A 72,089-nucleotide genomic window follows, 5' to 3' on the forward strand; every position below is an offset into this window, starting at 1 on the left:
GGGAGGGGCGAGGTATGAGTTTTATTAGCTCTTTTATAGAGAGCGTATCTAGGCAAGTATCTAGCTAAGTATATTTTAGGTCTTTATAAGGGCTTACTAAGTTTATCGCTAATTCTCTGCTTATTATTCTAGCGGTTACTACTAGGCTCGTGTTTACTAATTAAGCTATTCTTTAAAAGTTTAATATACTGAATCCTATTATATTAGGTAGTCCTAGAGAGGCTATACAGTATCGGTAATTATATAATACACCTCTTAATTTCTGTTTATCTATCCCGCCTATCGTTAGGCGGTAGCTTAAAAGTCGCTGCCCCTAGGCGGAGTGCTAGTATCGTGGTATATGCTTATATAGTATTAGGGTAACGCTAAGTTCTAGATATATAAACGGCTAGTTACGAGTCTAAGCCAATAGGTAAGGCCGAATGATTATATTATTTAGAACTAAGGAAAGAAGAAGGAAAAGGTGAAAAGTCTATCTCGCTAGGGGTAGCTATAGGTTAGGCACCTAATCGGTAAAAGGTCTATACGGTATCCCGGCTTAGTATGGCCGCGACCCTGGCTAATAAGGTCAGCCTATAATAGATATAACCGTTGAACTGATTATTACGTCGCGATAGTTTAATATATCGCGATATGTATTACTACAGAGGGTGCTTAACGTATTCGATATAAAGCTAACGTATCGTATCTAGGACCTTATTAAAGATACGCGATCCCGTATTTAACGATATCTTAAAGCGGTGGTATATATTACGCAGTAATACGCTATAACCAATAATATAAAGAAAGAGTATAACCTTCTGCGTTATTATATAGTAAGAGGTTTCTCTAATAATGCCGTTTAATATCACCTATTCTATTAGGCGATGAAATTCGAGCTAACTAAGTCGGAATAGGTCCCGGAATACCATATCGGAGCCGACTAAAATACCCCTTATAATCCCTAGTATAACCGCAGAGTGATTGCCGTGACTTCGCCAAGTGGTATTTTTACGCCCCTAGAGGCGTAGTTATACTTCCGGCCGTTATAGAATTAAGATTAGAATAATCAGCACGAGGTCGCCTATAGTTCCGTCGTCTTAAGTGGCGATAGTATCGTCCTTAGCCTTACCACCTACGGCGCGGCTGATTATAGACCCTATTTTAGTGAAAAAACCAATAAGTTATTAGCGTGTTTTTGCTTTACTAAGCCCTCCTATATAAAATTCTACTAACTTATTGAAATCTACGAGCTAACAGGCCCCAGCTTAGCGTAGTACCTGGATAATAGGGGGATGATAGAGGAATGTATAAAAAATGCAGCTGCACTGAAAATATCATATAAAAGGGGTTCTTATGCTATCGGTGGGTCATGAGTTATGCATTTTTTCGCTAACTTAGTGGGATTTACCAAGTTAGTAAGATTGTCGAACGGGGCCTAAGGATAACGCCTTCGATACCTTTACCGAAGAAGAAGAACAAGTAGTAGAAGGCTTAGTCTATTATATAAACTATTAGCGCTATTTCCCTTAGTAGCGATAGTTTAGAATTACTTTGACGTTATATTCCTCGGAGTCCGGTTCTATATTACCTTCCTATACTTTAGATGCATTTCTATCACAGGTCCTTTATAATTCTAGTAAGAAGATAGGGAAAACCTTTTAGATCCTTATAGTCTTCGGGAGAGCGAGTTAGTATATTAGTCTATAAATAACTATAACCTTAGTAAATTTATATAGTCTAATAAATATATTGCTAAGCTTCTTCGAAGGCCGGATATTGTTTGATATGCCCTAACTTGGCATATATCTGGCCAGGCAGTACTATCGCACCTAGGGATTCTAGGTTTTAGAAAGGGGTCACCTTTACTATAGTAAATAAGGTATAATAAAGATATCTTAGTCTAAACTAAGGGGCGAATCCCTAAACTAATATATACACGGGGAAACTCCGGGGATAGTTCGGCTCGGGAACTATAGAACACGGTTCTAATAGTAGACCGCCGTGGAACACGGTTTTAATACTAGACCGCCATAGAACACGGTTCTGATAATAGACCGCCGTAGAAGGCGGTTCTAATAGTAAATCGCTATAGAACGCGGTTCCTATACCTTATCTAGTATCTATAGTACGCCGTAGGCGTATTATATACCCTGGGCTATAAAGCCTTATATCCCGCGGACTTCGCCGCCTTACAGCCATAGTATAGGTACGTCCTGCTTAGGACACGGATTTATAGTAGATATCCTAAGAATACGGAGTTAGAGGAGAATAAAAGAAAATTACTTCGCTCTAGTAAGGCGCGGTGCCTTAGTAGTACCGGCTATTAATACCCTATAGCGGCGCTATAGATATGTAAATAAGGTAACGAAAATTCTACCGTCTTTTTATAGCGGTAGGACAGCGATAAGCCTATCGACTAACTTATATAGGCCCGGATAAGTATATAAGAGTATATAAGAAGGAAAAAACATTTATAGGACTATAACCGGGAAAAGATAGTAAAAGATAAATAAAAGAAAATTAACTATACTATAATAGCCCCGGCGTATCTAGTGCGAATCCCTCTTATTCCGAGCTTATTCTATTATATCTATAGTATCCGCATTATTATTAAGGTTAACGGGCGGCGTGTAGGGTAGGCTAAGGCTTAGTATATCGACGCCGTAAATAATAGCGGCGTCCTTTAGCGAGAGGGTATTCTGTTATTCTATTCGCTTAGTATTAGAGATATTATATAAGGCTAGTAAACCGCGTACTTTATACTACTCGAAGTAATGATATAGAATAGCGTAATACTTAATAATATTCTCCGCTAATTCTTGGTTATTAATTAGACGGTCGGCGAGCTTCTTATAGCGGCCGGCGGATAGATTAGTGCTACTATTCTTTATCGGTATTAGCTAGATAAAAGCTTGGAGGCGCTATAGTTTAATAAACAGTTATTCGTCGGCTACGCTCTAAGTAGGATCTTTTAAGACGTGGTTCTTAATGTAGTTGTTAGCGAAACCGCCTGCTACAGCTAGTATACTAAAAGCGTATCCTTATTATCAAATAAGCGTAATTATATAGCCGTTATCTAAGCTAACGTCCTACTACTATATTCTCGTGGTATTAATAAGGATACACGGTATTATATTATAGACGAGGTCTTACTATACCTGAATCTCCCCGGATATAGTAGTAACTCGCTTAGGTGCTAATACGCCGCTATTATCTTCCGCCTAACGCTTAGTACGGGCGGAGCTAAGTCCTACGATAACGATACGCTCTATAAATTACTAGACGGGCGAGGGCTTAGACCGGGTACTATAATATTCTAGTATGAAGAATAGATAGATATCGTTAGCGCGATAATTAGCGTTATAGAGAGCGGCGGCTATAACGCGGAGGAACTCCAGTCTATTAATATCCCCCCTACTAAAGGCCACGATACTACCTAGAATAGTACGGTATTTACCTACATACCTTTCTAGCTTATCTACGAGCTTAACCGCGAATATGGTATTTATATAGCTAGTAGAATCCGGGATATCTCCAGTAATAAGATTAACAGTATTTGGGATTTAGGGGGCTACCTACGGGGTATTAGAGTCTTTAGTGGTACCGCGGTTCTTAGCAGCTTTATAAGCGGATATAAATATTATACGTGTGCATATACTAAGGGGTATAAGCGAACTATTAGTAGTGATATACGCCAAGCGGTAATAACGCTAGGCGGGCGTTTACGGGGCTGGGTTAGTAAACTACCTAGTAGCGTTCCAGTAAAGAGTAAGGAGAATAACGGACTTATTAAACGTGTATTCGGGTTAGCTTTATCCGGCGACTTCGGGGTTAACCGTAAATAGCTAGCGCGGTTACTGGTAATAGCGCGCTAATACACACGCTATGTCTTTAGTGGTTAGCCGGGCGATATAGGGGTAAGACGGTGGTACGTAAATTATATATTTTAGCCCGCGGGTCCGCGGGTTACTATAACCTAGTTCGATAACCTTAGTACGTATTTACTTAATCTAAGTAGGGTTATCCTAGAGCTACTAGTTAAACTTACTACCAATAGTAAAGAGCGCGTTAATAAGCTTTTCCTCGTCCCTATATAGTTATAGCGCCCGACAATAGCCGTTAACGCTAAGGGCTATTCCCCGGCGATAACCCCGAAATACGCTTTTCAATCGCTTCTAGTAGATATTATCCTTAAACTTTTAGTTACCGGCTAGTTCTAGTATAGCGAACTATATTATATTAGGCGGAGACGATATAGTATTACGGAGATACGGTCGCTTATTACGGAAACTAATTGTAGAATAGGGATTATTATAATACGAATATTATAAGAGAAGTAATATAGTAAGTCTTGAGGTAGTCTATAATAATACGGAAACTTGGAAAGATATAGTAAATTATAGAAGAAGCGATATAATACGAAAACTTAGGGAGGTTATGGTAATACGGTAATAGCGGGGCTTTACGAGCGTATTTAGTTATTATTTCATATTCATATAAAGCGCCGTAGTAACTACGGCAGAGACATTACATAGTTTTAGTTATAAGTATAGTATTTTTAGTCTTTCCTCCTCTACACTCCGGGTAATACAGCTTATTTTATGCCGCCTAACCGCTTTACGGCTTACCCTAGTATGCCTTGGATATCTACTACTATTTAGGGTTATCTAGCAGTCGCCTAGAATAGCGGTCTTTAGCGGCTCCGTTTTCTTTAATACTTCGCGGAGTTATTTAATTAACTTCTACGCCTTTATAACTTTTTTTAGTATCTATATATTCTATTAATCTAACTATTCTTTTACCGGACTAAGTACTTTATCCGCGCTTCTCTATACCCTTATACGGCTCCTCTAGAATTATGTGATAGTATAGTGCCTATCTATATCCTATAAATAGTCTAAAAATCTAACGGCTTTAATAATTAACTCCTATACAATTATAGATACTCTATAAACTAATATCCCTAAGTATCTACCCCGGGTGATAAAAGCCCTATATCCCACGGGCGTCTTTTAACGGGGAAAATAATAGGATAGCGTTATACGGTAATTACTTAGTAATTATAGGCGGCGATAGTGTTTATAATAGAAAGGAAATAGGAAAGGAAAGGAGTAAAGTAAACCCCCGCGTAGTAATAAGGAGTAAATAGCGAGCGCTAAGGGTAAAGCATAAAAAGGGAGAGAACGAAAGGAGTATTATATAAAATAAGGGAGATACGTTAAGGGGAGATAGTAAACTATAATATTCTATTATATCGCCGGTTCTTCTACTTAATAGGCTATCTAGCCGTCCGAGGATATTACGCCGTAGAGAATATAAGAGTAGTGCTACAGCCTTGTATAGCGTTATCCGGAGGTCCGAGAGATATTTAGGGTCCTGGTCGGGAATAACGGATATAGTGGTATAAGTGTTATAGCCCGTATATAGATAAAGGGGCCTTAGTAAACTTATCGGCGGTCGAAAGGGAGCAGACTAAGGAGAGCCCTTCCTTTAATAGAGAGGATAAGCTAAGGGACCTTAGGTAAATCCGATAAACGCTAGTAGAATAAGGGGAAGCCCTCCTTTTACTAAGGAGAATTAGCTAAAGGGGCCTTAAGTAATTTCATCATAAACTTTATAGCTCGCGATTAAGCTATTTCTCGTATAGTAGGGCGGCTAGAGTATATCCCTAAGCCTTAGCATTAATCTTTAGTACGGATACTGGTTTTACGCTTTTCTTTTTAGGGTTATTATACTACTAGCCTCGGGTATTCTCAGTATAGTTATAGCCGGTTTAGGTAGTAAGCCTATATTGGAAGGAAAATATTCTCCGCGAAATACGAGTAAAAGGAGGGCTTTACGGCGAGGAGAGCTTAGGCTTCTTTGAAACTCCGCGGGAAAAAGGGGGGGGGGGGGGTTATCGTGTAGCTTAGTATTATAGTGAAAAGGGAATACGCCCCGTGGTTTTTCTATCGGAGCTCGGGTTCCACGGCTAGTAATCGTCATAAAGGCAGTATAGATAATATTTAATAGTGTACGACTAGAGGATAGTGGTTCCCTTATATACTCTATAGGATAATCTGGGAATATTATTAAGTAGCTTAGTATTATAGTAAAAAGGAGGGGGATAATTATCGGAACGTTGGTACGCCTTATAGTTCTTTTATCGGGGCCCTAGGTCTATAAAGAACGCTAGTATACTATATAGAATAGTATAGTCGTTATCCTATGCCCTTTAACGATTATAGGAAAGGTTTAGTAATAGTATAGGTTAGTATAATCGTTACCCTACGCCTAACTAGCGATTATTAGGAAAGTTATTATAGTTAGAGCTTGGGATTTATAGTAGGTGCTAGTATATAGATTAGTATAGTCATTATTCCTACGCTTAACTAATAACCGTAAATTCCTTTATTACTCTACGCCTAGACCTATTAAAGGGGAGGCGCCTTCGCCTAGCGTATTAGCAGTTATAATAGTTCCGCCGGTTATTACGTGTTTATTTAGTCTTAGTATACGTAGTCCGTAATAGCGACTACTAGTATACCACGTATTTATGTGGTTGTAGTATACCTAGTCCGCGCTAGGCGGTTACGCTTAGTATATAAGCGATTACTAGTAAACTATATACCCATTTAGCCTTAGTATACCTAGTCCACGCCAGGCGGTAATAAGCAAATCTTACCTAAAAGGTTGAGTTCCCATTATGTAATATACCCTATACTAAGCTTTTACACGCCTATTAACTACCGGCGCATAATAAGAGTAAAATCGATAAAACCACTAAGACAGCGATTATAACTATCGCCTCCCTCCCGAGATATTATTATCGCGGCACCGTAATACCGACGCGATAGTATAACCGGAAGAGTCGATAGATAGCGTTATCCCGACCTCGACTATATAAAATTCGTAACGGACCTACTTTTTGTAATACAAGCGCTCCCCCCCCCCTTCCCCCTTTACCCGAGGCAGGACGCTATACGGAACCGATACGAGACTGAAAGGGGACCGCCGCGCCCCCCAGAACCGGGTGTAAGTAAAATCAAAGCAGAAATTCAGGCCCTACTAGCTAACAGGAATACTGTTAAGCAGGTCGTGGAACTAGTAAAGGGACTAATCATAATATATGCCCGTAATATTACCGGTATAATACTATATAAAGAAGGATATAACATAGGACTCTGTCTAGCTTAAAGAGGCGTGACTTACTCGTAATAGCGTCTTCTATACCGCTAGCTTTGTAGCAGGAACCGCTACTACTAATTACCCTCTTCGAGCCTCTGCGATACTCGATTCCGGCGCTATAATTTATATTTTGAACGGTTTTTCCCGCTTTTCTGATTTTACCCCTATAACGCAGGGAAACTATATTATCGCAGACGGTTCGTCACTACCTATTAAAGATTACGGTAATATAACCGTGAGATTAAATAGACTAATAAGAGGCCTTTACCTATAGCTTAATCTCTAACTAACGGTTCCGACTATAAGGCTATTAGTAGGTTTAAAAGCCGCTAAATAACTCCCTCTAATATACTAATAGATCTATCCTATACTTGCTAAGTTATTACTTTAATTAGACTATTATTAAGTATATACCCTACGATTCTAACTACCCTATAGCTACTTTTCTAGGCTCAATCCCTTCCATTTGAAAAGGCGTCCGCAAATCGACGATATAATATCCTAGCACCGCTAAGGGGATCTTAAAGTACCTGCGGCTAAGGCAAGCCAACTCTAAGCCGCTTAGGTACCTAGAAGAGTAGACGTAAGGGGTTAAGGTTAAGAGACTAATAACTATTAAGTATAGGCCTATAAGCTTATAAAGATAAAATAGCATATTAGCACGCACCCTCGTACCATACCGATCTACGCAGGGGAATAGTAAGCGATTAATTTCATAGATTTTAAACGGACGTCTGATAAGGCTTCTCGATTTATACTTTTCACCGACCGTTATAGTAGCTTTATAGCCACCTATATTATAAAGAGTAAACTTATAGCGGATATCCTCGAAGTAATTAAGAACTTCCTCGCTTAGATAGACCGTTAATTAGGCTATAAGATACGCGTTTTCGAAGCTAATAATAACCTAACTTAATCCGACGATATTACCCTCTTCCTACACGGAAAAGGTATCCTTTTAGAGGTATCTACCCCTAACACTTAAGCGGAGAACAGACGTACTAAACACGCTACTACTATAATAATCTTGAAACGTTATACGATAAATATTCACGGAAAACTACTACCGTTTATATAGCCGAAGGTTATTCCCACGCCCATATACGTTCATAACCGCACGCCACAGACGCAGGATAATACTAAGGATTAGAAAAGGCTATATAAGGTCCTCTTTAGCAGGAAGCCGATTTTATTATATCTTCGAGCGTACAGCTATAAGGTATATATAATAACCAAGGACGCTTAAAAGAGGAATAATAAGCTATTAACTCGTATTGCTCCTCGTGCCTATATCGGCTACCTTATCGGTTACGATTCTACCAATATTTTCCGTATCTAGGTACCTAGCCTACGCCGCTATAACCGTATTATACGCACACGCGATATGGATTTTAACGAAGACACCTTCTTCGACAGGAATATTAATACCTCTAAGGACGATGTTCGTTGATTAATAGAAAAGAAATTAAAAGACCTAATTACTTAGATTAAGTAAAAGAGGACTAGAGAGTCACGGCCGTTTATAGACGTATAAGCTAAGGACCGCCCCCTTTATATAACTGCTTATTTTAAATATAACCACTTACTCTCGCCCTCGCCGGAGCTAGTTCCTCCCGGGTTGCGTTTCTCGGTATCGCCGAGGTTATAGACCTTAATACCCGGCTATAAGGGGCTAGAGAAGGGTATCTTAAGCCTAGATAGATAAGAGTTAAGATATAAACTATATAATTTAGCTAGTATAACGCCTAATTAACGTCTATAACCACCTAGTACACTACTCCCTACTCTACTAGATACTCGCTATCGGTTATAGCGCTAATAGTAGCTATAATATTATGATATCGTGATTCATTTATATTTCTGGAGTTCTTTATAAATAGAGGAGTATAATATAGTAATTCCCCTATAGCTACGCCTATACAGCTTTTTATAGAAAGACGAGCACGCCTATATAGGTAAGCAGATAGCCGGTAAAAAGAAGATTAGGTAGTAGCATTTAATACTAGCTATTACGCCCCGAATATACGCACCTTATATAGGACTTTGCTAACTAAATTACAGTTAAAAAGGACTATACTTATAACGCTATAGTAGCATTTATCGGTATTATTCGAGTCTATAGCCCTGGCGGCTATAGCTTAGTCCACGGCCTTAGCAGTTACGGCCCCGATAGCCTCGGAAAATATAATCCCGGCGGTTTCTCCGGCGGCTACGAAGATCTACCGTAAACACCTCCTACCTCCTCCGAAAAACTCTTATAATATACTCTTATACCCTTACGGCCACCCATTCCGATAGGCATAAAAAGACTATTTACGGAGCGACGAGGAGATAGGGTCGTAGATACGGGTACCGGCGTCCGTAGCAGATAGGAATCAGGTTCTTAACTCGATATAGGTAATAATATATAAATTCGATAAGCATAGTTATCTATATAAATATAAGGCACGGCTTATAGTATAAGCAGATTAGCAGTATTAAAATACCTTAAGGAGATATACATAGCTATATTAGTCGGACGGTTATTCCGAGGGTTAATAGCTATTACAGCCTGTTTTAACCTTACGCTATTATATTTCGACGTTATAAACGCGTTCGTATATACGTCCCTCCCCCACGATATCTTTATATACCCGTCGCTATGTTTTCCGGTCCCTAAGAGCCGTTTACACCTAAAAAAGGCGTTATATAGACTTAAGCAGTCCTTATTACTCTAGTAAAAGCACTTTTCGGCTATCCTATTAGCAGATGGTTTCTAGATAATACTGTAGGAATATTAGTACTTCCTACGTTATAGTATAACCCTGTTCTTCTACGTCAACGATATCGTTATTACTTATAAGGAATAATATAAGGTATAGATAAAGCAGGCTATTAATAACCTACGTCGCTACCATAACCTATAAGGTGGCGATCTATTATAGTAGTTCCGTAGTATTAAGGTTATTCACGACCATACCGCCTATAAGATCTAGCTATTATAACACGACTATAGTATAAAATTAGAACGCCTATTAAAGCCGAATGGCAAGTATCGCAGTACCTATTACCTAATACACCTAATTAAGATCGTAGAAGTAATGCCCTATTCATGGACCTTAACTAATATCAAAAGGTATTAACGGAAGATAGGATCTATACTATACGCCGCTATAGTATTTCGGCCCGATATTACATTTATAGTTTTAAGTCTATACCGCTTTAATACTAATCCAGGGCCTATACACTATAAGGCTACCGATTATCTAATCCTCTATCTAATGAATAGCTAATCGTTTACCTTAGAGCTCAGGGGTAGTAATACTATTAAATTCTATACGGATGTCTTCTTTACCGATAATATCCTTAATCGTAAAAAGCAGTTAAGCGTTCGTAAAACGGTTATTTAGAGGAACTATTGCGTAGCGCACTAATAAGCAGGATACGTATATAACGTTAATAACTGAAGCAGAACTACTAGCGTCAGTGTAAGGTATAAAAGAGGGCATCTTTATATAATAGCTATTACTTAGCATATAAGTGGAATTTAACGATCCGGAACTAAGGATCCTATACGATAATAACTAAATAATACGGTTAGTTAATTAAGAGATTAGCATATTAATAACACGCCTACGCTATATAGATATCCACAGCTACTAGTTATATTAAGTAAAGGAATACGGGTAAATACTTATAACGTATATTACGAGCGCGGAAATAATCGTAGATAGCCTAAGAAAGGCGTTATACGGTAAGAAGTTCGAGATATTCAGGGCCTAGGTAGGCGTGATAGATATACAGGAATGCTATATTAAAATAAGCTAGAGGAAGTCCTGATAGAATACTTAGAGGACCTAGAGGACGAATTTAAGGGCGGCTATAACGAAGAGATTGTATAGCTATTATATCTACCGGTTACGAATAGCTTTAATCGCCTAACTAACGTTTAGGGCGATTAGGGGTATATCGAATACACGGTAGTTTTTACGGTTACGTAACAGGCCGGATTACCGAGATTATAATCCGGGTAGACACCTGCAGAATCTTCACCACTAATATTACGGTAGCAGGAATTCTCTAACGGTCCATACATAGTTATAATTATACGTAATTACCTCAATCAATTTTGGCCTATTGTGACGACATTGACTACGCTTTATCTGACAACCGCCAGTGCTATGCCGGCGCAGACGCAGCCTGGTCAAGTAGTCGTGTGCGCCAGCCATTGCAAAGCTCCTCAAACCCTCCTACGACTTCACCACAGACACTGGCGCACTCTCGCTTTTGGAGTCTCTCACTCCAGTTGCCCCGTGACAACCACAGTTCACCTTCTTTGCGGAGGTCGCTCTCTCGCTTCAGCTCCGCCACGAGGTCCTTTGCGCTTTTTAGTCGTCGGGCGGCTATGGTAGTCGTTTGTCGGCACATGTGCAATGTGTCCGATAGGTATCTTAAGTTACCAATAAGGTCGGATGTAAGGGAATGTAGCGCCGTCAGAGAGTCATATGCCTGCGTGGCGGGGCGCGGCATGCATTCTGACAACTCGACGAAGAGGGGCAAGAGATCGTCCAACACGTCTGGGTGAGGGGGTGGAACGAGGGGCGACAATATGGGAAACGTCAAACTCTGCATCTGCCGGGTTTGATGTTCAAGATGTGTGGTGAGCGCTGCATGGGCTGTTATGAGTCTGATGTATGTTAGCTTCTATCCAGAGCTTGCCGACATGTAGCTCGCACTTACCTTGCTGCACTGCCTTCAACGCCAGTTTGCGATCCCAAATCTCTAAGGCTATCGGTGAGCCTCTCTAGGACACCATCCGCCGGGCTCCCGTTGTTTCCTGTTCCCTGCTGTGCTAAAGCCTCCACAGCATTCATTTCGGATATTAATCCAGGCATCGTCTCCAGTGAATCAGGCTCAATTTCAGAACAATATTCCCCTCCTTTGGAATCGCTTCTGCGCCGTCGATGACACCTTCGGGTGGGCGATAGATTGCCTAAGGCGGGCATCTCGGCAGCAACGTATTGTCCATTATCTGCCACACAAATGGGACAAGCGCGTTCACTGACTTCACGACATCTACAGACATCCTCTCCTAAGCCATCCTCGTTACAATGTTCAGCGGGGACCTCGTCTTCGAAACAGCCGTCCTCATCCCCCGAGTCCGAGAACGCGTCCGCCAGTTCGTCAGCCAGGTTGCCTATACCAGTTTCTACGGCCACGTCACTGCTGCTGAAGTCGTTTAAGTCGAGACTCCCTTGGCGATTGCCTGAAGCCGTCACAGTGTTGTTGGGCGAGGATCTCGATTGCGTTCGACCATGTGGCGAAGAAGGAAGGGTTGAAAAGTGCAAAAATGCGTCCATACTTGATATCGGTCGGGAGTGTCTCGGTGTCTGTGGTGGTGAACCCATAGCCCGTACAGGGTAGTTGACCAGGCCGTGATATTGACGTTTACGTAACTGGCATGGATTTCTCCACACACAGGATCCTCTGTCAGATACAGCGTAACCGGAACGGTAAAAATCGGGGTCAAAATTGAAGGGTAAAAAATTGATTGAGACAATTGTGTGTAATTGTATGTCGGACCGCTGCCACCGTAATGTTGTCGCATGGGCACAGACTATGCCTGACTAAGGGCTTCGGGCCTCGGGGATCTATCGTATAGGCAGGACCACGACGTGGTCTATAGGGGATCCAGGGGGGATCCACTCCCTGACTAAGGGCTTCGGACCTCGGGTATCAGGATATAATAGGGGCGGATACCGGAAAAGACCGGATAGGATCTAAATAATATAGTACCCATAACAGAGTCTTCACCACCTAAATTAAGGGTATAAGAGACTTATATAGATATAACTTAATATAATATATATACACGAGATTTCTGCTTTACTAAGTTAATTATCTAAGTGCTATTTAATGTACGATAGTTATAAGCCTAGTTTATAACGCCTAAACGATAGATATTAATAAGGCTACCCCTATTCTACTATAAAGAAGTAATCACGTCTATATAAGCACTTTTAAATAACTACTATCGACTTAATTAGAGTAATTAAGAGATTAATTAACCTACCTATTAATAAACTAACCGATAAGCGATAAACTAATAAAGATATCTTCTAACGTATCTAACGCCGAATAAAAGGCGGCCGCTATTACCCTTAATAACTAAAGGCATTAGGTAGTATAGGAGCCCGCTGCATATAGTAAATCTGTCTTATACTAGGATAACTATCTTAATCTAAAGCTAAGCGATAAGGAGGCTAACGCCTACCTCCTCCCTATACCTATACCGCCTAATATTCGTAAATATAAAGCCCTCGCTATAGACTCAAATACGGAGGAGGCCACGGCTACTGCTATTACGGCTACTCCGTCTTCTACTATCACGCTAAAAGGCGATAAGGACGCTACGGACGCCGCCGCTACTACGGCTATTACGGCCGCCGGTAAGAAGAAGACGGCCGCCTGCCGGAAGGTTATAACTATAGCCGTAATAAAAGAACTAACGACTAGGACGCCTATATCTATTAACGACCTCTTTAAAAAGGGGCGTACGCGTTACCTATAAGATCGCTATATATACCGCGAAGAAAAGGTAGACTATAACGCGTAGTAGAAGGAGTTTAATAAGGTACGCTCCTATATTAAAGGGCCTATCTATACTATATTATATAGCCTCCTAGCCTAGCTATAGAATAATACCGTAAATAATATATAGGCCTAGATTACTCTCCTATACGCGTATATAGAACTAATATCTATAGACCTCCGTAAGGAAGCCCTAATCCTATACCGATAATACACTACGCCTATAAAGGCTATACCTAAGAATATAAACGCTTAGGTAGTAAGCTAGAAAATAGCGATAATATACTATAAATAAATAGGCGTTTTAGAGTTATTAAGCGCGGACTATTAGGTAGAAGACGCGTTAAAAGCTATTAAACCTATCGTCTAGGAATAGAGTAATAACTACCTAATAAATAACTACGATAAGATTACGAAAAACGAGCTAACGATTAACGACTTCGTAAAGGCTTTACGTGCGGTTCTTAGTAATATAAAGAGCCTATAATCCTCCGCTATAAAGCCTAGAGTTAGGAGAGGCACCTTTAATACCCTCGGGAACCTCCCCGATACTACGGATACTACTAATAATAAAGATATTAAGAAGCGTCCGTATAGTAATACGTCCGTAAAGGCTATCCCTCCTATAATAAGGAGGCCTTATAAGACATATAAAAACCCCTATACTACCGCCGCCTATTAGTATATAAGGCCGGATATACGCCCTTATACCTGGCGTGGCCGCGAAGATATTATAAAGGTTATAGAAAAGAAGATACGTAACTATAGTTTTAAAAGCCGCGTGGATACAGCGATATAGAAAAGGCGGGAAGCCTTAGGGGCTATTACCGCTAATAAGATAAAGGAAGTCTAGGAAGATTAACTCTATAATACTATGCCTACGACTATAATAATTTATAAAGACTTATCCGTTACCGCGACGGCACTAAGAGCCTACCTAACCTAAGGGATAGCGCGTTATCGTACGATAATACTATTAAGCTTATAATAAGAATAAGGGGTATCCCTTTCTATTAACTAAGCTAGAGCGCTATTATACTACACGATCCTAGATTTAGGATCGCTACTTTACATCTTTAATAATTAAGGCCGTTTTACAGCTATTAGACTACCTATAAATACTTTATCTTTATCTATTTAGGTGGGTACTTATAAGGCTTCTATCCTCGGATACAGAGATATTAAGCTATATATATAATTCTTATTAGGCACGAAAAGGCTATTATGCCTCCGTAATATTATATACTATAAGGAATTCGTTACTAATATTATCTCGGCATACTAACTACGCCTATAAAGTTACCGCTCGAATACCGTAAACGATACTATGATTAGCTCCGCCGATAATCGGCCTATCTACAAGCTACTAGATTTCCATGGCTAGTATATAATCGAGCGCGCGGAAGCCACGGCTACTACCGCGTTCGCGGTCTTAGTAAGGCACCCCCGTAATAACCCGTATAGAAGATCACGATAACCGCCGTAACCGTAGAAGACTACGGTATAACAGTGGCACGAATGCCTTGGCCACTACGGCACCGATACTCTTATAAAGATTATTAACGCCACTTAAGGGGTAAAGATAAAGGGACCTTATATAATGGACTATAACGTATATAGGTAATTATAAGTGCCTACGTAGGATCCGGCGGATACTATCCCTTTACCCGTTAAAGCCCGGAGATGCCTTAGCTATTAACTTTTATAATCTAGAAGAGTCGGAATCGCTAGGCGGCCTCTATAAGTCTATTATATTTATTATAGACGTGTATAGAGGTTATACGTAGGATTACTACCTATAGAAGAGAGACTAAGGCTTTATCCTATATGCGTTAAAAGACGTTTTTACCCTGCTTAAGACTCAATTCGACGTTAGGCCACGCGATCTACGGGCCGATTCTAAGATATTTTAGCACCTAGAAGTCGTTACTTTCCTCGCTGCTAAGGGGGTAGAAGGCTAGCCGTCGGTATTATATTTATAGGATTAAAACGGCGTTATAGAACGGATTAGAGGTATCGTTAAAAGGAGGGCGAGGGTTATAAGGATTAGGGCTAATCTGCCCACGTCTATCTAGTCTAAGATCTTTAATACTACTATATATCTGTATAATAGGACGCCACGATATATTAATAACTAGCGAACGCTACATAAAGGCCTACACGGCCGTTAACCTAACCATATACACCTATAAGTATACGGCTATAAAGCCTTTATAAAAACGCGCGATACCTAAGCTAAAAGGAACCGCCTATAAAGGCTAAAACCAAAGGTATAGATCGGTTATCACGTTAGATACTATTCCTCAAATAGCTTCCGCGTATAGCTACTACACCTAACGGGTATTATTACTATAAGAGACGTGATCTTTAACGAAGATAAGACTTTTAACGGCAGGATTAAAACGCTATAAGCTATAGCTTCCGCTAAGAAACTCGGGGAACGCCTATAATCTATCTGTATTACCTAATCTAATCAGACCGCAAATAGGCTGCTATTAAGGGGTATAGCCGTAGACGTATTAGATCTTAAGTCGGAAGACTCAAACGCTACCGCTATTACTACGGGTAAAGGCGACACTACCGCTATTACTACGGATAAAGGCGAGGCCGTCGCTATTACTACGAGAGAGGCTACTATTATTACTATAGACTATATTCTACTTATTACAAGGTTTTAAATCTATAGCCTAATACCTAGTCTATAGATTTAGAACCTCGTAACTCTAACACCACCGCTATTATTAAGGGTAAAGGTAATAATACCGTTATTAGTACGGCTATGAAAATGCTACCACTATTATTATAGGAGAGGCTACCGTCATTACTATAGATACCGATACTATTACGGTTACTCCGCGGTTTACCGCTATAAGGTTTAAACCGTTTCCCACGCCTCTAAAATCCCCGGAAGATCCTATGCGCGCGTTCCTTATAGCGTTAGCGGTGGTTAGGGGCATTAAGGTGGAAGGAGACGATAATAATTAACGGGTAGCCGTGGATACCCTTAGGGGGTGCTTATTAGCCATACGCCTATTAGCCCCACGCCTATCTATTATAAGTATCTATAAAACTAAGAAGGTGTATAATAATAACGCCTAAAAAGCGTTCTTTAACGCTAGAAGGACTTATAACCTTATACATAGGAGGAAGTAAGCTATTAACGATAATAATATTATCGGCGCTAGTATTATAGATCACTTTCCCTCTAACGCCTCCCTATCACGCCTAACCCGCGAGGATCTCCCGCCTCCGCTAAACCACCACCGCGATATACGCCTTTACCCGTTACGGGAGCGGTGGTTATAGGCCGAGGGGGAATACCTTCAGGGGTACCGATAAATAGGCTACTAGTAGTAAGTCTATAATAATTAGGCTAATAAGTAATAAGTCCTCGTCTATAGATAGGTATATACCTATAAATTTCATAAGGAGGGTACGCTCCTTAAGTATAAGGCACGCCTTATAGTGTAAGGGGATTAATAAAAACGGTCAGAGACTAAAGATAACTACGCCGCTATAATAGCCTCGCGGTCTTTCTATATACTAATAGCTATCGCCGTTTAATTTAATATAGAAATAAGGCAGTTCGACGCTATTAACGCGTTCGTTAACGCTAGCCTTAAAAAAAGGTATTTATAAAGATACTATGAGGCTATAAAGTACTAGGTAAGGTCCTACTACTACGGAAAGCCCTCTTCGGCTTAAGAGTATCGCTACTATTATAGTAAGAGGAACTTAGCGGTACGCTGTAGAAGATAGGATTTATAGCCGTGCCTAATAACCCTTATATTATAATCCGTGATAGTTTAATCCTATTCTTCTACATTAACGATATTAGACTTATTTACAATAAAGACTGTAAGACTAACGCTAATAACCTTAAGGCCGTCCTTAAGCGAAGCTATAGGCTATTAGGAGGGGAAGAAATCTGTTAGTTCCTGAGAATTAAGGTCCTAAGGGATAGAGCCACCCGTAGGATATAGCTATTATAATCTTCCTATATAGAGAAGATCGCGGTTAAATACTGCATAGATATCCTTTGCCGAAGACTATTAAAGGTCCTATTATTAACGATAGAACCACTAATACCACGTGACGGCACGCGCGCGACGATTCCCGAGGTCTATTAGTATTAGGGTATAATCGGTTCTATCCTATATACTGTTATCGTGATAAGACCCGATATCGTGTTCGCTTATTCGAAGCTTTCCTAATATAACGTTAACCACTCCTCTAATTACCTTAAAAGGGCTTAATAAGTGGTACTATTCTTATACTATATAAGGTATTACTACCTAGAATTCGGTAGGGATAGAGTCTTCCTAACTATAAATAACGCGTCCTTCGGGGATAATCTAGACCGTAAGAGTTTATAAGGATATACGATAAAGCTTTTCGGTAGCACCGTTAACTAGAAGTCGAGTAAGTAACCGACGGTCACGACGTCGTTAATAGAATCGGAACTACTTACTTTTATAGAGGCTGCTAAAGAGACGTTATTCGTTAGCCGGGTATTAAGGGATTTAGAGCTTCGGTTAGACTAATAGTAATTATAGCTATACTACAATAATTAGCAGACTATTAACCTTATTAATAAGAAGGCATAACGCCTGCGGATAAGGCTACAGTATATCGATATATATAATTAGTAGGCGCGCTAGTTAGTATAATAAGGTCTTTTTAAGGTTACGTACGTTAACACGAAGGAGATAATCGCGGGAGGGTTTAACGAAAGCACTACCGGAGGCGGGGATTAAAGGACTATAGTAATAGCTTAATTTAACGGATTAAAAGGATCGTATCGAGTAGTCTAAACGGCTACACGAAGAGATTAAACGCGTTAAAGCTATGGCCGTAGCGACTACGAAGGCCTCCAAGGATATAGTAGATCCGATAGGTCTAGATCCGATTAAGCAGATCCGGCTAATCAGGATTAAGGAACTAATTAAGATAGAATTAAATTAAACGGTTAAATAGGTCGGATTTAGATCCCTTTTACGAGGGCGTTTTTTCCCTAGACTATTAATTTTACGATAGAAAGGTTAAGAGCGTTTAGTTTAAACCGAAGCCTCTAATTAGTTAGTTCACCTAGAAAGACCCACCTTAACTAAGGGGACGTATCGTATAGGCAGGACCACGACGTAGTCTATAGGGGATTCAGGGGGGATCCACTCCCTAATTAAGGGCTTCTGACCTCGGGTATCAGGATATAATAGGGGCGGATACCGGAAAAGACCGGATGGGATCTAAATAATATAGTACACATAAGAAAGTCTTCACCACCTAAATTAAGGGCATAAGAGACTCACACAGATATAACTTAATATAATACACACACACGAGATTTCTGCTCTACTAAGGTAATTATCCAAGTGCTATTTAACGTGCGATAGGATCAGGGTATAATAGGGGCTTATTTTTTAGGATTTAGTAGCGTTTTTCGCGCGACTCGCTCTTATCGAATAGACTATAGTCTTTTCGGTTATATAACAGGCCGGATTACTAAGAGTATAATTCGGGTAGACGCTTGCAGAATCTGCACTATATAAAATACGGTGATAGCGGTTCCCTAATATTCCTTACACAGTTATAATTATATATAATTACCTTGATTAATTTTAACCTATTTTATAACGACTTCGACTACGCTTTATCTAATAATTGAAAGTCTTACTTACTACGTAAAAAACCTATCCTTTTACCTTTACTATTACCGATTAAAAAGCTATTTAGCCGCGCCGATATAGCGTCTTTATTAACTAATAAGATATCTGAACACTAGTCTATTACTTATAAAACCTATTATAATTAGAAGCTCTAGCGTAGCCACTACGAAGCTATGGCTATTAATAATAAAGTCTAGGAATATCTACGTACTAACGATTCTATTTCTCCTTCTTAAAAGCCTGCTTTGCCTACCTACGGTGAATTCTAAGCGTTAAACGCAGTTATATAAGTAGGCGCTACGCCTATATAGCTATTAGACTTAATAGCTGGCGGTTAGCGTGCCTATGAATCTACGATATAGCGCTAGAAGATATAAATGTATACCTACTATAAATAAGCTAAAGGTATTAACGCTATACTAATATAATAGACTAATACTATTAATAAAAGTCGTAAGCTACTCCTATATAACGCCACGTATTAAGGGGTATATAAAGCTATTTAACGCGATACCGCTTACTATATAACTACACGCCGCGTATATATCTACGAAGAGTACAATAAATATATCCATACTACTCCGAAAAGCCTTAAGAAGCGATAGAAGTGGTTAGTAAGATAGTAGGAACTATTTCTTTTTTTTTTAATACGTCTATACAGCCCTAAAGCTATGGCACGAGTCCATTAAGGAGACTAAGCCTATAACGAGTATCTAGTTATTTAAATAACTTATATATAAAACTAAAGAATATACGAAGCAGATTTATTAGTCCGGGACTTGTCTTTAAGTGGTGGTGCGCGCTCCCCGGAGTTCCCTAGGCCCCAGGGCTTGATCGTAGTAGTGTATATATATAGATGCGCTTGATTACGCATGATAGGTACGTACCCTCTCGTCCTAAGGAGGGTACATACCGAAGGAGGCAGTATAGTTCCACTTATCAGCCCGTAAGCTGATAAATATCTTCCCGTGCGGGGACCCCTGTAATATGTAGGAGCTCCGGGTAGGTCGTGTACGAATTAAAAAGTTCGCACGCGATTAAGGGGTGTGGGGTTCGAACCTACGGCCTTACACGGCCTCTAGGCGTGTCTACCACCTACGCCATCCCCTAGCAGGAACTATAAAAGCACCTCGAAGAGGTTCATTCGACGCCCGTAACGTATATTTAGGTAGTACATTTCTTTAGGGGTATCCGTGGTATAGCTGGCCGTGATTAGACTAAAGCCGAGGGACGCCTCTTAAATAAGGAAGTAATCCTCCCCGAGGATCTTTATACTCTTAGATAACGATATATTAAGACTAGACTTAAAGACTAAGGAATGCGCGGTAACTATCGCGCTAGGGTATTCCCTATACTATATACTAAAAGCGAAAAGAGTGAAAATGCCTTAAAGACCACGGCTAATTCTAGAAGGAAGGCGGCCGTGGGAAGAATAAAGCTAAGAATCCTATTACCGCTACCGCGGTATCTATAGCTATACCTTCTATTACTTTAATTAACCGCTCTTCTTCCAAAAGACGTAAATCTGCCCTGCGATAAGGGGAACCCTGCCGCGTATATACTACGCCTGGTTATAATATTAACGCCTGCTAGTACCTATTCCCGGAAATAGCGTCTAATAGTTAGATTATATACGATAGTATAAAATTAACCGTCTAACGGATTCTTAAATATAACCCTACGATACGTGTGGAAGTAGAAGAACTGCGCGCTATAAAGAAGGTGAAGAAGGATATAAGTCAGGATTCTGTATAACTTAAAGAGGCGTGACTTAACGGTAGTAGTGTCTCCTACGGTATAAGCTTTATAGCTAGTATTATTACTAGGTACCCTCTTCTAGCCTCTACTATATTTAATTCCAGCGCCACTATTTATATCTTTAATGATTTTTCCTGTTTTTCTGATTTTATACCCACCATATAGGGAGACTATATCGTAGCCGGTAGTTTATCCCTACCTATTAAAGGTTATAGTAACGTGACCGTGACATTAAACGGACTAATAGGAGGCCTCGATTTTAGGCTATTAAACGTTATATACTACGTAGAGTTTACCTATAATTTAATCCTAAACTAACGGTTACGACTATAAAGATACTACTAAGATTAGAAGCCACTAAATAATGACTGCCTTCGCCGTGCCGACGGATCTATACTATACTAGCTAAGTTATTACTTCGATTAGACCGTTATTAAGTACGTGCCATACAATTCTAACTAATCTGCGGCTGCTTTTCTAGGCTTTTCTTCTTCTTCTACTCGAAAAGGCGCCTATAAATCGACGATACGTTATCTAAGCAGTACGGAAGGTATCTTATAGTATATACGACTAGGGCACGCTAGCCGTAAGCCTCTTAAGCATTCAGAAGAGTAGACGTAGGGGGTTAAGATTAAGGGACTCATAACGATCGACTATAAGGCCTACGAGCTTATAAAGATAAAGCGGTATATTAGTAGGCACCCTCGTATCGTACCTGCCTCTATAGGAGAATAGTAGGCGATTAATTTCACGGATTTTAACTAAACGTCTAATAGGGATTTACGGTTTATGTTTTTCACCGACCGTTATAGTGGTTTTACGGCCACCTACATTATAAAGAGCAAGTTTATAGCGTATATCCTTATAATAATTAAGGAATTCCTCGCCTACGTGGACTATTAATTAGGCTATAAGGTATGTGTTTTCGTATCTAATAACGAGCTAACTTAATCTAACGATATTACCCTTTTCCTGTGAGAGGAGGGTATCCTGTTAGAAGTATCTACTACCGATATATGAGCGTAGAACGGGGGTGCTGAACGCGCTGCTATAGTAGTGATTTCGAAGGGTCGTGCGATAAATATCCACGTAAAACTGCCGCCGTTTATATAGCCTTAGGCTATTCCCACGGCTATATACGTCTATAACCGCATGACACAAAGGTAGTATAATAACTAGGATTGAAAAACGCTATACGATATCTTGTTTAAAAGGAAGCCGATTTTGTTAGATCTTCGAGTATACGGCTATAAGGCGTATACTATAATAAAGGACTCCTGAAAGGGTGCGAATAAGCTATTAAATCGTATCGCTCGTTATAGCTATATCGGTTACCTTATCGGCTACGATTCTACTAATATCTTCCGTATCTAGCTACTAGGGCGCCATATCCGTAACCGTGTTACTCGCACGCGCGATATAGATTTTAATAAACATAACTTTCTTAACGGCGATATTAATGCCTTTAAGGATAACCTCCGTTGATCAACCGAGTAATAACTAGAAAATCTAATTAGTTAGATTAAGCAGGGGAGGGCTAGAGATTCACGGCCGTTTATAGATATATAAGCTAAGGACCCCCCCTCCCCCCTTTACATAACTGCTTATTATGAATTTAACCCTTTACCGGGGCTAGTTCCCCCCGGATCCCTTTCCTTGACGGTAGTGCTATTAAGGTTATAGTCCGTAATACCCGGCTATAAGGAGGTGGAGGAGGCTATCTCGAGTATAGGAGGATAAGATATAGGTCACGAACTATGTGATTTAGCTAGTATAACGCTTAATCCCTATCTATAGCCTTTTAAACCATAGCTTTATACTCTACTAGTAACCCCGCTATCGGTTATAGCGCTAATAGTAGCCATAACCTTAAGTAATCGTCCTGAAGCACATACGGCTATGGGTCTTTTAATAGATAAAGGAACACGATACCGTGATATCCCTATAGCGACGGCTATAGGGCTCCTTATAGATAGACAAACGCGCGCCCTAATCGGTAAGGCGATGGCTGGAAAAGAGACTATTAGGTGGTAGCGTTTGATATAGGCCGTTACGCCCCGGATATATATATATTAAATAGGACTCCGGTAACTAAATTACGGTTAAAAAAGACTATATCTATAACGCTATAGTGGCATTTATCGCTACTACTCGAGTCTATAGCCCCGATAGCAGCCTCGGGAAATATAACCCCGGCGGTTACTGCGGCGGCTACGAAGATTTATCGTAAAGACCTCCTTTCTCCTTCGAAAAACCCTCGCGATATACCTTCGTACCTTTACGGCCATCTATTCCGATAGATATAAGAAGACTGCCTATAAAGCTATAAGGAGATAGGGTCGTGGATACGGGTACCGGCGTCCGTAGTAAATAGAAATTAGGTTCTTAATTCGATATAGGTGATAATATATAAATTCAATAAGTATAGGTTTCTGTATAAATATAAGATAAAGCTTATGGTACGAGGAGATTAGTAGTATTAATCCTCGCTTAAGTACATATATGTAGTAACTTCAGCCGGGAGGTTATTCCGCGTGTTAATGGCTATCGCCGCCCGTTTTAAGCTTACACTATTATAATTCGACGTTATAAACGCGTTTATATACGCGCCTCTCCCCAATAATATCTTTATATACCCGCTACCAGGTTTTCTGGCCCCTAGGAGCCGTTTATACCTAAGAAAGGCATTATATAGGCTTAAGGAGTTCTAATTGCTTTATTAAAAGCACTTTTCGGCTATACTTTTAGCGGACGGTTTTTGGATAGTGCCGTAGGAACCGTGTTATTCTCTACGTCACGGTCTAATCCTATTTTTCTACGTTAACGATATCGTTTTTACTTATAAGGAATAATATAAACTATAGATAGAGTAGGCTATTAATACCCTATAACGCCACTATGACCTATAAGGTAGCGATTCTCTAGAGTGGTTCTTTAGTATTAAGGTTATTCGCGACCGTGCCGTATATAAGATCTGGCTATCGTAACGCGACTATATTGTAAACTTAGAATGTCTATTAAAGCCGGATAGTAAGTATGGCAGTAACTATCGCCTAACGCACCTAATTAAGGTTATAGAACTACTGCCTTATTTAGGGACCTCGACTAACGTTAAAAGATATTAATAGAAGATAGGATCTATACTATATATAATAGTGATATCGCGGTTTGATATCGCGTTTATAGTATTAAGGCTAAACCGCTTTAATACTAATTCCGAACCTATATACCACGACGCTGCCGATTATTTCATCCTCTATCTAATTAATAGCTAATCGTATACATTAGAACTAGGGGGTAGCGATGCTATTAAAATCTATACTAAGGGCTCCTTTGCCGATAATACCTTTAATCGTAAGAGTAGTTAAGCGTTTATAATATGTTTATTTAGAGGAATAATCGCGTGGCGCGTTAATAAGCAGGATACGGTTATAACGTTAATGACGGAAGCAGAGCTATTAGCGTTAGTATAAGGTGTAAAGGAAGGTATCTTTATATAACGTCTATTATATAGTATAGGAGTAGAATTTAACGATCCAGAATTAAGGATCCTGTGTAATAATAACTAAACGATTCCGTTAGTTAATTAAGAGATTAGTATATTAATAACGCGCCTTCGCTATAACGATATCTACAGCTACTAGTTACGTTAAGTAAAGGAATCAGGGTAAATACTCGTAATATACGTTACGAGCGCGGAAATAGTGGTAGACGGATTAACAAAGGCGTTATACAACCAGAAAGTTAAGATATTTACGTCCTAGGTAGGCGTGATAGATATACGGAAACGGCTATAGTAAAAATAGCTAGAGGAAGTCCGGATAGAGTATTTAGACAACCTGGAGGATAAGTTTAAGGGCAGTTATAGCGAAGAGACTATATAGATTATATGCCTGTTATATCTACTAGTTGCGAATAGCTTTAATCGTATAACTAAGGTTAAGGGCGATTATAGGGTATATCGAATAGACTATAGTCTTTTCGGTTATGTAACGGGCCGGATTACTAAGAGTATAATCCGGGTAGACGCTTACAGAATCTACACTATATAAAATACGGTAATAGCAGTTCCCTAACGCTCCTTACACAGTTATAAGTATACAGAATTATCTTAATCAATTTTGACCTATTGTGTAATAATTTCGACTACGCCTTAAATAACAGCTCCTACAGTATATAGTCCTATAAGTTGCAAAATCTCTGTACTTTCGTTTTATATACGGTTTATCGTAAATAGCGTTGTATTTAATTAAGGGCGTTCCGTGGGTATCACTTGTATATATAACTGTTAGACTGTGCTGCTATATGTGGCACAGACCACCCTCGGGGTGGAATAACCTAACGGCCGAATAATCGGTTAGGTATAGATAGTTAATATCCCTAGAATTTCGGGCACTAATTTTGCCTCCTAACCACAGGTTTTAGGGACACGTTTTTATAACGGTTTATAGCTTTAGTATAATCAATTTAGGACCTCTTAATCTAACTGTTCTGATTGTATTCACTCTATTACGGTTATGCTATATTTGGGAATTGAGAGTCTTAGCTTTTATTCTTATTCTTCTATCTTTGAAGAGCCTTACTAGCCAGGCCGCTAGAGCGAGATATAACCGACTAAATCTTATAGTTTTAACGTATAATAACCTAACCAGTAAGATACCCGAGACCCCTAAGGCTATATATACTAGCTATATTGACTAGAAGTCCTAGAACCGTTAGTACACGATAATAGCAAAAGTAAATGGAGTCTAGATCTATCTACGACCTACAGACCCCTTTATAGAACCTACCTATCCTATCCTTCCAATATACGCTAGCTACCCTTTAGTGGCTTCAGTAGATAACTCTACTAGTTAGATAGACTTAACGGTTACCGGAAGAGTAGCCTATAGTTAGAATTTCGAAGAATATAAATAGAAGGAGCGTGCTTTTAATTAATAAGAATAAGAGATAGGAGCGGTGGCCGTGTGGTTTACTACCTTTATCACGCCCTTAAAGTTTAACGCCCTGTTCTGTAGCGATAAGCCTAGCGAGGTATACGAAGCCATTTAAATTAATACTATAGGTTATATCGTAAACCGTAAGAAGACCGCTATAAACCAGTATTGATAGCACCTTTATAAGGCTCCGAATAACTGTAAGAAAATTAACGAATAGATAGATTAGTGATATAACCTTATTATTATATACTATAATAATAACGTATAAACGTTCTTATCGTTATCTAATAAAAAGGTTAAGGGCCGCGGCTATAGCCGTGGAAAAGGAAGAGGAAATAATAGTACTACCTCCTCGTTAATAACTCGTAATTCCTTAAAAAGACGGTAGTCCTACTATAAACGTATTAAAGGTTCTCCTACGTGCTTAATCCTGGGATACCCTCTCGAGGATTACTAGTATATATTCCCTGATTAGGCTAATTTAGAGTAGTATCCGGGAACTACTATAAGCTACTTAGTAAGTAGGCTCCTTAAGAGTGATTCCGACCTAAAGAATGCCGTGACTAAAATAAAGGCACTGAAGAAGAAGGTAAACTAAGGGTATACGGCCTTCCTCCAGGAGGCCTAACGAGTACCGGACGAGAAGCCGCTTACGGCGCCTATAACGGCGCGCACGATAACGCCCACGACGGCGCTAGGCGGTAGATTCCTCGCCCAGGTCCCCGTAGTCGTATTATCGACGGGAGGTGCCGTAGATTGCCCTCTTCGGGAGTTAGCTATCCTTAATTCCGGAGCCACTATTTATATCTTTAACGATATTACCCGTTTTACTAATTATAGGCCTATAACGCGAGGGGATTATATCGTCGCGGGTAGTTCGGTTCTATAAATCCAAGGCTTCGGCACCGTTATTATACGGATAGAATGAACGACCGGGAGTCTTAATTTCAAGCTCTTTAATATCATTTACTACAAGAATTTTACTTATACTCTAATCTTTAACTAACGCCTCCGTAATAAAGGATACTAGTAGGATTAACGGCCGTTAAACGACTATTTACGGCGTGCTAACTGATTAATTCTGTATAAGCTAAGTCACTACCAGTGGTTATAGGCAACGCCGTATTTAAGGCTATCGTCTAACCAACTAGGACTATAGGGAAATAAACTATCGAAACCGACTATAATAGACCGATTAAATAAGGAGCGATTAAACGATTAAGAGGTTAAGCGAGTTAAGCGATTTAAATAAAAGGGGATTAAGCGATCCAATAACGGTTAAAATAAAGCAGGCGGACATAGCTAATAATACTAAACTACCCGTTATAGACTTAAGGCTATTTTGACTGCCTTGAAGCTGTAGGATCTATCGGAATAGCTTCGTTTATTAGAACGCCGGGCTTATACCTGTTAATATATAAAAAAGGTACGTAAAAGATATGTGTGTGCATTAAAGCAGAGTAAAAGGTACTCTGCGGGTATATCTAACTATAAGGTAAAATAAGGGGAAATCGATATAGATACATCGGCCGGAAGTACTCTATCCGTGTACAAAATAGCGTAAGTCACACCCCGATAAGGTGGCTATAGGCATCTAACAACAATGATCGTCTATTAATCCATTAATCTATTAATCTATTAATTCACGCGGCGATAGCCGTCGATCCTCTAATAAGGATAACGTCCATACGCTCTCCGAATAAGATCTAGAGGAATAACGGGCGGCGGCTCGGTAAGAGGAGGTAGCGGCGAGGTTTACCTCTTAACAACAACAACAACAACGACAACAATAGTAATAACAATAACAATAACAATAATAATAACAATAATAATAATAACAAGGTAGTTATAATATCCGCGGCCGTGGCCGTGGCCGTGGAGACAGAGGAGGTATCTATACTATAATCGGCTTTAATCGAACGGATAAACTAATCCGTTAATTATAATAGTAATAGTTATAGTAGTAGTAGTTAGATATTCGATAATAGGTGGATAGGGAGCTAGATTCTATAATATAACCTTAATTACTAGGATTCTACTATAAAATAGAACGACGAGTCTTAATCCGAGCTATTAAGATTATACCTACTACTACCTTTAATTAACTAAAGGGGTTAAATTAGTTTCTATATAAAAAGCTTAAAAACGATATTATACTTACTTATAATCGTTATAACTATACGTAGTTATATATAGAAGATAGGATTCCTAGAAGAGATATTTATAGGTCTATATCCGAACTATAGTCGGAATAACGGCTCTTTTAGCTATTAGTCTAGAGGTATAATCTTGATACGTAGAATAGACAAACCGGGGCTATATCGGCCCTATAATAGTACTACTCTACCTAAGGATAAGTATAGCGGTTTTCTCTAGGACCTAAGCTTTTCCCCTTTATAGCTACCTAAAAAGGATTATATAGCCTAAAATAGGCTCTTATAGATTAGATAGGATAGCGGAGTAAGATTAATAATAATAATAATAATAATAATAATAATAATACTAATAATAATAATAATAATAATAATAATAATAATAATAATAATAATAATAATACTAATAATAATCATAATCATAATAAATGCTTTATATACGCTTTACGTATATACTGGCCCTACTCCTCTTATATAATACGGTAAGAAAAGCGAGATTAACCCGACCTGCTTACTTAACTAGGTTCGGGCCAAAACGCTTACGAAGTTATATTCGAATACCCATACAAACTTTTAGTAGAGACAGTTCGATACCTATAGAAACTTTTTCGATACTCATACAAAGTATATACTCCCTTAAATATAGATTCGGCTCCTATGATATGTTTAGCATCTCTCGCGTAGGACACCAAGGATACATTGATAAGACGGACAGCATTGGTCCTCAAGTAGACATGTTTGAAGGTGAGCTGAGGCGACTGCTGGAACCGAGAAGCAATCGGAATAACTATACAGGTCCACGCAACACTTGAGACAGCTGGGTGTCGCAATGAGCGATAAGTTGCCCCAGCCACATGATCTGTACCAAGTATTAGTAGAGACGCCAAGGGGTCAGTACCTTGAACATCATGCAGAGATAGATGTTGGACAGTTCTCGGCCACGTCATGACATGAGATGACAACGCCATGAAGGCGCCATTTACGGCTGGATAAAAAGTGTTCGCGTGGGTCAGTCGAATCTAGTACATGAGTTCTTTTCAGGTGGACGAGAGCCGTGTTGTGATAAAGCTGCTGCCGGTGTCATCGCGGCAAAATTTGGTTGCACGGAATGAGCCTTGCTGATTGTCTGTAGCTGTAAAGCTGCGCCAAACCTCGAAGAAATGGTGCAAGTGATACTGGAACAAGATGTAACGGGAGGTCGCGATGGGAGGATGAAAGTGGTGAGGAATAGGGTCCGTGAAGACCCCAGGACTTGACGGCTGAAGGTGAAGAGAGGGTTGACGTCAACTGGACCTAGCCGGTCGAGACGCCTTGGTGTTGCTGTGTTGATTGTTTGCCAAAGCTACGAAAGAACGTCGTCCAAGACTCAAAAGCAAAGTGGGCGATCCGTAACCTCCGTAAAGTCCGATGCTTGTGCTGAATGGCCTTCCATCATCTACAAGTGGCCAGGCATAAGAGATGATGTGGTCGGAAGAATCCCCTGTTGTTTCCCCATCCAGACCAGCCGAATTTGTACAAGTACCAACGGACGCAAAGAAGATGATATTTGCTGAAATGGATCGCAGCACCAGAGACGTGAAAAAAGCGGCCATGGCAGCCCAGAGCGCAGCACCGTGACGTTAGTCCAATCCATGTTCAACGGGATCCTACGCATGTCAGCCCATTGAATTCGCAAGATGATGGTCATTTGCAGCTCAAACCTGATCCGTAAGGCTCACGTCCTTCAGAGCGACCAGCAGCTGAATCACCATAGCCAGCGCCGCTCGAGGGCGCATCGCGGGTGCGAGGGGCATCGCGTTCAGCGGTCCGCTCATATCTGTCGCGCTCATAACCTGGGCCGCCCCGACGGTCATCACGATAACGGTCTTCGCGATAGCGGTCTTCGCGGCCACTTCCGTAGCGGTCAACGCGGCCGTAGCCTTCCTCACGCTCTCGACCATAGCCCCCTCGATCGTCCCGATACGTACGATCGTACCCCCGATCCTCACGATAACCACCACGGTCATCATACCGTCGGTCATTGCCGCTGCCACCGCCACCGCCGCCGCCGCGGTAGCGGTAGGGGTCATCGCGTCCGTAGTATCCGCTGCCGCCACCGTAGCCACCGCGACGCTCGTCGCGATAGCGATCGTTAAAGCGCCCACCCCGACCATCTACAGCAAGAGAAAAATCAGCATGGTTGGCATTCAGAGCAATGATTCATTACCGAGCCAGCTAGGGCGTAGCCTTACCACGCTTAGGCGGACCAAAGTACTTGCCCGGGGTCGGAGTACGAGGACGGGCGCGGCGAGCCTTTTCGATGCTCAGAGTGCGGCCATCAATCTGCTCCCCCTGCAGGCCCTCCTTGGCCGCGTCGGCTTGGTCGGAGGTGACCATTTTAACGAAGCCAAACCCCCGAGATTCTTTGGTGTGAGGATCGCGCATAATTTGGCATTTCTCAACCTCCCCATACTTTTCAAAGAGCCGGGTAACCTCGGATTCACTTAGGCGAGGATGGATGCCAGTAACGAAGAGATTGGAGCCAGGATTGACCGCGCCATCATCATCGCCACCCTTTGAAGCCGCATCGTCTTTGGAAACACTGTATCATGAACAAGCCGTCAGCATCGACACTGAACACTTCGCATCTCCCAGACGAGTAGGGGGAAGAAGATTTTTTTGTCTTCGGAAAAAAAAGAAAAAGTGTCTATGCTGGAACTTACTGATCGCCGTTGCCGGGAGGGGAGGCAGAGCGTCGACGACCTCCCTCGGGTTCGTCGCGGAGGGGACGGGGAGAGGCACTGCGATTGTCGCGGTCGTACCGATGCGTCTCATCTAAACGGCACTCGGGTATTAAGCTTTGTTTCTGCAATTGGGAAGAGCAATTGGTAAGCTAGTTATTGGGAAACTGACCTTCATATCGGTCGCCATTGGCACCTTCATAGTCCATGCTGGTGCTAGCCATGATCGTGGCCTGTCAATGTCTGTCGGGGCTGGGATGTAGCCAAAGCTTATTTTATTGCTGCTCTGCTGGTTGTGAAATTCGCGTTGTTACCAGGTGCTGCTTCTGTTCAGCAGCGGACTCGAGGGGAGAGACGAAAGGAACCAGGTGAACAAAATAAAACAAAACGGAGGTAGAGTAGAAAGCAGAAGGCAGGAAAGAGTATATTATTAACCTGCGAGTAGCGTGGGTTGATGGTCGAAAAGAAAACGAGGCCAGACCAGGTGACCTAATAAGGAAAAGGAAAGAGAACTGTGGCCTGCGATGGTTATGAAAGAATGTGAGGACAGAAAGTTTGGGTAATTACCTTTCCACTCCCCAGTGCAAGTCGTTCTAGCGTGAGCACAAAATGGAACTGCCCGTGCACCAAGATTCTTTATTAGCGTAATTTGTGTCGCATGGGCACATACCATGCTGGCAGACTATGTCGAATAGACTGTGGGGCCTGTCACGTGCACTGCGACAGATGTAAACGCATAACTATATCGGCCCTACTATCGCACGTCAAATAGCACTTAGATAATCAACTTAGTAGAGCAGAAATCTCGTGTATATATATTATATTAAGTTATATCTGTGTAAGTCTCTTATACCCTTAATTTAGGTAGTAAAGACTCTATTATAGGTACTATATTATTTAGATCCTATCCGGTCTTTTCCGGTATCCGCCCCTGTTATATCCTAATACCCGAGGTCCGAAGCCCTTAGTTAGGGAGTAGTAGATCCCCCCTGGATCCTCTATAGACCACGTCGTGGTCCTGCCTATACGACATCTATATAGCCGTGGTCTGATAACTAGTCCTGTGGGAAATCGTCGGTATGAAAACGGTGGACTCTTCGGACGTAGGTATATTAAACGAACGGTGTTTGTATAGGGAATCCGTTCTGCTTAAGTACCCTGGCCCGTATCGCCTAGACTAAATATCTACCCTAGCTCTTTAATTAACGTAATCTTCTTATAAAATTATACTAGCTTGATCTTATATTTTTATATAGTAGTAACTAGTGTTCCTGCTATTCCTTTTAAAAAGAAGCTCTAGATAGCTTCTAAATTAAACCGCCGCCTAGCTCGTAAAGAGGTTTAGTACTATAGCGTTATGCCCTCCTACCCTCCTAATAACCTAGCTATCGCCTACTTAGGCGTCGATGAAGCTATTACTAACCGCTCGCCTACCTAGACTTAAAGCTATCACTAACCACTCGCTTACCTAGGCTAGAAGCTATTACTAACGGCTTGCCTACCTAAGTGTCGAAGAAGCCACTACTAACCGCTCGCCTACTAAGGCTCGAAGCTATTATTGATTTACCCTCCCCCCTTCTACCTTTTCTACTACCTCTTTTATCCCCTTACCTATACCCCTCCCCCCTTATTAGGATAACCTCCTTGAACGCCCTCTCTTATAATAGACCTTTTCTTAACGGCCGTTCTAACTACGTCGCTTAGATTATTAAGGCTTAACGACACGCTAAGGACCTTAATCTCTAGCACTTTATCTAGGGCTAAGCTCGTATTAAGAGCTAGGCTCCTACCCTCGAAAACTAGTATATCTATAAGCCTAAAGTGAAATTAGAGCTAGCCGAGTCTGGCCCTTCTAGCCCTTCTGCCCTTTCTATCCATTCTGCTACTCCTATACTAGTGCCTGACCTTCGAGTCTCGTAAAAGAACTAGAAGAACCGGCTGCTATACTACTAGGTTAATCACACTAAGCGCGATACGTCATACGTTTTCCTCCTATTAACCCTGGATCGAGCCGTTAAAAGAGACCTTAAAGGTATTAAGTATTCCTGGGAAATCTCGAAGCGCCTAAGTAAGTATAAGCTATTAGATATCGAGATTTAGATCTCCACTAGTAAGTAGGCCTCCAACCTAAAGCTATAGTCCTTTAAGTCAATAGGTTAGTATCTTTCTAAGTATAGAGACCTCCGCGATACCCTCCTATTAATTAGTGACAGCTACCCTAATAAGCTAATAGCTGTTAATGTCGTTAACGGCCTGCCTAGAACCTACCGAATCCATAAAGATAACTAGCGTTTTTATAGGAAAAAAGATAAGAAAAAGGCCTATAATATCTCTATTATAACCGATAACCTTCTAGAACAGAAATAAGAGATACTGAAATAGCATCGTAATAATAACCGCCGCGGCTCTCGCTAAGGGAATAACGACTAACAAGGCAGCGGATCCAAGAATCAATCTAATAAATAATCTAACGCTACCTAAAACAACTGCTGCGAGCCCTATACGACCACGAACTGCCCTCGGCCGGAAACACATAAAACAGAGGATTACGGCTCGCCTAGCAGCCCCAGGTATAATAACCAAGAAGGAAGAGGTCGTGGCCGCGGAGGCTACAGCCGCAATAACAACAATAACGGCCGAGGCAATAACAATAACCACGCCTATAACGTTAATACTAATAAAGGAGCCATTAACGCCCTTAATAGCCTAGAGGACTATCTAGGTAATCATAACGGCGTCTTTACTAGCCGCTCCTGCCTATAAGCACTAGTGCAACTTAAAAATCTGTATTAAGACTACCTCTAAGGCACCCCTTTGCAGATATAGAAGATCTAACGGTTTACTCCGGGTATGTCCCCGTTAACCCCGTGCCTAAGCCCCCCGCCTAAACCGCTACCGATACTTATAATAGTATAATCAACGGGCGGGGGGCCACTAAGATTGTTAAGATCGTTAGCACCGCGACGGATAGCAAACCTCACGGCGAGGTCTCTGCCCACTATGTCTATAGTAGTACCGATACCATTATAGAAGAACCCAGGGTTAACGGCCCTCTAGAAACCCTTATAGAACCTGTCTTCTAAGGTAATAGGAAGTATATTTATAACCGCTAGCTATAGGATTCCGGCGCCTTACTATATTCTATAGGCGACTTTAAATCCTATACACTATAGAGAAATCCCCGAATAAAACCGGTTCTAGATTATTACTGCGGACGGCACTATTAAGCCTACCTATATCGGGGTAGCTAAGGCATACCTATAAGGCCCTAACGGTAAAGGAAAGGTCGTTATCCTATAAAGAATGGTTTATATCCCCGGGCTCTATATTAATATAATATTAGAGAAGATAATATATATAGGTCGAGGTTATTTAGACTGTAACGTCCTACATAATAAGGTAGGCGAGGGCATCGGTACTATTAACGTAAGCACTCGCGGCTTCTTCCTTAGCCACTCTAGCGACCCTATAGCCGTTTTCTATATTATACCTAATTCTATTATAGCCGCGAGGCTACTACCCTCTATAATAGTAACACTACTAGTTAGGGCACCGCCGAGCGAGGCATAGCCTAATAAGCCCTAACCAGGAGTATAACCTATCGACCAACGACTCGACTATCGGTGAACTAAAGCGGTAATCTTATAGGTATTATAGACACGCCTATAGCACTAACGCCTTAGTCACGTTAACTATAGGGACCTTCGTAACACCGTTAAAATCACGAAGAATACCCTAGAAGCCGCTAGGATCGGCGGCTAACCCTATATAGTCTGCGACCTCTCCTATAGTCTTAGATATAGCCCTAAGGACCCCCGCCCCTATACCACCCGCGCTAGAGAACTATAGCACGTCGATATCTTCGAGCTAAAGTCTATTAGACCGTTTGGCGATAAGTACGGTCTTAGTATAACGGATAACGCCTCCCAGAAAAAGGGTATCCTGATCTTAAAGACTAAATCTGACTCCGGGAGGCTGCTACTTAACGCCCTGACCTTATATAGTAACTGCTAGAGATAACCTATGAGGCACGTATATACTAATAATGCGGGAGAGTTCCTTAGTAATAGTCTTTACTATAACCTCTAAGCCTAGGGCACGTCTTTTTTAAGTAGCCCTCCTTACGACCACGAATAGAACGACGTTATGGAAAGGTCTATCCGTGCTATCCTCGATAAGGGCAGGGAAATAGTAGTCGGTACCGATATCCCCCGTTTTCTATAGCCTAAAATCCTCCGTAGCTCCGTATATCCTAGTAATATCAGGGCTATCTCCGTAGTTAATAAGAAGACCCCTTACTAAGCCTACTACGACGACCTAGCCCCTGGCTACGATAATAAGCCACCTATCCACCACTTAAGGACCCTCGGTTATAGAGTCTTTATCTATATCCCCCTAGAGGTTAGAGTAAAGTCTTATAAGCTTAAAGCCCGCGTAGAAGAGGGCGTGCTTATTAGATTTAAAGGGGAGTACCTATACTGCGTTTAGATACCCGCAGGCACTATAGAGAAACCTAAAGGAAGGTTAGTCATCTTAAGCTAGGTAGTTTTCCACGAGGACTATCACAATAGCGGCACCTCGTAGGCATAACTCTTAGTAGTATACAGCCAACTACTAAGAAACCACCGTAATAACCCTCGCCCTTTAACTGGCACGCTAGATCCAAATCAACGACCCCGCGCTACCCCGCCTAGACTAACCTTCTCAATGGTTTACGGTACTAAAAGCATCGTAATAGAGGGAAACACCACTAACGCCTATAACGATCCTCTGATTATAGGTTATAAAGACCTATAACGCCTTAATAAGCACCCGTAGCACGCTATAGAACTAACGGTTAACCTGGAGGAATACGAAGTATCCCTAAGAACCACCTTCATAGTTAAGGAACCAACCCCTACTATCAACCCTGCCGAGATCCAATGGCTACGTAATAGTAATAATAATGCCGGACCCTTACCCACCGATAATAAGGGCGACTAATAGACTACCCAGGACCCTAAAAACGTGGCAGAGGCATGCCGTCTAGCTAACTAGCCCTCTTAGAAGAAGGCTATTTACGACGAGATCCTTAGTCTTATTAGTTACGGTGCCCCCTCCTTTAAAACCCTCCCTAAGCGAAGCTATAGGTTAACTGCGAAGATCGTGCTAAAATATAAGAAGAGAAACGGCCTCCTCGAAAAACGTAAGGCCAGGGTAGTCGCTAGGGGCTTCTAATAACGGTATAGAATCGACTACTATAATACCTACGCCTCTACTATTAAAGCAGCCTTGTGGCGTATTATTATCGCCCTCGTAATTATTAATGGATAGCCTGTTCGTTAGCTTAGTATCGTCGGCGCCTATCTCTACAGCGACCTTAGGGAATAGGTCTATATAAGACAATTCGATATACTATTAGACTTCTTCTAGGACCTCTGATACTAACACCTCGTAACTTAACTTAGGTAGCACCCTAACCTAACCTCTTTATACGGCTCCGTAAAGCCTTATATAGCCTTAAGCATGGCGGCCACTAGTAGTAATAATGGCTTTATAAGGAGCTAGGCGCCCTTGGTTATAAACTACTAATTTCTGACCCTGCGATTTATCGTAACGCCACCGTGGGCGTTATCGTCTCCACGTATATTAACGGCTTCCTTATTACCGGCCCTCCTATAGTAACCCTATAGCTATTTAACTAACTGGCTAAACGCCTTAATATTATCGATCTAGGCCTTGCCGACTACTTCCTTAGAGTCCGTATTTAATAGGAACCTAACCGCACCGTAATTATATAAGATATCTACACTCTAGAAGCCCTCGAAGAGCTTACTTATAACTCCATAAGACTAGCGACCACGCTCATAGATCCAAACCACCTTACTACCGCTATCGGACGGCCTAGCAATACGAGCCTATTACCCCTTATTACCCTGAACGCAGAAGATCACACCTTATACCGTAAGATTATTGACAAACTACTATATCATGCCTGTCTTATAAGACCCGATATTATGTACGCTGCTTCCCTTTAGGGACGCTTTAGCTATGCGCGCTTCGATAACTACCTTATTGGTGTTAAAAGGATTCTGCGATACCTTCGTAGCCGCCTATCTAACGGGCTTATCTTCCGCGGCGATAAAGACTACTAACCTATTACGGGTAACTGCCTAGGACATTATAGAGCTTTAGACTTAAGCTTTACTAACGCCGAAGGCGTAGAATCAACTACTAGAAAGGTGTTCTGTATAGCTAGAGCTCTAGTTACCTAGTCTTCTAAACGCCAGACTCACGTTATAAAATCTGTATCCAAAGCCGAGTTATACGCCCTTAACAACGCCGTCCAAATAGCCTAATAGATACGCCACCTCCTACGAGACCTCAGCGAGGACCTTAATAACACTATCACGATTAAAGTCGATAATACTAGCGCTATCGCAAAGTCAGAGCGCTCTAATTGCAGTAAGTTTACGCTATTAGACTATTCACACGTATTCGATACCGTTAGCCACGAGGAGGTTAGGATCGAGTATATTAAGAGCGCTAATAACCCCACCGACGGCTTTATAAAGCCCCTATAACCAGGGCCGTTTAACTACTTTACAGACCTCCTTAAGATAGAATAGATACTATAGGTTATTAGTTAACCAGTTAATGTTAATTAAATCGTCGCTCCTCTACTACTTAGATACCTAACAATTTAAAGGGGAGTGTAAACGTATAACGCATAACTATATCGGCCCTATATAGCCGTAGTCTAATACCTAGTCCTATAGGAAATCGTCGGTATAAAAACTGTGGACTCTTCGGGCGTAGGTATATTCAATGAACGGTGTTTATATAGGGAATCCGTTCTGCTTAAGTACCCTGGGCCGTATCGCCGAGACTAAATATCTACCCTAGCTCTTTAATTAACGCAATCTCCTTACGTAATTATGCTAGGTTAATCTTGTGTTTTCACAACAGATCTACTATATATTATAGACGCTGTAGTTCTGCAGCCTAGCTGCCTAGTCTTTCTCTTATATAGTCTTATCTATACGAGTATACCGTTAGGATTATTAGATAGTGGTTAGTATAAGGGCACTGGCTACTTTAATATAGCTAGGGCTTATCTTATTGCTTATATATGTATCTTTATTTTGGTAATTGTTGGAATATAAATAAGGTACGCGGAATTATATGTGTATTCATCTAAGTGAAGTTTGTGATACTTCATAGGGATGCTTAACTATAAGGAAAAAGCAGGGGAAATGACTGTAGATATATAGGATCAAGGTGCTCCACACGTCAAATACAATATGGTGTATCACACCTCGATATGGTGGCTGTGGACATCTAACACACCCCCCTAGAATAGTAGAATTAATCCTAACTAGTCTGCTCGTTGAATTAATACTCAAAGTCCAGGGTAAATTGGGCCTAGATATTAATTAACGGCGTTATAGGCGTTAAAGCCAAAAAGAAAAGTTAAAAAGTGTTAAAAACAGTACCGAAATAATAGTATATAGGGGCATAAAACCACTTAAAATAACGGTCTAATTAGCCGTTTTCCTTTAATTAAAAGCCGATAAAAGGGCGTTTTCGTTTCTTAATTACTTTAATCTAATTTAGTCGGGACTTTATGCCAAGCAGATATATAAACTCCCTGTAGTTCTGCGGGGGTAGTACCTTTATAAGGCTATCGCTGACTATATTATTAGTGGCGATCTAATTAATCGCGATAGTCCTTTTTTAAACAGTTTATCGGATCTAAAGGGCGTGGATATTAAGATACTTTAACTTCGAGGTAACCTACGGCCTAAGGGATTCTAATAGCTACTTAGTGTATGAAGTATCGTAGTATACTATTAGTGGTTCCTTCTTACAGGTTAATATTAGGTTCTTTATTAAACGCCTCATCGCGATATGCTGCCTAGTAGTAGCAGAAAAGTGCTATAAGCTCGGCTTTACTACTAGAAGTTATAACCCTTCTTTGCTTATTTACCTTCTAGTCTATAGGAACCCCGAATAATAATATACTATACCCTTAGGAGCTATACCGAGTCTTATAGTTATTAGCGAAGGCGGTATTAGAAGTATAAAAGTGTATAGGGCGTTAGTAGTGTTTACGTAGTCCGAAGTAAAGGCATAGTGTTTTTATTAAGCCGAGATACTTTAAATACCTATCTACGGTATCGTGATACTATTTTAACAGGTAAGTGCTAAATTCGGTAAGCCTCGAAGCGGCTTTAGAGGTATTAGGCCGGGTTTAATAAGCAGCGTAATTAATAGAATCGACCTTCCGAAGATATAGATAGATAAACTCTTCGGAGGCTTATTAGTCGGTAGTAGATAGTTCTAAAAAGTTAGGATAAGGAACAGGCCTTTTAGCCCTACGACCTCTATAATCTACCTATAACGCCTTTATCTTATCGGTGATATAGTTATTAAGCGATAACTATAGCTTATATTATTAACGATTACGTCCTACCCGGATTCTAAGAAACCACTTAATTAGTCCTAAATCTCTAATCCAGAAGCTCTTCTATATCTATTTTACTAGGTTATTAGCTATAGATTTATATTCCTTATAGTAGATTAGGATAATATCGTTAACGTAGAAAAAATTAATTAGAATCTTATTCTTAAAGATATAATCGTCTTCGGTTAATTACTTTAAACCGTACTTACCTAGTACGGAAAAGAGCTATTAGTGCTATAGCTTTAGAGAATGCTATAGGCTATATAACGCCCGGCATAGCCGATAAATCCCTCTACGGTATTTAGGGATATATATAGATTACTTTAAAACGTCCTCGAGCTAATTATAGGCTTTAATGCCCGTAGCCGACTATAGTAACTACTAACCAGGGTGGTCCCTAATATAGATCTCTTCGTCAAGCAGAGTATTAGTGAATACATTAACGGCGTTAAGTTACTAAGTCTCGAGATCAAAGTAGGCTATAATACCTATTAGCGACCTAAAGGTCCTTCTAGCGAGGGTGGAGGCATAAACGTTAAGGTAGTTATTACGTTATTAATCCCCTTAAATGTCAAGGCGTGCCTAAAACTTATTAACATAGCCTATAGGATCGACCTTATACTTAAAACCCTATTTAAGGTCTAGTGGTCTTAGAATTAAGTTAGATAGTCCCGAGCCGTGTCCCTGCTAATAGGACTATTCCTACTATTTACAAGTGCCTATTAATCTAAGCATGCCGACCTCCTATAAGGCAGCCTTAATCTATTCTAATTTATAAGGACTCTTTAGTATTTAAGACTAGTTTAGAGGTTCCTCGGGTATATCGTGGCGTAGTAGCGGCTTCTTCGGTATCTTAATCTAATTATAGCAGGTATAAAAGAAAGGAGGGATATAACGGTCGGTTAGATGCCTACTACGGGCAGGCCGGTCGGCAGCAGTTATCGGAATAATAAGAGGGCGGCTTCTTCTGCTTATAGAAGTAGGTTACTTAGCTATAGGAGTAGAAGAAGAGGTTTAAGGAGACTTAGCAGGAGCCGTAGATATCGGATTAATATCGGTAGTAGTGGTTAGTTCCTTATTAAAAACCGATTAGTAAGGGGATAATAATCCTATTTCGACGGTATCGCCGGTTATAGCCGTATTGTTAGATTGATCTTGGGTATTGTTGGGCCGTTTAAAAATAGGCGGTAGATCCGTAGTTCTAGTTTATAGTGTAGGCGGGCCGTTTATAGTTATTAGAGGAGTAATTATAGGTGTAATTATAGAAGACGTTGGAATAGATGCTGTTGGGGGCGTGGAAGGCGTTATAGTGCTTATTTGCCCTGTTCTACGTGCCTCTTAATTAGGTGCCTCCTGCTATTCCTGCTATTATTATTCTTCTATAGATTCTATAGTAGTTATTAAACCTCTACCTCTATCCACCCCCCTAGAAGCACCGGTAGTGGTAGAGGTAGTAGTAGCTGCAGCCTCCGCTATAGCCTCCTTTATAGTACTCTGCTCTAGTAGTAGTTAAAGCAGAAGATTAGTAACATTAGTAGTAATAGCGAGAGGACCGTGGAGGTAATAATCCACCGGTAGATTTAATTACTCGAAGACCTCTTCGGTAACCGGCGGCTCTATATCACAATGTTTATATAAGAGTCTTTTATTAAAGATAACGTCTCTTGTGCATAGAATCCTCCTTAATTTTAGCACCTGAAACCGGTATATATTAATGCTCTTATACCCGATTAAATACCCGATATATACTCTTTCGGCTAACTTAGCATTATGGTTACGACCTTATTAGTAGTTAGCGGTTAGTGAATAGGCTCTATAACTATTCCTTTTTTAGATAACTAACGATAGGCTTTATTAGGATTTTCTTTAGGCCTTATTTATTAATCTAATCCTCCATCTTCCCTTAAGGGGTTTTCTACTAGAGGTCCTTCCGAGGAATAAGATTATATGGATATACTATAGCAGCCACTAGTTCTGGCTATAGATCCTATTAGATGCCTAAGGCCGTTACGAGAGTCCTCGCGATAATAAAGATAACGCCGCCGTGGCGTTCTGCCCTCGGATTCTGCGCGGCTATATATAGCGATAACCTCTTAAGTAAAATCCCTCTCTTATTGGCCTATTTATCGAAGCCCTTCTAAAAGGACCTTTCTCTATCTAGGCAGATTACGATAATTATATAATAGTACTGCCTTTGAAAGAAGAACTTCAAATTTATTAATATCGGTAAGGCTAATTTATATTCACGCAGGAACCGCATAATAGCTTAACGAGTATAGAGGTCGTATAAAAGTATCACGACCTTTGTACTATTATAGGCCTCGTTAAGGCTAAAGAGGTTTACCTCGACCCTATATCATAGTATCGTCGTTTAGTGGTTAGGTAACCTTCTCGAGTTAACCTTCTTTACTTTACTAAGGGCATAGGCCTTATAATCCACTATTAGAGGACCTTTTCCTTTCATAACGCCTCTAATAAGGGCATCTTCTATTTTATCGAGGGCAGTAGCGCCGGCGTGCCCTAGCCTCTTATACTATAAACGAGCGTTAGCGACGCTTATAGTAGGCGTTATAGAGCTATTAAAGAAGCTGCTTAGTAGGTGCTATTAACGATCCGTTAGAATAAAAGCGTATTAATCGTTAACGCTATATAGAGATAGGACTAATAAGCGCTCTCTAATTTTTAGTATTTCGAGGCCGGAATTAAAAACGATACACTCTTCCTTTAATCTTCTAGTCGCGATTAAGGTTATTAGGTAGTCTTATATAAACGTAACGCGATTTAGCACTAAAACAAAGGGATTACTGTATTCGTTATCTATTTCTAATTATATCCTGCTATAGCCCTTAACTAGCTTATCTCTCTATTACCCATTTAAAAACAATGCTCTTCTATAGCAGGTTCAAAGTCCTGTAGCAGGTGTTATTAGTTAGTGATATGCCTCGAGGTGCCGGAGTCGATTAGCAGCTGATTAAAGAGATTACTGCTAACCATTATATTATTTATCTACAGAAAGGAATATATCCTATAGGATTTCTTATCGGAATTCTTATCCTGGTTATCGGTAGAGTTAGATACCTCCGTCGACGATTCTTTCGGCTATAACTTCTAAGAGCCCTTTTTAGCACCTGTTTTTAGGCTTTTAGCGTCCTTTTCGATATTCTCCCGGAATCTCTTTTAACGTTTATTATCCTAGGCCTTAATACTACGGTCGACGTATTCTAAGATCTGTTTTAAAGGTGTACATCCCTTCTTCCTACATACATTATTAACGTTTAGGCACTTCTATAAAGGATTATAATTATATTTACTTCTCTTTTTATTATAGTAGTCGTATAACCACTCTTTCTTCTATTTATTAGACTATTAGTTACCCTATTATCCCGATCATACCCGCTAATCCTTACCTTCTTTATCCTTACCTAGGAAGGTTACCGTATAAAAGGATAATATAGTAGGCTTCTTATCGAGTCGGTACGGGTAACAGCGTCGAAGCTATATCGTATACTCCTCCACGATAGATTAAATCAAGGGTAGGTTCTTCTCTTCTAACTATAGAAGTTCTATAAACCTTTTCTTTAACTACTTTAGTACTACGCTACCAATAGCATTAAAGAAGCCGTTAATCTAATTGTCTTTGGTATTATAAGCACGAACTTCGTATATCTTAGTCTCGTAGTATAGCTTAATAAAGTCCTCTAGCTAGCGTTCATAGGGTATACGCCTAACGTTTTAGGGGTATTCGTCCTAGTATCTCTTGATTAATACCTTCTAGGCGGCGTTTATCGGCTTAAGGTACGTCTTAAGGGCCTTTAATATATCTTTTACTTCCTTATAGCCGGCGTACTAATCCTTTAAAGCAGGGCTAACTATTTTCGCGATATAGTCGTGGAGTGCTTAGATCCCCTCTTTTTAGCCTTATACATATCCTCTTTTACTTACTAGATCTTAAATTATATATCCTACATAGAGATATTACGTTCTTTAGCAGTAGTAGAAGGTGACGGTGAATCGGTTCGAATACGGCGCTTCGGCTATTTAGCTTTATTACGGTCGGGATTAACGAGGTCGGCGATATCGTAGGAGCACGCGATAGTTATCACGGCTTTAATCTAAGGCCTTTAATCTTTCGGAGTAATAAGTATTACCAGGCCTATAATAGACATTACTGCTATGGAAGCTATCGTTTTGCTAATAAAAGTAGTGGAGTAGGATAAATGGAAAGGTTAATTAACTATACTAAACGCTTAACATAATAGTGCGATTAAATAATAAAGTAATTAAATAAGTCTAAAGTAGGCAGACGTTACTAATAATACTAAACTACCCGCTATAGGCTTAACACTGATTTGTAATAGACTAGACGCTATAGGATCGATCAGAATAGCTTCGTTTATTAGAACGCCGGGCTTATAACTATTAGAATATAAAGAAGATATACGGAATTATATGTGTATTTATCTAAGTGAAGTTTATAACACTTTATAGGGATATCTAACTATAAGGAAAAAGCAGGGGAAATGACTGTGGATATATAGGATCGAGGTACTCCACACGTCTAATATAATATGGTTTGTCACACCTCGATAAGGCGGCTGTGGGCATCTGGCAGTAATTCTGCAATTATGCAAAAGCAGCGTTTTCCCTCCGAGATCTTATAGATAGCTTGTAGATATCTGCGGTTTCCGATACATTAGTAATGCCTCCTTGTTATGAACGGTATTTAACACCTCGATATCGCGACTATTGGATTATTTGTTTATATCGGTCTGCACCCGTGGTTAAGCAGGTACCCCTATGGCGGCGTGCGAAGAATAACTTTTATAAGAAACCTTATAGTTTATAGTTTAGAGCGGGTACGACTAGTAATAACGCCGGTCAGAACCCTGAACAGAGTTTAACCCCGCACGATTACAGTGATATATGTAGTCTATGGATGGAGTGTTATTTTTCCTCTATATCGAAGCAGAGATAGTTTTCCTCTTTTTTTCTATTATTAATGCTACGAAGATTAAGCTTTTATTTTCACACTTTTAGCACGATATTCTATATATATCTTCTTCCTTAGCGGCTAATATCGGCTATTACACGTATATATATTAGATCTCCTCTTAAGTAGTTCCCTGTTATGGACGTGTAGATATTAATAGACGATATATCTAACTCTAAGATACTAGCGCCTAATTATTTAGTCTTACCCCGGAAACTTAAGACCCTATCCCCTGGAATAGATCTTAATAAACCGATATTTAAGCAGAGATAACTATCGCTAGTATCTTTAACTATATCCTTAGAGGTTACCCTTATTATAGGCTTTAACCTATAGATCCCGGATTATACCCTAATTACTATATATTTCTAATAAAGCTTATAGTAAGATTCTGTAGATATAATATCCTAGGTCGGGTAGTCTATAGCTATAGCTTCTAAGTTCTCTGGGGGCGGTAATTTATACCTAGTATCCGAATTCCTAATGCATATTAAAGATATTATCGATATACTGCTAGAACGCGTTACGCCGGACGTAAAAGAATAATAGAAGCTTCGGCGTATACGTATAAACCCAGTAGGCAGAGCCCGGTCCTAGTAGTAAACCCTCGATATCGAGGACCGTAATAGCGAGGAGAAAACTAAGGATGAATTTAATAAGGAATTTAACGATAAGATTACACGATAAGACGGATAGACGATTATAGAAGTGTCTGCCTTTTAACGTAAGCCTAGCGAGCAGCTTATCGACTATCATATTCGCGGCATAAAACTAAATAATAATTCTATACCCGCAAAGATCTATATACTTTTTTTTCTCAATATATGTATATAGCCCTAGAGCTATAGCGCGAGTCGATTAAGGAGACTAATTCTATAACGAGTTAAGTAGTCTATTTATATAAACCTGTTAATAGTAAAGTGAAATCCTTATAAATAGCTTTCTTAGGCTATAGCGGTCCAGGTCTCTTATTATTCCGGGAATTATCTTATTAGGTTACGCGCTCCACAAAGTGCCCTAGCTTATATAACCTAATCGTAGTGGTATGTATATAGGTGCGCTTAATTACGCGTGGTAGGTATATACCCTCTCCCCCTAAGGAGGGTACGGTACCGGAGGCAGTATAGTTCTACTTATTAGCGCGTAAGCTAATACATCCCTGAACGTGCGGGGACCCCTATAACGTGTAGAAGCTCCGTGTAGGTCGCGCGCGAATTAAAAATTCCGCGCGCGATTAAGGGGAGTAGGATTCGAACCCACGGCCTTACGCGGCTACTAGGCGTGTCTACTACCTACACTATCCCCCGATCCGTATACTATTAGTATAGCGATTCTATAAAGAGAGAGTAGACGGCGAGGTTAATGCCTACCTTCGTGAATGAATCTAGGACCGGCTTACTATGTCCGGCAAGAGCGTCCACGGAGTCCTAAAGAAATCTATTATATTCGAGGATATAAAGTATATAATTATTAAAGTCGCTAAACGCATATATAATATATCTACGCTGCTTAAGGATAAGGATATACTATCCGATAGTATAGTCGAAGCTCTTAGGGGTATTAGTAAACTTAGTAAGTCCTATAATAAATAGGCGGAGATATTTATATAAAAAATATAAGATCTTTTACTCCGACCTGCTAATAGTTTTTTATACGATCCTAATAACCCCTTATAGTCTACTAGGGCATTACCGTAATAAACCCGGTCGGGATATTCTTCTAATATAGATCGGGTATCCTGCTTTAGCTATAGTGGTTAGCGCTGTATATTCCGTGATTACCCTGCTAAGGGTACGCGAGAGAAATAGCAGTAACGAGGAGAGTTATAGGAAACCCGTAAAGATAAGATACTAGCAGCTAGGGAGCGGGAACTATAGGATCGCAGAACCCACTAAACTAATAGACCCATATAGCCGAAGCCGCACTAACTAAGGGCGGTGTTAGTATATCTTATTCTACGGAATATTAATATAATGCGTAAAGATACTACTTATAGTCAGGTCTAGGACCTAGACACTAATAGCACTACTAAAGACTATGTTAGCGGATATTACTATGCTTTATCTTCTAATAAGTCTGATAAGATCCTACTGCTAAATTTTGCCTTATACTAGATGGCTATAATATAAAATATATACCCGCCATTACCGGGTATAATAATCTAATAGTTAAATACTTCACGATAGAGGTTTCCTAGTATTAATAAAACTAACGTCTAGGATATACTTATTAATACACGATAGCGCGAGGACACTCCGTAGGACCCGGATTAGGATCCACGCGTAAAGCCTATTAGAGTACTTCCCCCGAACCCGGGCAAAGATATACATATCCCCCGGTATATTATATAACCGTATAGCCGTAGATAAGATCTCCCGACACTAATAGCGAAATAAGAGGGTATTATGAATATAACATAGCTTTTTTTAGTTATTACCTCTTATAAGACCGTAACTATACTATATTATCTAGATATAGCCGTTTAATAAAGACGGTAGAGGTAAAGTAAATCGGACTAGGGCGAAGAAGAAGAAGATTTCCCTCGAAATATAGCTATAGGTATTAAAGAACGTAACTATCCAGCTCCGTGGAACGATCTCCTATATAGTAGTATAACTAGTATAAAATAAGGACACCGTTTATAAAGATAAAACTTTAGGTCTAGACTCGAAGATGCCGAATACGCTAGCCTATATCTTTATGTAGATTAAATATATATATTCTAATATAATCCTGCTCGATACCGGGTCGATAATAAAGGCCGCGAGTAGATAAGTTATCGAAGCTAACGGTTTTCCTGTCCATAAACTAAAGATTCCCTATATAATTAGACTCGCTAATAATAAGATCCTACTAGTAATAGATTTCTATCTATTATGTGTGATTGTAGGCGGCGTATTATTCACTATATAAGCCTTTATAATTAGCGCTATAGACGAGTAGGATTTACTCCTCAGTAAATAATAGTATTATCGGATATAACCTATAGTGGATTATAGTGAAGTGATTATAATAGTCCGGGGCGTTAATAGGTATACGCGGAAGGGCGTATTACACCTAAATCCAAAGTACTACTTTATTAGGCTAGAGATTCCTACACGTATACCTGCTAAATCCCTATAGACTACTATAGATAATAACGACGCGGATTCGGATTCGGATTCGGGGGATAAGGACGATACTAAGATTCTTAGACGCCTAGAACGGTCTTTTATAGCAGCACGCCGTAAATTTACTATAGAAAACAGAGTACAAGAGGAATGATAGGTGGTAGTATAGTTTTCCTGCCCGTTACAACCTGTAATTTTACGGTTACGGGTTTATATCTATATATAGCAGGAGGACTAGTAGTCGGCATTTTTATACTTTAGTACTTTACGGGTATATAATATATTATGTATATTAGAGGCTGCCCTTAGTAGATATTACGGGCAGGAAGTGTTAGTTAGCAGGAAATAGACTAGGTATATATTGTTAGCGAGCAGACCTTTCGGCTACCTTGTATTATTCCGATCTTTATTAGTATTAGTTTTACGGAATAAGCCAGATAAATAATTAATAGATTATTATCACGATTCTTCTTTTCTTCCTTAGCCCTATAATAGCCTATTTATAGATAAGAAGTTTACTCTGATTTCGTTTTCTATACCGAATAGCACCCCTCGCTAAGACGCTAAGGCATTATATACCTCTACTACTAAAGACTTTCTATATTCCTTACTAGAATTAATATAGTCTTTAAATACCTGGATTAATATGCCCTGACCAGGCATATATCTGGCTAGGCAGTACTGTGGGACCTAGGAGCCAGGCTTTTCTAAAGGGGTGACCTTAGGGTGCGGTAAAGGGTGGTAAAATAAGATATCTTCTCTAAGCTAGATAGGGGCGCGTCCCCGGGACTTAAGTATTCCACGGGTAAACCCCGTAGAATCCTTAGCTCCTATATATAGGAACCCGGGGGATTCCCCGGTATTTACTAATTATACCCTAAGGAAACTATAGTATACCCTAAAGGTACTTATAGCGTACCTCTTAGTACGCCTTAGTGTTCCCGGTAGAATCTAGGGCATATTAAATACCCCGGGTAATAAAGCCCTATATCCCGCGGGCCTTCCCCGGTAACTATAATAGCCTTACTTAAGGCATGTCGCGGTTATACTAATAAACCACGGTATAGTTAGAAGATAATATAAGGACAATATTATTACGTGGTGGTGCCCTAATAATAACCGCCGCTATTATTATCTATAACCTAGCCGAGCGAAGAAAAGAGAAGAAAAGAAAATAGAATATACCGATACTATAATATCCCTTCTTACCATATACCCTAGTAAAACCTAAGGCGGGTAAGCGAATAGATAGAAGGAAAATAAATACTATTATACTAGCGCCGCGGTATGCTCTTTTACCGCGTCTATAATCCATATTACTGTGTATTATAGCGGGTTTTTAGTTTTATCTATACCTAATACACCTAACTATATATTTAATTTAGTATAGTAATTTTAGCGTTATCCGGGGGCGTTTACGGCTATTCTATAAGGATACCCTAATACTCTAGTAGCGTATATAAAGCTAGTGCCGCTTTATTAATAGTAATATCTGTAACGCGCTGCTTAATTTCCGCTTAGTTTACTATATACGGTTCTTTTAGGCTAACCGAGGGAAAGTTAGCCTATATAGCCTATAACGCCGTATAATAGCGGATAATAGCGATAGCCTTATCTTAGTCGGTAATAAATATATTCACTAAGGCGTTATATTAGGCGTCTATTAGTTACCCGTCTATAATAAGCGGCGCTATTAGTACTATTCGGCCTATACACTATATAGCTAGTAATAATAGCAGGTCATTAGCGTTCTAGACCTCGTTTTTAGTAATATCCTCCTTAAGCGTTATAAGAATTAACCCGGTAACTAGCATTAGGAGCGTGATAGTATAGTTATATTAGAGAATAATAAACACGGTTTAGTCCCTAATAATAAATTTACTCTCCGTAGGCTTTATACCCGTAATATAAAAACGTGTAGCGTAATTACGAATTATCTCCCTTAAAGCTTTCTTAGTACTCGCCGTTCCGATAATTCGCTTAGCTAGTAGCTTACTTAATAGATCCGAAGGTATTACTCGCTTACTCGAGAGTATAAGCGTTGGCTTTTTACTTATACGTATTATAGCGAGAAACTCCTATACTATAGATATAATATGAACTGGTTCCTTAGTTTTCTCGGTTAGTAGACTATAAATAAACTTTCGGATAAGCTTATTAGTTATATTAGCCTACTTGGCGTATTACTCCAAGTTCTTCTTAAGGTCCGGGTATACTATAATATCTTAGGCTTTTAGTAAAACTTTATTATATACTACTTTAGACAGGTATACGTGATCTTTACTATACTATAGTATAAATCCTTGAACTATTAATACTGCTAGCTTCTTAGGGGTCTTAGCCTATAAAATCCTGGCGGAAGACGGGCTAGCGGTGGTATCCGCCGTCTTTACCTTATTTTTAAGATCGATAAACGCCGCCAAATATAGGCTAGAGTTTATAATAGGACTATACGTATTAGTAACGTGTATCGATTACGGGGTCTTAATAAACTTTCCCGTATAGTTATAGGGGGCGTCGGGATCTCTAGCTATAATATATTACTTAAATCTGATATTAGGCTAGTTGTACAATACTAGGATAAGGTTCATATCTACTAGGAACTCTGGCTAGGGAATTTAGTTTATAATATTATAGGCTTTAGCTTTTAAGATAACCTAATAAACCTTAGGGTTATTACTTAGTATAAATACGGTTTTATCCAAATCACGGCTTTTAGAGCTATCGTATCCTTATGCCTTTATATATCTACGGAATTCGGCGACCTTAGACTTATAGGTAGTCTTTTAGAGCGCGAATCTCATTCCTAAGGCAGAAAGCTTATTTTCTAGACACTCCTCGCTACCGTAGAGTATAATAGCTCGGAAATATCCTTCCTTAGTAAACCCGGAGCTAATCCTTTATAGGTTACGGAATACCTTATCGAATATCTCTTTATACTTAATATCCTTAGATAGCTAATACGATAAGGGGACTTTAACGGTAAAGTATATTTCTATTACTAAGACGCCCGCGGTGTATCTTAGCGGTATAAAGGGTAATTAAGGAGAGAATAGGGAATACGTTATAAAATAATAAAGATATATTAAGGGGAGATAGTAAAGATAATTACGCGGTAGTGAATTATAACGCACGATATAAGGAAACACGGTAGCTTTAAGGAAAAGGGAAAAGGAAAAGAGAATAAGATCCGAGTATTCTAGGCACGATATTATTTTTCCTATACTTAGCAGAGCGCTATAGTAACTATAGTTATTATAGGCGATAAAAGGTATATATAGGTTATAGTCCTTTTATTCTTGCTATTTCCCGGTATTCCCTAATATTCCCTAGCTTTCCTAGTTATTACGGCGGCTAATAGAAGGTATATATAGGTTATAGTCCTTTTATTCTTACTATTCCTTAGTATTCCCTACTTATTACCTAGGGCGGCTATAATAGTCCTTTTATATTATAACGCGTTCTTAACGCGCCTTATAATACTTTAAGGTTTTTTTAGTTCCGCCGAGTCTTTTATAGTTCTTTATTATCTCCTAATTATAGTATACTTAGAACCTCCGCTTTCTTTAAGACTATCCTTGAATTAACTAAGGTATTTTATGTCTCCTTAAAGGAATCGCTTAGCTTTTATAGCGTTTTCCGGTATCTATACTTAATTAACTCCTACGCTTTTATAGGTTCCTCCGGTATCCGCTTAGTTATAAACTAATATCCCTAAGTATTTACCCCCGGCGATATAAGCCTTATATCCGGCGGGCGTCCTTTACGGGGAAGGTAGCCGGTAATGTTATATAGTAATTACTTAGTGACTATAGGCGGTGACGGTGTTTATAGTAGAAAAGGAAAAGGGAAAAGAAAAGGGAAAGGAAAGAAGGGAAAGGAACAAAAGGAGAGGAAAGAAGGGAAAGGAAAGAAGGGAAAGGAAAGAAGGGAAAGGAAAGAAGGGAAACGAAAGGAGTATACGTTATAAAATAACGGAGATATATTTAGCGGAGATAATAAACCACGATATATATCGCCGGCGTGCTTTTAGGTTACGCTTATTAATAAAGATCTTTACTATCTAGTTCTTCCGCTTTAACCGGCCGTCTAGCCGTTTAGCCGTCCGGGGTGCTATAGCCTTCCACGGTATTATTCTAAAGTCCGAGATAGGGTCTTAGTCGGAAATAATAGATATAGCGGTGTAAATATTATAGCCTATAGATAAGGGTGGCCTTAAAGTACTTATAGGTCACGGTTAAAGGCGAGTCTATTATAGAGAGGATAAGCTACAGTACCTCGGGTAAATCCGATAAAGGCTAGTAGAATAAAGGGAAGCCTTTATTTTAATAGAGAGGATAATTAAGGGGGTCTTAAGTAGTTCGATAATAAAGTCTATAGCTTATAATTAAGATATTTCTCTTACGGCGGAGGCTAGGGTATACCCCTAAGCCTTAGGATATATAGCCTTGGCACGGATACTAGTTCTATACTTTTCCTATTAGGGTTATTACGCCGCTAGCCTTAGATATTCTTAGTATATTAATAGCCGGTCAGATAATAATAAGCCGTATAGCCTATCCTAGCAGGGAAATATTCTCCGCGAAGTACGGGTAAAGGGAAGTTTATAGTAAAGGGAGGTTAGCTCACTTAATACTCCGCAGGGAAAAAGGGAAAAAGAAAAGGGGGAATTATCGAGTAGCTTAGTACCACTATAAAAAGGGGGGGGGGATTATCGGATAGCTTGGTGCTATAGTAGAAAAAGGGGGGGAGGTTAGTATACCATACTGTTTTTTCGGGACTCTGGTTTTACGGAGGATACTAGTATATAGGATAGTATAGGCGTTATCCTACGCCCTTTAGCGATTATTAAGAATAATTAGTATCGGTATAGCTTAGTATAGTCGCCTATACGAATTAGTACTTATTAGGAAGGTTATCGCGGTATTAAAGCTCGGGTTCCACGGCTAGTATAGGTTAGTATAGTCGCTATTCCTACGCTTAACAGTAGTTCCTTTTATTACTCTACGCCTAGACCTATTAAAGGGGAGGCGTCTTCGCTTAGCGCGCCTTATATCTATTTAGTCTTAGTATACGTAGTCCGTGATATACCCTTTCCAGGTATATCTCTAGCCAGCCAGTACTATAGGACCTAGGACTACTAGGGCTTTTAATAGCGACCTTTAGGTATAGACAATAGGGTGTAATAAAGATATCCTTTACTAATCTAAAGGCGGGCTTACCGGGAATATATCCTCGGCGAGCCCCGGACTTTCTATTTCTCTATACGACCGGTCTATTCCTGGTCTTCGGGGCTATACCTACGTATAAGTAACCCGGCCCGAGCCCTAAACGTATATTTAAATTCCGGCTAGCAGGCACTATATATACGTATAGTGCCTAGCGCGCGAGGACTATCTATACGTATAGTCCTGCGCTATTCCGGCGTATTATATACCCTGGGCGAAAAGAGCCCTACGTCCCGCGGGCGTCCTAGGGAGCCGTTAGCCGATAAGGTATACGATATATACGCGGCCGGCGTCTTAGGCGTGCCGGATAGAGTAGTTATTACTTATGACTTATACGAATGGACGGCGTTTATAACGAAAGGAAATAGGGGATAGAATATATTCTACGCTAGCTACGCTATTTACTAACCTCTTCACGCCGTATTCGCGGTTATATAATACTATCACGCCTTACGCGATAGCGAATAATAGGGAAGACTAAAGTAAATAACGAAGAGAAAAAAGAAAAAAACAAACTAATATAACTAAATAAACTGCCTATATATCTTCCTACGATAGCGTACGTATACGCTATCCTTACCTCCGTATATACCTATTCTATTATAGGCGGAAATCCAAACTCTTTTATTAAAATATAAGTGATATAACCTAAATACTAAAGCTCGTATACTTAATATACTCCTAATTATTCTATATACCCGAATACCGAATACTAAATATAGACTATAAAAGCTAAATAGACTCCTAAGCTAAATAGATTATGTATATTACTAAACCCTTAATCTTTTCCTAAATACGCGTATACTTTAACTTCGTCTACTTTAGCTAACTCGGCTTCTTTTTCGGGGAAACTCTAATACTCCTTATTAACCTTAAGTATATCCTTAATATCGGCGGAGGTAACCTCCGCCGCGCGTTTATCTAGCTTAGTATAATCGATATTATACGATAAGACGACGCCCTTATTTCCCGGCTTATTTTAAAATTTAGCGAGGGCGGTAGTATAGAGTATAGGATCCTACGCGCGCGTTTAGTACTTACTAAACCTATCGGCTATTAACACACGTTTAGTCAGGTCTATACTTCTATTAGGGCTAAGCGCGGTAATCTATATCGCGTCTTTTATATACTAGAGCGCGAGAAGGAAGGGTAAACCCATAGTATTCTAAACTTCGCTAGGGATAATATAGTCCTTAAGGAAGTTATTAGCCTATATCGTTACTAGCGCGGGTAGTATAGTACTATATCCTTATTAGAGAAGCGAGCTTAGCTTTTACCCGTTATATATAAATTCCTCGTATACGTAGCTAGCGTTAGAGGTAAATAGAGGTTTAGCCAGGTATTTATAACCCTATATCTAAACTATCTCCTAGCCGGGCCTAAAGAAGAACCTTTTAGCCGCCGGGGAGCTTATATAGCCTTAGTACGGTCTTATAAGGCCGCCGGAGGGTATAGCGGTAGTTATCGGTATAGTTATTATAGTGGTATTACTAGATATACCTAAACATAGCTAGGCGAGGATATCGACGGTTTATAGGATAATTAGTATTATTCTCTAGGCGGGTAATTAGAGGAATTGCCTAACGGATATAACGCGATTCTTAATAAGACTATTATAGTCCCCTATTCTGGCTAGGAATATAGCCTTATCGATATCGCCCCTATAGCGAACCTCTATTACATCCGCTAGTTTAAGTGCTAGGTAGGCGAGTTCGTTTATTTACTACAGGATATAGCCGGGCATTACTCTATCTATTATAGTAACGTTAATAGGCAGAAATAGAGCGGCTATATTGATACCACTTATACCTAACCGGATAGGGAACGCGGTTAGGATGTTATTATTCTATAGCGTGGAAGGGTTAATACCGCGCGTGGCGGATAGCGGATCGGGTAAGAACCGGCCGTCCTGCCCCTATAGCGCGTTATATCTAGGTATACTTATAAGGTATTACTTAAATATTGACTTAAGTCTAGTCTAATTTTATATATCTAAATTATAATCTAGTAAAAACTAAGGCTAGGGATAGATAAGGGCGATTACTTTAGCGTCGTCTATACTAACTACACGATGTACCTCGACTACGGGAGTAAATACCGTTTAATATAGGGTATACTTAAGGGGGTCGTTATAGCCTAATACGGTAGTATAGCTTTAGTAGTCGAAAACGATTTCTTTATTATCTCTACGCTAAATATAGAATATAGCGCCCGATATAGAGAGCTTAGAAATAAGTAAACTCTTATTACTAAATAGTATAATAGTACGGAAGTATCCTTCGAATAGTAGGCCTTCGCCTATATAGCCCCTATAGAAGAATCTAAAGAACTAGTATTCGAATATACTATCCTTTAACCGGTTAATAGCTAGTAGGTATTTAACAATATACTAACGGGCAATAAATATAATAGAGAACGAAATATATATAGAAGGGTATATACTTAATATAACGAAAGGATACTTAGGGGTCCACGCTTACTTACTTTACGAGTAATAATAGTGAATATATAAGGGAACTCTAGGGATCACGATATATATAAAGCTTACTATAGTAGTAAAGAGTAGGAGAATATAGGAGAGGATAGCTCTAGCATAAATTTTATACCTATTCTAGGGGTATAGCTAATCTAGCGGAGCGGCGTAAAGTTTTATATTATTCTGCGTTATTCTAGTTACGCGTGTCTTCCTTTTAAATATAAGATAATAGCCCTCGCGCTTTCCGTTATACCTTCTGTATTATACGTGAATAGCGTTAGGTTACCGTGGGTGATTTAAGCGGTGACCTCGGTAAGTTACGCGGCTACGCGGCTATACTGGTGGTCGTTAAAGGTTCTTTACCTCAAGTATTCTTTAATACCCCGAGTCCTTTAATATCTCCTGGCTTAAGTGTCTTATTCGCCTTTACTTCCTTTATTACCACGTATAGCGTTTCTAAGGCTTTTTATTATTCCTTAAAGGCTTCGACTATTTCTAGTACGTCTATAGCTTCTTTAGGTATCTAAATATTATACTAACTAAGCTATCCCTTCTAACGAATTAGGTACTCGATATAGGGCTTACCACGGCCTTTCTTAGTAACTCTTTTATCTAGGATAGCTTTAATCTTATAGTGCTTATATAAGTTATACTATTCGTGCCTATCCTTATCGGGGTTGCTAGGGCGAATAGGACCTCTATCGGCTATTCGGCCGGGGAATAAGTCTAAACCTAGTTCCTTTACTAGTTATAGATACGTAATACTAATAACGGGATAGATATTAAGCGTTACGGGTAGTTCTAGCCAGTATACTAGTAGTAAAACTTATTCCTTAATCTTAAATAATTCTATTCGTTACTAACTAAGCTTTATTAAGGGTTTACTAGGTAACCAGTAGCTATACCCGAGCTTAATAAAGACGAAGTCCCCGGGAGCGAACCAAAAGCTACGGTGCTTTGTATTATATAGTCTTTATATATATATCTAGGCTAAGGCGATAGATAGTTTAGCGTTTTCCTGGGATGGTTCCCGAGTGAACTACGGGTTCGTATTACCGATGATATTAAGGGGATTATTCGTCCGCGTACCGTATAGTAATTCGTTTAGTAAGCACCCTAAGACTTCGTTAAAGGCATTATTTAGATTAAACTCTAAGGCGATAATGCCTTTTATACACAGTGCGTTTAGGTGTATAGCGAGGAATATACGAATAGCGATTTCGATTATCTAATTCTTCCATTTAGATAGTTGATTAGTCTACGGGTGCTATACTATTAAAAACTTAAGTAGCGTGCCCGCCTCCTTCTAGAGTACTATCTAGAAGGCGGATAGAAACTTAGGGTTATAATCTAAAATTATCCCTTAGAGAATACTCTAATTACCGAGCTAGAGAAACTAAAAGAGGACGTAAGCTTAGTCCTCTATAGAATAGGAGGTATACCCCGGAATAAGGAGGGTAGCCTTAGTAAACTTATCCGTTACTATAAGGAGGGAGTTAAATAGGGGAAAGCCCTCCTTTTACTAAGGAGAGCTAGCTTAAAGCATCTTAGGTAAGCCGATAATAAAATCTATAATAATAGTATAAAATAGAATAGGGGGAGTTATAATTAGCTATATTTTACTAAGCGGGCATTAGCGATTAGTCTAATTAGTAGTGTATATTATATAGTTAGCAATATAGGTCTTAATTTCTTTACGGAGCTGAGTAATAGTAAATCGGTTAACTAGCTCGTACTAGGTTCTTTTAACGCTAAAGTGGTAGCGCTTATTATAAGTAGCCTAAATAAACTCCTAATATAGGGAGAACGGGATATAAAGCCGATACTTCCCGCTTTATTCTAAATAATAAAGGAGACTATTTTCGAACTTAAAAGGGATCTTAACAGGCGAATTATAGTCTTATAGCTAGGTAAGGATAAATCCTTATTTAGTATTATGAGTATAATTATCGCTAATCCTTTATCGTAGGTTAGCATTTATTTTAAGCTCGGAGAAGTGATAAATAGCCTAATCGCGCTAAATCCGTTTTAGTTCCCTATTATCTTCCGTTTCCTAAGGGTCCGTTATAGGTAGCTATAATAGGGTATTAGCTATAATATTCGTTTTCCCGGGGATATACTAATAGTCTAACTAAAACTAGCTAAGGAACTCCGAGGAAAGGATAAGCTTTATATTTAACCTAGTCTTATCCGTGCTAGATAGCGTGGTGGACTTTATAATACCGATAGTAGCGGCGTAGTCCGTAAGAATAATAATCGGATTATAATAAGCGGACTAAATAATAGTTCGGGTCTTATAAACGGCCTATACTAGGTATACGACCTTTAGTTCGGTTAGCTAGTACTTCTGCTTAGCCGTATTAAGACCTTTACTAATATAAAGTACTAGGCGAATAAGGGTTTTACTAATAGTGCCTTTAGCAAGCTATTCGGTCTTATTAATAAGCTAGAATAGTATAGCGGAGAACCCGTACTCTTTTAAAGTATCTAGCTAGACGAAGAGGATCTTCCCTGGGTTAAAGTGGAAGAGGTAGATATCCGAGGTAAGTGCGTTTATAACGTCCTTAAATAACGCTATTTCCTTGGCTATAAGCTTAAACACCGTTTATTTAGTATAGGCCTTACACGCTTAGCCCTAGTCCTTTCCGAGCTAATAAGCCTTTTTAAGCAGAGTAGTCTTCCGTTATTAGAGGGAGGCGATTTAGTAGGCGAATCTCGGGATAAAGTGCTATAGCTACCCAGTTATACTAATCTATTACTTAAGCGATTAGAGCGATAATAGCAGACGGATTCTTTATAGGGTATCGGTATATTCCTTTGTATTAAAGAGACCTAAAGTATCGACTTCGAATCCTAAATGCTATACCGATAAGTACCTAATAAAGGATTTACCTGGGGAGATAAAGATCCGCTTCCGGCTAAATAACGATAGTAGAGTCTTCAGGTGCTAGGCGTATTCCTCCTTAGTATCTAAGGCTATAACGATATTATTAATAAAGGCGGCGGCGAACTTCTTATACGGTCGGAGTAGCTTATCTATATAGCGCTAGATATAAGCTAGTAAGTTACGGAAGCCTATAAGCATAACCTTCGAATACTCTTATCCTTAATATAAGATAATAGTAAACCTTTTACGGTACGGCTCGTGCACCGGGAACTAGTAGAAGAAGGCTTAAGCGTCGATAACGGAAATAAACTTCTTCCCCCGGAGGCGCCGGATTACCTTATTCTATAATGGTATCGGGTATATATCGGGAATAGTAACCTTACTTAGGGCACGGAGATTAACCACTATTCGGCCTTTACGTTTCCCGTTTATGGTTCGCTATATAATCAATACTAGAGCTCCGAATAGTATAGGCTAAGTCGGTTATTCTATTTGTCCTTATTTATAGAGTTTATTAAGGGTCTTATCTACAAATTACTAGTCGTTACGGCTAAGAGTATATAGCTTCTAGCTAATCTTCTAATTATACTACCCGTTAACTAAAAGGACCTTTATATACTCCTTAAGAGGTATATCGATACCGCCTTAGTCGGTCTAAACCTTCGGATACTTCTTAATAGTCTTACTAAACTAATATATAAACCGGTCGCTATAACGGTAGATCGTTACTCCCTTTTTAGTAGTCTCCGTAGGGGCGTTTAGGCTTTTAGCGATACCTAGCTTACCTTTAGGAGTAATATACCCCCGGAAAATATTCTTTTTAGCCTTACTAGGCGGTTGTTCTTCTATGCGCTTAAGTAGGATATCTCGCGCGTCGTCGCGGTCGGTATACTAATAACTATCCGCTTAGAATAGCTCTATATGATCTAGCTTAATAACTCAAATGACGATTAATAGCCGGTTATCGGTATTAAAGATAGGTATTATAGATTCGTTATTAAGGATATAGTTTAGGGAGCCCTTTATATCCGGGAAAAGCTCTAGGGAATTAAGGTTAACGTCGGGCTTATTAATTAGAATGAATCTATACGTTTATAATACGATAACTAAACGCTTAGTAGCCTTAAGTTTCTGTTAGATTCAAGAGCGTTTAGCGAATACCCTTATAGCGACCGTTAGACTCTAGCAGGCGCTAATACGAATAGCTTCCTACGTGTTAAGGATATCTAGCCTATTAGGATAGTTAAACTCCTATCCTAGGAGAAAACCGGCGTTAAACTTAAGGACGATCTAGGCCCCGATATATTAGCGGCTAATCTTTTTCTTATTACCTACTATACCTCGAACTAGTATAGTAAAGGTAGCCTATCCTAGGGTCTTTATTAATCCTATACCTTATAATATGGCGCGCTTAGTAGGATTAGTATACTTATCGGGAAATCGACTAAGGAGCTACTAGCTTACTATATAGCGGGAGGCGCTTAAGTCGATATAAATATCGAATAGTACGCTTATAAAGGAGCCACGGGCTTAGATCCGGGCGTATATATACCCGTGAGGACTATTAAAAAGATCCCTAACTTCCTAAATAGCACCGTTAATTAGCGGCGAGTCTTATCCGCTCTACTCCTTTAATCGGTATAGCTAGGAGTAAGTCTTCTTATATCGGATAGTCTCTAGATTTAATCTTATAGGCTAATAGTATTTACTATACTCCCGATATACCTAATAGAGATCGGCGTACTTAGGTATAAATCCGGGTGCGTTAGCGACCTAATATAGTTAGTTATTTTATTCGCTATCCGCGCTATTATTATCCTCGGAGACTATAAAACCCTCGGAGTTCCTATTAATATAGTAGTACTTAGATTTTATATTAGCTTTATCTCCAGACACGGGCTTAGTAGCGGCTTTTTCGGCGGAGGCGTTAACCTAGTCTTAAGAATAGTCGCGGCGATAGTCTCTGTATTAGCGATTAGACTATTCGTTAGCGTTATTAATTAGGAGTCGTTAACCCTGATTATTTGTATAACGGTTAGCGTTCGGCGTAGGTAGCGCGCGATTCTCGCTTTAGCGGCGCTTAGGCGCTAAGCGCTTATTATAATACCACGGCGCGGGTTACTAAACTACTATAATAAGGGGTAAAGCGCTATACGTTCCGCGGTCCTATTTAGGGAGGCTATATTAGCAAATATAATACTTCTAAACTCCTTAGGTATAGTTCCGGTGCTATTCTAGTATTAGGTTCGCTAGGGAATTTAAGAAATCGGCTAACTTTACCTTAGGACCTAGTCGGACTACGCTTATAGCTAGGTTAGCGTTAAGCTTATTTTAAACGATAGATAAAAGCTTTCCCTAGGGTTTATCGGTAACCTATACGAGTTAGGCGACCCTATTAGCGAATACGCGGATATTATAGCGGTTTATAATATCTTCTAGGATATGCTTTGCCTTATATAATCGGTACTTAGCTTCTTCGCGCGGGAGCCGGAATCGGCTCTCTAAACTATCTTTCTAGTTCTTTAGGGTAGCGTTTTTATTATACTATTCGCGGAGTCTTGACTTTATAGTTATTAGCTATTTCGAGGTTTGACTTAGTAAGTAGCGGGAAATACCGCGGGTAAGGGCTTCGCTATACCCGGGGCTTATCCCGGCGTATTACTTTATAGTATCCGTGAAACGGAATACATTAATGAAGACTAGCTTAGTATGTTCTATACGGATATCCTAGGTAGCGGTAAAGTATTCCGGCGGGTTAAAGTATCCGAGGTTATCCGCCTTAAAGCGAACCTAGGTTAATTATAATTATAATCCGCGCTAGAGTTCGCCGATAATAGCTAGTAGGTCCGACTAGCGTATATACGTTTAGTCTCCGCCTATAGGGGGCGGCTAAGTAGGTATTAAAGGAGGGGGAGGCGTCTTATCCGGCGGTCCGGTGCTTTAGCGGATATTCTAATAGCTAGGTCCGGGAGCGCTAGATATTATACTCTCGGAGTTAACCGGGTAATCGGCTAAAAAGGCCTAGTTAGGGGCGTTAGATATTTAGCGTTCTATAGCGTTTAAATAGCGAATAATAGTCTTAGTAAAAGATATATAGGATACGGGCGATTAGTATAAGGAGGATTTACTTAGGGAGTGCGTTAATTCCTCCTCCTTAATTATAGGCTCCTTATCCGTGGCCATTATAGTAGGACGGATAAGGAGCGAGGCAGGCTTTATTATAGTGAATAACGGTTCCCCTAGCTCTCCCATAATCTTAAGGCGATACCGACTACCTAGCTCTTATATCCTAGGCCCTATTATAATAAGCTAGGCGGAGTTAGGTAGAGTAAAGCTAGTATTAGCGGAGCTAGTACTAGGAAGGCTAGTATTAGTAAGGCTAGCGCTAATAAGGCTCCCTCCGATACAGTCGATTAGGTTAGCCTCGGGATCTAGCTCGCCCGTATAGGGAGCAGGACTAACGGTAAATAGTCGTATAGGTTATTTCCCCTTAATATCGCGGGGTTCTCCTATACCCGTTGGGATCTCCTTATAAGCAGGTTCTTTATTAAGCTATTTTTCGAAGGCGTTTATAAAGTTATCCGGTCTTTGGATCTATTTCTTTAGGTAGGATATATCGGATATAGACCCCGATTACGAGATTCTTCCTCTTAAGGTTAAGCCGCTCGCGCCGGCTATCTCTAAAGCGTATACGGCCCTCCTAACTATATTAAGCAGAGCTATATCTTCGGGCGTAAAGAGATTAGTGATAGGGTCCGGGAAATTATCTAAGAACTTAATAAGATTTTTCGCGCTTTTAGCGCTTTACGGATAAGGATAATTGTTAAGGAGGTTTACGTCGGTTATAATAGCGGAGCTTTACGTTCTACGGCGGATTTTTTATTTAGTAGAATTAGTATAATCGCCGAACCTATAGACGAATAGTAGACTATAGTTCTTATATACTCTATACCTTAGTCTAGTAAAGGAGAGACGTTTTCGCTTAGCGTGCTAATAGTTATATAGTTCCGTCGGTATACTATATATCTATCTAGTTATAAGATATATAGCTTATGTCGAGCGGCGGTATATAAACCTCGCTCGAAAGCTTAGTTATTACTATTTAATATACCCTATCCAGGTACATCTCTGGCTAGCCAGTACTATAGGACCTAGGGCTACTAGGGTTCTTAATAGCGACCTTTAGGTATAGAAAATAGGGTATAATAAAGGTATCCTTTACTAATCTACAGGCGGGCGTACCGGGAATATATCCTTAGCGAGCCCCGGACTATCTATTTCTGTATACGACTAGTCTATTCCTAGTCTTCGGGGCTATACGTACGTATAGGGAACCCGGCCCGGGCCCTAAAGGTACGTTTAGGTTCCGGCCGGCGGGCACTATACGTGCGTATAGTGTCTAGCGCGCGAGGACTATCTATACGTATAGTCCTGCGCTATTCTGGCGTATTAGTCCGCGCCGTTAAGGGCGGCTACGCCTAGCACGCTAGTATTCGCTAGTAAACTATATATCTATTTAGTTTTAGTATATATAATTCGCGACCGCTAGTATACTATATACATATTTAGTCTTAGTATATATAGTCCGCGCCGGGCGGCGGTATATAAACCTTACCTAAAAGCTTAAGTACTACTATTTAATATACCCTGACTAGGTATATATCTAGCTAGCTAGTACTCTTAGACCTAGGAGCCAGGCTTTTCTAAAGGGGTAACCTTAGGGTACCGTAAAGGGTAGTAAAATAAGATATCTTCTCTAAGCTAGATAGGGGCGTGCCCCCGGGACTTAAGTATTCCACGGGTAAACCCCGTAGAATCCTCGGCTCCTACGTATAGGAACACGGGGGATTCCCCGGTATTCACTAATCATACCCTAGGGAAGCTATAGTATACCCTAAAGGTACCTATAGCGTACCCTGTGGTACGCCCTGGTATTCCTAGTAGAATCTAGGGAGTATTATGGATTAACGAGTTACGATATATACGAAACTTAGCCTAGTTATATTATATCCGCGGGATAACCGACTAAAACCTTATAGTATCCTCTGCTAATATACCCTCTTAATATCGACTTATTTAGAGCTAATCTAGTAAACGACGCTCTATTATATAAGGGAAACCGTGGGGTACGAATACTATAGTAGTTAATAGGGATAAAACAGAGTACCCTCCTAATCTAGTTAGAACTACGCTACTTATAGAAGTAGTAGTAGGTAGAATCCGCCCGGATTTAGTAGCCGACTATACGGCAGTATTTATAACCACTATACTATAGGATAATACCACGTATTAATATATAGAACTCAACGCTAATATCGGCGATAATAATCCTTTACCGAATATACGTTATATATCTAAGTAGTGGGGAGATAGTCTATTACCTACGACTTTATCTAGTATATCGGGGCCGTTACCATAGTACCGCTACGAATAGACACCGCTGCCGTAGACGTTATTGTCTAACGGATTTTCCTAGCTAAAGAACTCCGACGAAGGTTTTGATTTTCTGTATACTTTCCGCCCACTAGTAGATACGGCCGGTATAACACCTATCGATAACAGGTTTTCTGTATCTAATATTCATATTAGTATTATAGTTAATACTCCTCATAAACGTAGCCTTATTAAGATTCTTCGGTATATGTATAAGGACGTTTTTATAGCTACGTTATAGAATATTAGGGTAATAATAGACTAAAATATCGCGTGACGATACAACTAGATATAAAACCACTACTCTGGTAAAGGTAGTAGAGATACGGCCGGCGGTAAAGGGAATTTACTAGATATACTATGCCCGAAATAGAGATAGCTAGTATTCTTATTAAAGCCTCCTAGACGCTATAGGTTATACCGATGGTATACCTACCGAAACCGGGCCCTAAACCACCCGGGCTAGGCGAACGCGAAGTCCTGCGTGTAGTCCACGATTTTCGTATTATAAACGTAGCCGTAGAGAGACCTATATACCCCTAATATAATCTAGAGACCGATATCAACTCCGTGTGGTAGGGCTGGCCGATAGTATACTTAAGCTATAACATATTAAACGGTTTCTGGGGTATATAGCTAGATAAGGACTCACGATGCCTGTTTCTGGTTATAGGACCTAACGGCATATAGCATTACACCCGTATACTATAAGGCCTATTGGGATTACCTAGCACGTACGCTAGGCTCGGCGACCTTGTTTTCGGCGATTTCTGTGATAGAGCTCAATACCTATTTATCCTGGGCTATATACGTGAGTTGCAGATAAGCCTCTTTATTTATATCGACGATCGGGCTAGTATCGTACCTAAACTCCACCGGTTTACTAGAGAGCGTGGTTAAGCTGCTTAAGACGCAGTTTCGTAGATATACTATTTCCCGGTCCCTGGATAGCAGCAAAACCCGGGGCGATATATCTAGGTAGTATCTAGAAATACCTAATATAATGCAGTGGCTGAATACTAGATACGTGGCAGCTATAGGCACCTTACTATCCTAGGCTATACTAGGGTTTGCCTCTTCTTACGGCGACGACGCCGTGGATACGAAGGAGGACCTAGAGGAGGCGTATAATTATAGAGATAGGGGATTTAATACTTTATTTACGGTGTTATAATAGTATTACGGTAATAGAGACGATATATTACCGAGTGTTATCGAGCTACGGGAACCTTTAAAGGTCTGCCGAGACCTAGATAGTTTCTATTATTATATAGCCTTAGATATACTAATAAAGGATCGTGACAAGCGACGACTATGCCGTATATAGTTCGATATTCGTATATCGGAAAAGGAGGATATTCCTCTACTATAGTACAGGAATATCTAGCCGGGTATACTTGTATAAGAGCCAGCGGATAAACTTAGTAAATCGATAGATAAGTTCGACCCTAGATAGCAGGGCCCCTATAGATTATTCTAGGAGCTATCGTTAGTTTCTTAGTAGACTATAGAGTAGCTAAACGGACCGTTAGAATTAGTAAATAAGGAAAAATATCGTAAGATTTATATAGCTTACCTTAAGCCTGTTATTTTAAGGCCCTTGTCTTTATGTGACAGGGGTATAACGGAGGATAGGATAGATTTAAGGACGCCATAATCGGAGTAGAGTGGTGATCTGCGGATAATAGACCTATAAGCTTCGCCGGTATACTATGTATATAGACTAGTAGAGGAAGATAAGCAGTAGCTAATCCATAGGATATAAGGGCACGGCAGTTTCTATGTCTTATAGCAGTTTGTGCGAGAGTTTAGGTCTATGTTATAGACAGTTGATGCAAGCAGATCAGGGGCGATCTGCTATTAAGTTAGGTAGTGCTATAGGGTCTATTATATACCCTGCGACAGATCTGCTATATATTATAGACTCTATAGTCCTGCAGCTTAGCTATCTAGTCTTCCTCCTATATAGTCTTATCTATGCGAGTGTACTATTAGGACTATTAAGACTATAGTCTTGTCGGTTACGTAACGGGCCGGATTACTAAGATTATAATCCGGGTAGACGCTTGCAGAATCTGCACTATATAAAATACGGTAGTAGCGGTTCCCTAACGGTCCGACACAGTTATAATTATATATAATTGCCTTAATTAAATTCAACCTATTTTGTAACGAGTTTAACTACGCTTTATCTAATAATTTAGAGTCTTACTTACTAAGTAAACAACCTACCCTTTTACCTTTACTACTACCGATTTAAGAAGCTATCTAGTGTGAACGACTAGTTATAGGTTATAGCACTAAGTAAGGTCGTAATAATAGATTATCTAGAACTAAGGAAGGAAGAAGGAAAAAGGAGAAAAGTCTATAACGCTAGGCTAGCTATAAGATAGCGATGACTTAGCGATATAGGTCCGTTAACTAAGCGCGTAGTTAGGAAGATCCGGAGTATAGCTGGATCCTCTATATCGGGGTTAACCTGTAATACTATCCCCCCCCTCTCCCTCCGGAGGTTATATAACCGCGCGTTACCGTTATAGTTCGGCTCCCCCTTATATCGCGGTAATAAAGGAATAATCGCGTCCTTTTATCTTACTGCGCCCTTACCTGAATATTAAAGAAATCTTAGGTTCCCTACTAACTTTTATTTACGTGCCCGAAATAGTAATATAGGCCTCCCTCGCATAGATACTATCCGTAGATATATCGGCCCTGTTTTCCTTATAGGCCCTCTCTTCCTCTATTCCCCTCCCTACCTTTAATAATAATAATAATAGTAATAGTAATTCTGTATATACTTATTCTTCCTTATAGCGACGATTCCTCTAATATCTCCCGTCCTTAGATAATAATAGTAATACTCGGTTAGTTTAAGAGTTCTCCGTCTAAGGTAAGCCGTCTCTCGCTCACGATGTTTTTATTAAAAACCCTTTACTAACTTATATTATTTTTATAGACGGCTTTAGCCCCCGGCGATAATAGGGGTAATAATAATAATAAGTATACCGCCGATAACGATATAGGTATAACGCTTTTATATCCTAAGTCGATACTAACTATATAATCGTTCGTGTTATCGCCTTTACTACAACCTAAGAAGAAGAAATTGGTAGGTCGTTAGCCTCCTACGTACCCTCCCGGTAGTATTTATACTAAGCCGTGCCTCCCTTATACGCGCGATATCGTTAATAGGAAGTATAAGCGCTTTTATCGTAGCTAGACTAATTAGGGGAAGAAACACTATATATACTCTATAAAGATATACCGGTATACTCCTCTCCTAGCGTACCTTAAAGGCCACGCGTAGAGGTTATTTAAGACGGCTACCCTTATTAGCGACGATAATAAGAACGCCCTTATAAGACTTCCTCCCCTTAAAAGGTCGCGATAGTATCGCTAACTCTTCTTTTAGGAGTAAGAACCGTATCTTAACGCCTACGCGGTATTTTAGAATACCCTTATAGCTAAGGAAGCGATAACGGCGATATTACTTATAGCTATATATCCCGCGGAGGCTCCCGGTATAGTAATCGCGCTAGCCCCTCCTCCTCCTCCCTAAGAGGTCTCAGAAGTAGTAGCACCGTAGTTAGCCTCGCTGCATTTTCCTAAGGTCGTTAATAAGGTAGCTAAACTAGCCTTATTTCCTCCGGTAATAAAGGTTATTAATAAGGTAGTTACGCTAAACTCTTCTCCTCCCTTAAAGCCCGTAGAAAAGATAGCCTCGGGACTAAATATATCGCTTACGGAGGAGGTTATTATTAGGGCGGAAGAGCTAGCCTTATCTCCTCCTTATAAGGTTATAGGTAAGGTAATAGTTTTAGGCCTAGTCCCTCCTAATATTATAGCGGAAGAGAACGCGTATCCTACTACTCCTACTCCCTTATCGGGGTTAATATTATCGGATAAAGACTTTAGGCGCCTTAGTCTTATAAAGCTAAAGGACTATACTCGGCTATTTAAAGAGATACTTATACTCTGTCGCGTTAATATTATAATTTCCGAACTCTAATAATATATAGAGTATAGGTAGGCTTTTACGCTTACGGGTAAAACTATTATTAGCGCGGTTATAATCCCCGATAATAGCGATAATAAAAATAATAATAAGGTTAAAGAGACAGACTCCGATTTATAGCGGGGCGATAAGGGTAAGACTTTTACGGAAGTTAATAATCCCGATGATAGCGATTGTAAAGCCGAGGATATTAATCTAGGCTTATATTAAACGTGGCTAAGGCGTAAGGCCTATCCGGCCTAAACTAAATCCGATTTTTACTCCCTTCTAATTATTACGATATAATTATTTATATATTGGTTCCTATATCGTAATAGCGCGAAGGTATTTAACGGGCTATTATTTATTATTACTAAGCCGAATTTCCCCTTAAACTTATTAAGTACCCGTGTTTACGGTAATAGTTCTAGAGGTTTCTATATAGGCTTATAGTATCCTATATATTATACTAGTACTTCACGTCTTAATCACCTACCTCGCCTTTTCGTCCTCGCGTAGAGAATTTCCTTAACTTCCTATTCTTTACTATCGGTTACTTCTTAAATAAGCGGTAGTTAAGGGTCGTTTACTACCTATCCCGGAAAGGGGTTATCGCCCGCGCGATATAATACGTCTATATAGAATTAAGGGTAGATTTACGATAGTATAGTAAGCTTAATTATATATAGGCTAATTACCTTTATGACTCGGTATTTACGATAAAGCTAGTCGAGTTTTTATAATAATAGCGGAGTTAAATAGTTAGCTAATAATAGCTAAACTAAGTCGTTAACCTTAAAACGCTTAGCCGGTATACGATATTAGTGAGTAGACTCCTTATTCTTAAGCTATATTAATATAATTATAGCCTAGGCGAACTTAGTCGCTTCTTATAAGCGGCGTAGTAGGTTATAGGCCGCTCATACTCTAGGTTCTAAAAGGGGCTCCTCGGTTATCTAAATCGGATTAATATAATAGCTATATTCTAAGAAAAAAGGACTAAACCCTATTATAGAGCTCTCGCGGTTATTTAGGGCCAATTATACCGCGGGTAATAGGCGATCCTAGGTATCCTAAGCATACTAGATAAAGGCTTATAAATAAGCTTATACTTCTTAGTTTGTACACTTTATTACTTTATCGGTCTAGGGGTAATATACCGTGCTAAGCTTACACGATATCCGTATAGGCTCGTAAAAGTACTTTTAGAACCTATTTATTTAGTTTAAGCCTTAGTTACCAATAATCGACCTAAGTATTCTATAAAACAAGCAATACTAGTATAGGAACTATTCTGTATAAGCTTCGAGTTTTATTGTCTTTATCGCTTCTAATATTATAGCCTTAGTTAGACGGTCTATAATAATCTAAAGGTAGCGCGCCTTCTTCTCGCCGGCTAGTAGTAGGTCCGTTATAAAGTCTATTAATAGGTCGCTCCGTATTGATTCTAGTACCGGGAGGGGGGGTAAAAGGCCTTATTTTATATTTCTCTATATATACCCCTTTCCGTAGACGTTATAGTTCCGGATAAATTATCGGATATCCTTATTTATCCTCGGCTAGAAGAAGCGACGCGCTATTAAGGCGATAGTATTTTCGTGTCCGGGGTATCCGCCGATTACTAAGTCGTGAATTAATTAGATAATCCTCCCTTATAATATTAACCCTTTAATAGACCTAGGCACCTAAATTCGGTCACGGAATAATAATAACCCGGTCGTAAAGACTAAGTACTCGGCTATTTATAGCTTTAATTCTAATAAAAGTAAGAACTATTATTCTTCTTCGGTAACTATAGATAGGGCTCCTTAATATTATTTATTAGTTATAAGCGTTTTATCCTATAATCGCTATAGCTTTTAGTCCGTATTAAAGATTATTTAACCGCTATTAATATAGCGAATACTAGGTAGAATCACGGTATCGGGAATTAATCGACTATAATAAGATTACTCCTATTTATCTATTATATTTTAGGGCTTATCTTACTATTAATATAAAAGGGTATCCGTTATCGCGTTATCCTTTCCCTTCCGATACTCGAGTATAAAGTTAAACTATATAAGCTTACCGGCCTATTAGCTTTATCGCTTAGTAAGCGTTCGCTTAGTTATAAAGTATTTAAGGGCTTTATAATTAGAGAGGACTATAAACTACCTATAACTAATAAGCTTAGCCCGTTATATTATTAAATAACTTATAATCGCTAGTATTTCCTCATTATGGATTAAATAGTTATATTCCGCTTTATTAAGTTTACGAGAGTAATATACGACTATATAACGATTTCCGTCCGCGTCTTCTTATATTAAACTACCCTTAAAGGTAAACCCGGAGTAATCTATCTGAATAAATATCTTATTTACTAGGTGCTACTATGATAGTATTAGTCCTTCTTAGAACCTCGCCTTTAGCTCGCGAAAGGCCGCTTTTTCTTTAGATCCCTATTAAAAGGTATAGTCTTTCTTAGTTAATACTATTAACGGGGCTAAGATCCCCGAAAAATCTTTAATTAAGTTTCGGTAATAATTTATAAACCCTAAAAAGCTTCGCACGCCTTTAACCGTTATATACGCTTCTTACTCGCGAATAGCTTATAACTTCTTTAGATCATAAGATACGCTTTTCCCCGCGGTAATTATAAATCCTAGGTACTTTATTATTTTTACGCTAAACTCGTACTTTAACGGATTTAGGTTTAGGCTAGTATCCGCGAGCGCGCGGAGTACCTATTTTACCTTCGCCTTATAATCGGCCCGACTCCTACTAAAGTAGACTAGGATATCGTCGATATAAGCAGTAATAAAGTTATTTAGGAAGCGTTATAGTATTTGATTAATATATTATTAGAAAGTCGCGGGAGCCTTACTTAGGCCGAATAGGTAGATAAGCTATTTAAAAAGCCTAAACCGAGGTCGGAATATAGTCATATATTCGTGTCCTAGGGTAATCCTAATCTTATAGAAAGCGGCGATTACGTTAAGCTTCGTAAACTATTTTACTTAGCTTAGGTTTTATAGTATCTTAGCGATTAGGGGAAATAGATAATAGTCTTACTTAATAATCGTGTTTAATACTTAATAATCATAATAGAATTAAAGTCCTCCGCCTAGCTTTCTTATAAAGAGGATAGGAGCCGCGGCTTCCGAACTACTAGCACGGATAAATCCCTTATCTATTAGGTCGGTAAATATTTTCTATAATACTAGGAGTTCTTCTCTTAATATATTATAGAGTAGCCCCTAAAAAAGCGATAATTCTTTACTATTATTTCCGGGTATAAGGTTTACCTTATAATCGACTCCTAATTAGTATAGCGGTAATTAATTAGCCTTATCGGGCGCGAATAGGTCGCCGAATTCTCGTAATAACTCTTTAAGTATACAGTCCTTCGGGTCTACTAGTTATTTCTTATATAACGGTTTTCTATATCCCTTAAGCTTACTTCTTAGATTAAGACCTCTTTACCCTTCCGTCGTAATCGTCGAATAATACCCGCGAATATAGATCCCGTAACTAAATAGACGTCGCGGATAGCTTATACTCCGGTAGGTTACTTTTTATAATAAAGTCGTATATTTAATCCAGCTATTCTATAGTAAAGCCGTTTATGTTTAGCGTAGTATATTATATTATTGTATTTTATCTAAGGCTTCCTAATTAATACGTTTTAATTAAGCCCGGGTATTATATATACGAATATCCTTTACGGGTAACCGCCAATCTTAACCTTATAGACGGTGATCCCCGCGCTATTAATAATCCCGGTAGCTTCCGAGAAGCTATTTAGTAGTCGATTCGTCTTATCAATTAACGGTAATTAAAGTCTCTAAGTGAACTATTTACTTATAGCGGTATAGTAGTTATAACTAGTATTCATAAGGGCGAGGATACGCTATTTATTTACTTTAGCTATTATAAATACCGGGTTACTACTAGTATATACTTTAAATACCTTTTACTCCCGCCGTATCGCGGTTATCGGCTTTAACGCCTATCTTCGCGATAGAGCTATTCTTTTTGTAAGTCGTCCTTACTAGTTAACTTATCCCCGCTCTTATCACGATCCTTTATACGAGTCTTTTTAACCTTCCGGACCGTGTTTTAGTTTTCCTTTAGCTTTTTATAATTTCGCGCGATATACCCCTTTTTATTATAGTCATAGTATATCCGAGTCTTTTACTTCGCCTTCATATTATTAATATAGTTTTCTCCGCCTATCTTCGTATTATTATCGGTATCCTTCATCGCTGTTATATAGGCTTAAGCTTATTTATTATAGTTTTATTCGACTTAATAGCCTTTAAGTTTCCCGGCGATCTTTTACACGCCGTTTACCCACATAGTATAGTAGTTAGTAGGGATTTAGGCGAAGATAGATTTATCCCTAAGTCTTAAAGTGATCTCTTCTTTAAGGAATAAAACCTATATAGTGGCTTACTATTCGGTATTACCTGTAAGGGCGATCTATCTTTTAAAATTGGGTAGGAAGGCAGTAAACGACGTATCGGTTGATTAACGAATTATATATAAGGCTTAGGCGGCCCATAATTATTCTATAGAGTTAAG

General features: G+C 39.7%; 3 protein-coding genes and 1 pseudogene across 4 annotated transcripts; all 4 read right to left on the reverse strand.

Annotated features, from left to right (window-relative positions):
- Window positions 1-11,212: 11,212 nt before the first annotated feature.
- On the reverse strand, window positions 11,213-12,731 carry SODALDRAFT_329462 (hypothetical protein). The gene is made up of 2 exons (XM_028610951.1): window positions 11,869-12,731; window positions 11,213-11,815 (listed from the first exon to the last, which is right to left on the reverse strand). Exons 1-2 carry the CDS (start codon window positions 12,486-12,488, stop codon window positions 11,308-11,310), a joined length of 1,128 nt encoding a protein of 375 aa, XP_028462618.1. The 5' UTR covers window positions 12,489-12,731; the 3' UTR covers window positions 11,213-11,307.
- A 16,229-nt stretch (window positions 12,732-28,960) lies between these two features.
- SODALDRAFT_364048 (hypothetical protein) lies at window positions 28,961-29,828 on the reverse strand (the record flags this gene model as incomplete). Its single annotated transcript, XM_028614613.1, has 5 exons — window positions 28,961-28,997; window positions 29,045-29,095; window positions 29,179-29,221; window positions 29,284-29,556; window positions 29,630-29,828. The coding sequence occupies 5 exons, from the start codon at window positions 29,826-29,828 to the stop codon at window positions 28,961-28,963; spliced, it is 603 nt and encodes a 200-aa protein (XP_028462619.1).
- A 91-nt stretch (window positions 29,829-29,919) lies between these two features.
- SODALDRAFT_285530 (RNA-binding domain-containing protein) lies at window positions 29,920-31,180 on the reverse strand (the record flags this gene model as incomplete). The annotated part of the gene is made up of 4 exons (XM_028608493.1): window positions 29,920-30,389; window positions 30,468-30,817; window positions 30,939-31,050; window positions 31,129-31,180. The coding sequence occupies 4 exons, from the start codon at window positions 31,178-31,180 to the stop codon at window positions 29,920-29,922; spliced, it is 984 nt and encodes a 327-aa protein (XP_028462620.1).
- A 14,447-nt stretch (window positions 31,181-45,627) lies between these two features.
- Window positions 45,628-45,699, reverse strand: SODALDRAFT_t208 (annotated as a pseudogene). The gene has a single exon. The product of its transcript is annotated as a tRNA-OTHER (tRNA).
- Window positions 45,700-72,089: the final 26,390 nt, after the last annotated feature.

The sequence above is a fragment of the Sodiomyces alkalinus genome, assembly GCF_003711515.1.
Source record: "Sodiomyces alkalinus F11 unplaced genomic scaffold SODALscaffold_14, whole genome shotgun sequence".
Classification (NCBI taxonomy): Eukaryota; Fungi; Ascomycota; class Sordariomycetes; order Glomerellales; family Plectosphaerellaceae; genus Sodiomyces; species Sodiomyces alkalinus.

Bases quoted from the DNA above. Each gene is read 5' to 3' on its own strand.
- SODALDRAFT_329462 (XM_028610951.1), bottom strand. From the start codon at position 12,488: ATGGACGCATTTTTGCACTTTTCAACCCTTCCTTCTTCGCCACATGGT. The intron at 11,816-11,868 runs GTAAGTGCGAGC...AACATACATCAG, and splicing joins GTTGAAGGCAGTGCAGCAAG to ACTCATAACAGCCCATGCAG.